Source organism: Delphinapterus leucas, chromosome 4 (assembly GCF_059928025.1).
Source record: "Delphinapterus leucas isolate spDelLeu-1000000601 "Yukka" chromosome 4, BTC_Dleu_Yukka2, whole genome shotgun sequence".
Classification (NCBI taxonomy): domain Eukaryota; kingdom Metazoa; phylum Chordata; class Mammalia; order Artiodactyla; family Monodontidae; genus Delphinapterus; species Delphinapterus leucas.
The window spans coordinates 28,500,885-28,572,973 of record NC_143132.1 but is presented as its reverse complement, the minus strand read 5'-3'; the positions used below and the strand labels follow the sequence as shown (position 1 = coordinate 28,572,973).

Genomic DNA, 72,089 nt, shown 5'->3' with positions numbered 1-72,089 from the left:
CCTCACTGACTTTTCAGAGGTTACCTAGGGATTCAGTAACGGAATAAAAATTAGGCTCCAAGTAATATCACTAAACCATTGTTATCTTCTGCATCTTCCTGTTTCCCTCAATACAAAGAGGCTCTAAATAGGGAGATAACATAATTAAATAACTTTAGGGGAAATGCAAATGAATAAAATCTAGGGAAAGATGAAGATAAATTAATCAGACACAGTGAGATAGCTAAGGAATGCATGGTGTTTGGGAGACAGCAAATTAGATTGGCCATTTGTAAGTAATGAGATAGGAGCAGAGAAAAGCCAGGGATATTCTGGTGTGTACTCAGAGAGGCATGGGATAACCCAATGAGAAAGAGAAGGTGCTGACAGTATGATGTGGCGATCATGCTTATTCTGCTGGACTCATTTTGGGGTCTATGAGCCCCAAACTTATGGAATTTTTGGAAGAACTCCAAGGAGCAACGTATGTAGATAGTATGAGAAAAGCTCTCAGACTTGTCTCTTCACTGTCCACTACCTTCTAAATGCAAAATTAAGCCAGATGGAACTGACTCAGTAAGCTGAATAACTTAGGCCTGAGGCCTGCATTGACATGATTTATTCAATTTTTATTGCCCCCCAATTTTGATATAGTAATCTCTGTTTGGATGAGGGCAACCCTATGTGTAGGTGAAATGAATGCCTTACTACCTATACAGAATGGCTTGTGAGATTCTGTAAGCCTGCTTGCCCTGAAAACTCTCTCCCACAATTCTACCATGATGCAACGCTTTCCCTTTTGTGGCCTGATGTTCTCAGAGGAGAGAAGAAAAACCCTGGGAATGAAGAAATTCACTACAGAAGGTGTGATTCTCCCAAAGATATAGGTAAAATGTTTGGGTACTATTGGAACAGACAAATGCCCTCTAGCTCTCTTCTTTAGAGCATCTTCACAGGTTAGTTTGTGAACTGACCTCTTTGACATCATGGAATTCACTGAGGAGTGCTTGCTCCAAGAGGGTAGCATTTGCATTATGCCTGGTGATCAAAGATTGGTTAGTCCCTTACGCTCAATATTTTTTCCAGCTGATAAATGGGGTAATATCTACCCACCTCCTAAGGCAGGCAGAGCTGAGTAAGGTAAGCAGGAAGAGCTAATCATGACCTGTTGGTGATAAGTGGGAGAAATCTCACAGGACCCCTATACTACCCAGTAAAGTGAATGCTATAGACTGAATGTGTCCCCCAAATTTCATAAGTTGAAACCTTATCCCCTATGTGATGGTATTAGGAGGTGGGGATTTTGGGAGATGATTAGGGCATGAGAGCAGAGCCCTCATGAATAAAACTAGTGCCCATAGAAAAGACACCCCAGAGAGTTCCCTTGCTCCTTCTGCCATGTGAGGATACAGTGAGAAAATGACTATCTAGAACTAAGAAGGAGGATTTCTAGTGGGAACTAGGATTTCTCACCAGACACCAAATCTGACGGCACCTTGATCTTAGATTTTCACCCTCCAGGATGGTGAGAAGTAAATTTCTGTTCTTTGTAAGCTACGCAGTCTGTGGTATTCTGTTCCAGCAGCCCAAATGGATTAAGGGGGTAAGTCAACTCTATATTTGTAGACAATGGCTGCTAAGTGGAGAAAAGGGAAGTTTCTATTGGGTAAGGAAGGAGAATTTAGAAGGAAACTAACTTTAGCTACTTCACTCTGCCTTAACCCGATGACCAAGGTAGGGAAGAGCCACATTTGACCCCTCCATCTTCTCACCTCTTGCCCTTCACTGTCAACACGATCTCTCCTAAAGGTCAACATCCACTGAGAAGAATGACTCAGTGCCTGACAAAACAACATGAAAAGTTTGTCCACAGAATTCATATTTTAAATGGATGGGTCTGTAATTTCTTCTGCCCATAGGACCCTTGGAATAATATTTACCATCTGGAAAAATAATTTAATCAGGCAAAGGAATGGTTTCAAAAAACAACTACAGAAATTGCCATGAGTTGATCTCATTCCAGTCTGACCAGAAAAGGATCAAGAACATAGTAGAAAAGGTTTAGGGGGAATGAAATGCTGAAGGTTTGCCAAGTGTGTTTTGATCCCAGAAAGAATATGGGGAAAGGAGTTCTGCTGAAAGAAAACTTGGAAGTTAGAGAGTCATCAGGCTTCTGAGATGAAGAAGGGGATGAAGAGTTAAAGCAGAAGGTTAGGTGGCTGACCTGCTTTGAAAAGGGAGAGGGAACCATCTACTTCTTTGTTTATTCTTTGCTCTAGGCCTGGAACAAGGCAGAAACCCATCCTTCAGAGAATGTGAATGTAATTCTTTCATGTTTTTGTTATATTTTTTAATCCTTTATTGGACTAACAATTTGAATGCTTCTAAAGATTGACCTCCTTCACTCCAAGGTGCTGATTTGGCATTGAGTAACTCAGGGTTTGACAGCAGAGATGTCTGGAACAGATTCTTGACTCATTTAGAACATGAAAGTATCAGGTCAACAAGAACTGCATCTATCACACAGAGAAAGGTCTATAACACTTACGTTTATTATTTGATTTCCTCACTTCCTAATTTTTAAATTTCAGTTGACGTTGACAGGATTTGCCACCACAACCAAAAAGGACATTTGCTTAATACTATGTATTGATACTTATGACTACAGTGGCTATGACAACACTTTGCCTAACATTTAACTGAAAGCTGAAGAAACTCTGTGCAGCCTCAGAACAAGAAAACATTAAAGCTTTTTTAGAGGGATAATACCAGGTACAAATGTCAAGTCAAGGAACAAAGAGACTACCCCAATTTTAGGGCAAAGAATTTGACTGGCTTTACCCCCCTGAACCCACAACTTCCTTCAGTATGTCGGATGTGACACATTGCACGAGGGGTTCCTTAACAATACAGAATAGCTAAAAGCCAGAGAGGCAGGGAGGCTTCGTCTTTCATTGGTGCTTGGAAGATTTCCACAAGTGACTCCTATCAGTGCTAATGAGAATGGAGTGAACTAATCTTTTAGCACAGGACAGAGCCCAGACTGGGTAACGAAGGTCACACTCAGAATGAAGTGACCTGCCGAGTATACTCAGAACTTGGAATTTAGATGAGGTCAGAAGACGCGGTCAGAATAAGACTAGACATGTTGTTTAAACAGGTTGGAATCCATTTGCAATAGCTATCAACAGCTTTATACAACCAATTTATATGGTTCATTCATTAACTAGCAGCTAAAATATGGCAGAAGTGCCCTAGTGGAGGTATGTCCAAAATAAATTTGGGAGCATTAACTGTGTTTTGTTCATTGAAAGAATTTAGTGAGCTATAACGGTTCAAGGCAAGATGACATTTGTGAAAAGGTGAATAAACATTTAAAAAGAGGAAAGAGGATGTCTAGAACTAGACTCTCCAATACAGTAGCCACAAGCCACATGTAGTGATGTAAATTTAAATTAATTAAATGACTTTTCAAATTTAGTTCCTCAATCCCATTAGTACATTTCAAGTGCTCATTAGCCAGATGTGAGTATCAGCTACCGTACTGGAGAACACAGATAGAGAACGTGCCCATCAGCACTGAAAGTTCCATTGCGCCATGCTGATCAAGCCCTTCCAACCTCTGTCCCCACCCTGAGTGACTGCATGTGTAATTTTCATATTCTGGCTGGTACAATTTCAAGATTCAGAATGGCTCCAGAAGAAACAAGAAAAATCACTAGGACAAAATTGTTGCCACCGTTAGTGCCTGAGCAGCTAATGAGCTAATGACCCTAGGGATGGGCACAACTTTGGGACCTGACTTTCTGTGCCTGAGAAACTCTGAATTGACCTCACGGCTATCCAGCCAAAGTCATCGTCTTCCTCCAGGTTGTGGTCATGTGTTCATACGGTCTATGTTTGGTACTAGCTACTGGCTGCTTCTCGAACTATGTGGCCAGTGAGCACAGTGAGATGAAGGTGTAGAAGGTGTAGAAGGTGTAGAAGAAACAGTCCTTTGTGGTTCCAGCCCATACATCGCCCAAATCTGTCCCATCACTGTGGTTCTCTCATTCATGTGAGCATGGTAGTTCAAAGTCAGCGTTCAGGGCCTAGAGGAAAACCATGAAGTATAATAAAAGATCCTAGAATTACTGGGACAGTAATGAGTGAGTATGTACAAATGATATTACATGTTTAGCAGAGACATGGGAGAACTCGCCTCATTAAATAAGCTTAGTTTATTCCAAAATCTTTTTTTTTGTTTTTTTGCAATCATTTGCATGGGATTTTTCAGCTTATCTTTATGGGAGTATAGTAAGTAAGAAAAGGAGGAAAAAGAAACAGTCTAACACTTCCTGTCTTGAACTCCCCCTCCCATAACTGATCCAGCCTTTGATAGAGAACTTGAGCTAGTGCCACAGAAAGGGGTTGCACTTTCTGTTTACAAAAACATCTGTAGGGAAGGGTGGGCAAAGTGTGGTTATTTCTCTGTAACTAAAAACAGTTATTTCTAAAAAGAAAATTAATTTAAAAATAATCACAGTGATGATGATGGTATGATGGTGATGATGGTGATGGCGATGATGGTGATGATGGTGATGGTGATGATGAGTTGCTTATTCCTCAGTTGTGAGCACTCAATAAATGTGTGTGGCTGATAACACAGAGAAACCAGAGGCACTTTACTTAGTCTGATGGGCCTGCTCTCTAGGAATAATTGTTTTCTGTCAGGTTGCTCCTAAAAAGGTTAATGTAGTTAGGTGCTGTATTTCATCTTAACTTCAGTTTCTGAGGACCAGGCAAAAATGACATAGTAAGAAACCTCAGGACTACACTGACAATACTGCATGAAGAAAATTCTTATACTCCAGTCTCGTTCACAATTTTGCAATTAAAAACAAACAAAGACACTGAATGTTTGTGATATGAACCTGGAATAAATGGAGAAAAGCCGTGACTCTATGCAGACAGGGGTGCTGCATTCGAGTTAATCCTAAAGTTCCCTGTGTTTTGGCAAGGAAAGTTTTGAGTTTCAATTCAGTGACTGTTTAAACTGCACAAATGATCCATAACACAGTTTGGCATATTAAATCATCTTCACAGTTCTAATATGCCATGAAGCCAATTTACATATAACAGAGGCACAGAAGATGAAAAGCTGAGAACAGACTCCTGTTTCAAAAGGCATCAGGCACACTACTTTATTTTCTTGAAGCACCGCTAACTTCTATAAATCCGTTGCTGGAAAAGGTTATTAAACTGCCAGGCTCTTCTTTCTTCTCAATCCTTAATTCCCCTCCTCTTCTCACACGCCATATGGAAACTCCTCTCTCTCCCCCTCCCATTCTTCTTTTTTCTTTTTATTCCCATAGCTCTTTTTCGTTGAGCTCAGAATATTTGGACCACACAAACGTAATTCTTCTCTTCTGTTTAGACTCGTAATGCATATGGAGTTGTTTTTACTTTTCCATTCTTTCTCTTTTCTTTTTTTGGCCTATGGTAGATGTGACATAGTAATAGAACACAGTAATAAAATAGGCAATAGACAAGGAGACAGCTTCATCAGATTCTAGACCTGACCTCTTAAAGGTAGCACCTAGATAATAATACAAGGCCGGGATGTAACCTGTAAGCGTGAGGTATCACTGTATCGTAATCGGATATCTACTGTCAATATAGATAAGAGATGCCCAGACCATAGAATTCCAACCTACCATCCAATTATTAGCTGTGTGGTGTGAGCCAAAAACTTCAGAGTAAGGACAGAGCGCAAAAGTTGGTTCTCGCTATACCTCAAAATATGCATTTTCTTTGAATTAGGTCAGTAAATACTAAAATTTACTGCTAGTCAGGATGTCATTCTGGTGCAGATTCTCTGGCTCATGACGGAGGTTTGGAACCCATGGGAGCAGGTAAAGGCCATTAGGCAGCTTGGGAACCCCAGCACTAAAGGAGGATATGTCCCATTTTCCACTGATGACTTTGAGTGCCTCTCATCAGCCCCAGCATCCCCAGCAGAGTAGAAATGGTGTGTGAGGCAGACAGCAGGGCCTTAAAATAATCTCTGACCCCTGAGGGTCTCTTGAAGCACGGAGACAGTACTGCCCTTAGACCCCTGCTCTTGGCCTCATACTTTCAAGGGGTTCACATTGACCTTTCTCTGACCAGGTCTTATTCTACAAGACTAGACATCCTTGGGACCAAAGGGTCTTGCCAACTAAGAGCTCATTCCACTCCTACCAGTCTAGGCCATACTCTGGACCCACGGGATCCTGGAAATTCTGCTAAGGTTGTCCTCAGCCTTCAGCCAGGCTTTGCGCGTCTCTTCCTGTGTCTAGTCCCTGGAGGGTAAGCTGTACCACCAGTGTGTGCACCTGTAGGGCCGAGTGGAGGTTAAAAAGTGATTATTTGTGTTTGTGTGTGGCGGGGGGAATGATGTTTTGGGGTATAGATGGGATCTTAAATATGTGGACTGAGATGTCCACACAGGTGTGTTAAAGGCCATGGAGAAAGGAGCCAGTGGTGGGAGGAGAATGGAAAGTGGGCTATAAAGCGGGGCTTGCTTTCCTGTCAACACATTTCAGCCTGGAGTTACAAGTAGTCCAACATTTTAAAATTCAAATGACCTAAGTCATTATAAAAGTATATTTGTCAAGGGAAAAATATAGAATATATTTTATTTAACAGTGCGTTTGCTTGATAATATTTAGAATTATGGTGTGTGGGCCTCCATAATACTCTTGCCCTGAGCCTAGTTACTCCAGAAGTTAGTGGGGGTGATAAAATTCTAGAGGGCCAGTGGACTGCAAGCTGTTGGGCTCAAGATAAGGACTTGGTCCTTGTGACTTGTGACTGGAGGCCAAGGTAGAGACTAGTTTGCCGGGGAGAAGTTCAAGAAAGAATAGTTATAGCAGCAGCAGCAAATGTAGCAAAGATAGAGGCCAAGAACTAACCACCATAGCCAAGCAGCAGGAGGCATTTCAGCCATCTAATGAGAATCTGGAAGAAGAAATGAAGATCAGACCTCTCTCTACATTCCCCTCCCCCCTCCGCCGAAGATGACATCATGATATTAGATGAGTCCCTCTGGTCCCCTGTAGGCTGAAGAAAGGACAAAGAAATCTTTCGAGAGGTTAGAACAGCCATCCTAAGGAGATTAAACTATGAATTGAATAAGTTTAAATCCTGAATATAAATGTATTTTTAGCTCAAAGAGAATATTTTAAACAGGATGTGACTGGATAAACTACCTTAAAGGTGCATGAGAAAAAATTTTTTTCTTTTTTTTTTTTTTCCGGTATGCGGGCCTCTCACTGTTGCGGCCTCTTCCGTTGCGGAGCACAGGCTCCAGACACGCAAGCTCAGCGGCCATGGCTCACGGGCCCAGCCACTCCGCGGCATGTGGGATCCTCCCGGACCAGGGCACGAACCCGTGTCCCTTGCATCGGCAGGCGGACTCTCAACCACTGCGCCACCAGGGAAGGCTGAAAAAAAGAATTTTTTTCACTAGTGATCAAAGAGAGATTCAGAGGTAAGCTGAGGTCAGCTATGGAAAAGTTGCCCTTACATTTCTGCACCTCTTATTAATTAATGCAAATGAACTGGTAATGCTCTGAAATATACCATCATGTATAACTTTGTGGAGAAACTGAGTCCTGTCAGGGTACTGTATGAGAACAATACCATGATTATATACCTTGGTAGCAAATAGCTCATTATATCCCAGCCATAGGTAAAGTCGAACTTCAAATCATTCAGAAACTCTACATGATGGACATTGGGACATTTGGAGATTCATAACATTTGGAATACCCTGCCTTAGAGAATAGGGTTGAGAGGAAATTTTCCCTCCTAAGAAAATTCTGCTGGTGACTATTAACTACAAGGTCTTGGACAACCCTTGCTAATCTCAGACTCACTGGGAGCCAAGGGATGTTATAAGAGGAAAGATCCAAAGTCTTTTGGCAGAGAGAACAATGTCTTCTAGAAGAAGGTCTATTGCATTATTTGAGCTAGGTTTGATCAACAGGTGGTACTAGGGCACTAGAAAATTGGATCTATCTATCCAGTAGATCTGACTTTTTGACTTGATGATGTAGACCACAGAGGAAGGGAAAGTAACCTACAATTATGGTTACTTGATTTTTTTTTCCTCTTGAGATAGCTAAGGATGCCAAAAAAAGGTATATGACTTGCTCCTATAATATTTCATGAAAGGCCCTGAAAATTCAAATAACATTAGGATGTGTATACAGTTATAAGCCCTAGGGACTGGGAATAAAAAATAGTAATAAAAGAAATGCAGGTCCCTGACCTTATAGAGCTTACCTTCTAGTGGAAATGGCATATAATAAATGCTTAATAAATATTTGTTTAAAGCATTGTTTTATATATGTATATATAAACATATATATTCAGAAAAATGGATAAACTTAGGATTATGGTATCAGGAATCTGACAAAACTTTCCTAACTGCTCAGATACTGTGTAGAAAGTACTTATTTAAAAAAATTTTTTTAATTAAATTTAATTTTTTTCAATACTTTTTTTCTCTGTGTGTGTTTCTTGCATGGGTATATTTTGGTCAGGGAAGGGACAATGAAAGTCCTCTCTTATGGGAAGGGTTAAGTTAGCCAGTATATAAAAACCTGGGAGATCAATTCAGAACAACCCCATCATATGAAAATCTTTTCCTGAAAATGATAGGGACACTACAACTATTTCATTTTCATTTCAGAGGGAAAGTATGGCAATGTGAAAGGCACAAAATCAGGCCTGGGAGAGTGTTGAGAAGGCATGAACTAGGTTTTGTGGAACATGGCATTGGTAAGATCCTGTTGAATGATTGTCAAGCAGCATGAGGTCCTAATGAGGAGAGAGACCACAAACCCAAGGTGGCACCATTTCACGTGGTGCTGTGCTTTTCTCTAGCAGCAAACTGGTTCTTAGGGCATTGGAGATGGATTATTGACTTGAGCTAGGGTTGGGTTTCCACTGGGGAGATGCACTGCTCCAGAAGTTCTAGGAAGTAACAGGTCTAGCTTGATAAGAAGCTGCTGACGGACTAGCAGAAAATGGAATGGTCAAGGTGGTATAAGCCTGTATCAAATCAAAATTGGCACAGTGAGAGTAAGAGATGAAGGGAGCTGGAAGGGTAAAACGTTTGGGTCCATGAGCAGGATATCAGCATTTAAGATTTCAGAAACGGAGTATTTCAGGATGATTTCAAGAACTATAGCATAGCCATGTGTGAGGGGTAGTTCCAGCAGAGTGAAAATGGAAGAGTGGGAATTAAAAATGAAGGAAACTGTGAGGAAAACATATCGGAAAGATCACCTAAATGGATACTTAACTTACTCAGGGTAATAGCAGAAGTTAAGAAGTTGATAAGTTAAAAGGAAATATGTGGTACAGGTGCCCAAACTGGAGGTGAGTAAAAGGCACTAACAGGGTGAATAGCTAGTGTATACCAGCCCCAAAGGGCAGCTTTTGACACGTAGAGGAATAATGGTTTAGTGTAAAAGATTCAATGAGGGGAGGAGGAGATACTAGCACACCTTCTCTTCACTGAAAAGGTCTGCCTGAGAAATGCTGGCCTTGGGGACTGTTAGATTTCAGTTAAGGAAAGAAGGGGACAGGAGCATTTTGTGAAGAGGCTTACAATGGAGGGGTTTTGTATCATAGAATGGAGAATGCAGAGGCCACGACCAAAGAAGGCAGGGAGAAATGGACAGTCAGAAGTCAAGTGTAGGACTGAGAGTAGGGGAGAGGGGAGATGGTCAAAGGGACTTGAAAACCAGGCAGGGACTGAAAATACACAGGGGTGTGAGGTCTGGGTAGACTAGCTGCCCTCCAGACTCCAAGTGGAGCAGAGGTACTAAGTGGTTTCCTAGCAGTGTTGGCTCAGGCCCTGGGGGGTGTTGTCAGAGGCTTCAGGATATTAGCAAACTGTGATCTTTTTCAGCTCTCTAAACAAAAACTTGGTGGGAAGCTCCTGTGTGCCTCTGAAAAGATCCTAGTTCAGGCGTAAGCAGATAGGAAAAAGTGAGTCTCCCTGGGGGACGGAATGGTTCTGAACCCTCTCAAAAGTCAGCTGTGGCCTGACTCGCAGCCCTTTTGAAGAAATCTTAGCTAGGAATGAAGGGATACATCTGGTTTCCCAGCCCATCTTTTGAAGTTAGCATCGCGACTGCTCAAGTTTGTGACCAAGGCCCTTCCAAGAAGCTCTTGAACCACTTTGGTTAGCTCTTCTTATTTTTGAAGTTTGAGTTAAATGTAGGCTCCTTCATTGAACTACGTATGGACTGAATGACTTTAACTAAAGTCAAAAGATCTAGAAAAAAACAACAGGCAAGATTGTAAGTAATGCTAACACAGACTCTTTTGACTTCGGCAAACTTGGAACTTTAGGATGCAGGATTTTGGTTGGGAGGTGAGAGAGAAAATGAGAGAAAGAGAGGGAGGGGGGCGGCAGAAGGGAGACAGAGAGGAAAAGGGGGAGAGAGCTAATACCTGGAGAGGGCTGTTTTCAATTCTATCACCACCCTGGAAGCCGTGCCTGTGCTGGACGAAAAAAACAAGTCCTTTGTTCTACAGGATAACTCAATTTGAAATAAATATACATGGATTTGAAATAATACATTAATTTAAATTCTCTAGGTGGAACCACTTTGATGGAAATTTCCCTAAAAAAGTAACAAATGATTTGCCTCTGCATCTAATCAGCCAATCAGACACCCCCATGCTGACTACTTAATGAGCTAGAATTTTAATGCAAAAATTTATGATTATCAACAATTCTTCTGACCCCCCCTCTCCCTGCAAAGAAGCCCAAATACATTGTGCTTATAATTCTTACCAAATTAGTTAATCTTTTCTTCAGCCATAGAACAGAATTCATTAATCAAAACTGAATTCCTGGCCAAATATCTCAGAGCAGCTAGCAACGCATGCAGTCAAGCAGATGAGAAAAAGTTCATGACTAACCAAGTGGTTCTCTTTTCACTATCAAGAAGAAAATACTGCAGCTAGCTGTATGGAAAGAAAAGAAAAGAAAAGGCCAGTGCCTGCTGCAGAGTTCTCATGGCAAAGAGTAAAGAAAGAAAGGAAGAAATCCCCTGAAATGGGCTTGTACTATCTCCATGTGCTATTTCACCAAAATTCCAAGGGGCAATCTTCAGAGCAGGAGCAATGGTCCAGTTCTGGGTGGGAAACTGAGACAAGTTGGGTGGTTCTGGGCCAGATTTAGTGGGTTGTTGTTTTTGCTCTTTTCAAAATAAATAAGAGTTCAGTCTTCCTTAATAGACTGTGGTATTCTCAGCTACTCTCAGAGCTCTTTGCTCTGAAGTCCGTCTCCTGAATGGAGAGTAATTTTACTCCTAATTGTGGAGTAAAAGTGAGAATTGTGGATCTGAATGGAAGTCAAAATAATGTGTGGGGTCTGAATCATACATGCAGGAGATTATTCATGGAAGGGACCCGTTTGCTAAAAAGATATAATTTTTTTTCTAGTGAAAGCACGTCTTACCTATACAATTGATGATTTACAAAACCACATAGAAAGTTTCGTGAAGTGAATGAATGCTGTCTATGCCTCACTTTAAAAGTAATAAGCATGATTCTTTTATAATCCAACTATGTTATTGAGAATGATTTTACCTTACAATAATAGCAACTATTTCGTGAGTTTGGTGTGAAGAGTCTTTGAGCTGGTAGATACAGAGGATGTAAAATTCTGCCTACTTCCCAGAAGCACACGATAAACATTAGCTGTTATCATTATCACTCTACATGGTAAATAATCTCCTTCTTACAAAAGGGGAGCTTGAATTTCAGAGCATTTTACTGACTTGCATAAGATACAAATTAAATCACTGAATTGAGAGTGCTGCCAGGTCACACTGAAATTACCTGAACTATTGGCCTACTCCTACATCTATTTTCAAAATCGTAAATACAAAAGGGTAATTGAAATAGACTCACATGCTGGTGGTCAGAAGAGACACTGAGCAAAATGTTGTCAAATCGCATTTTACAGTAAATGCTGCTGCAGCAGAAACAAAGTTTGAGGCTTAAGCGGTTCATCCTCATAATTCAGATCTTCTGCTGTTGTCTGGAGACTTTGTAAGGAGGATCCTTCCAGGGTCTGTTTGCATGAGCAACTAAAGACCAGCAAGTGGAGGAATTCATTGTGAGAAGACAGAGATTCAAGGTGCACAGAACTGATTCCATAATTTATTGTCCTCAAAAGAGAAAGAAAACTTTTGAGTAGCCTGGTGAATGGTGATCAGGTTGCCCTACAGGTTGGATCTCCCCAACCCAGCAATCCTGTGTTCAGGGAAAAAAAGAAAACAGCAATAAAATTCCAGGGCCAGAAACATTTCTATGAGCTAGTAAGAATAAAGGTTGGTCATGGATACCCAGTAATAGAATATGGTGTTTGTAGTGTGTAACCAAGTGGAGTACAGGATGTTTTTCCCTCTAGAAGAGGTAGCTTAGACCAAGCTGGCATTCAGAAGGAAAGAAGTAAGGGAAGCAGGAACATATCAGAGGGAAATCAGGAGAGATTCTCAGAGCCCTGAGCAGGAAACCACAACAGTTTTCACCATCAGGATAGCAAAGTGGGAGCCTGGCATACATCAAGTCCATGTTCCAAGATGGAGGGCGGAAGTGTAGATGCCTCATAGCAGGCAGGAGAGCTGCATTTAGCAGCACACATAAAATGGGAACTTCCTTAACAAATTAGAGTCATTTGAAAGGGATTGGAGTTTCTACAATTCAGTAGGTGAGAGAGGAACCAAATTCTATTTAAACATTATTGTTTTAAGTTTTTCCCCATAAGTTGTGGATACATAATTTCTTATATTAACTTACTGTATAGAAATGTGTTAGGCACTGTGGATTGGAAAGGGAATAAAATAATTACAGTTCTTGTTCTCAACGGCTTAAAGCTGTGTGGAGAGATGTAAATCCCATGAGGGCAGGTACTTTATCTGTTTTGTTTGTTTTTGTACTCTAGGAGTAAAAAGGAATACCTGGGATGGAAGAGGCAATTATCAAATATTTACTGAAATAATTTTTAAATGACCTTAGTTTGTTTAAAATGAATTTTAAAGAGAAATATCTGTTGTACTCCTATCTATGTACCAAAGAGAATTGAAAACATATGTCCACACAAAAACTTGTATGTTCATAACAGCATTATTTATTCATAGTAGCCAAAAAGTAGAAACAACCCAAATATCCATCAATTGTTGGATGGATAAATATCATGTACGATATTTATACAATGGAATATTATTCAGCCGTGAAAAAGAATGAAGTCCTGATTCATGTTACACCATGGATGAAAAGAAAACATGCTAAGTGAAAGAAGCTAGTCACAAAAGATCATGCATTGTATGATTCAATCAATATGAGTTGTCTGGAATATGCAAATCCATAGAAACAATATAGAATAGTGATTGTCAGAGGCTGGGGGGATGGAGTCAGGAATGACCGCTAATGGGTATGGGGTTTCTTTTTGGGGTGATGGAAATATTCCAGAACTTATTGTGGCAATGGCTGCACAACTCTGTGAAGATACTGAAAATCATTTAATTGTATATTTTGAATGAATGAATAAGATGGTATGTAAATTATGAATTATATATAAGTAAAGCAGGAGAGGGAGAGTGTAAGGGGGAGGGAGGCAGAGAGAGAGAAACACATGCAGGTTACTGTGGGAATGCACGGAATGGACTGCCAAAAACCAATGCAAAAGTAAATTATTCCTAATTTTTACCACCATGCATTCTCCCACCTAGAGAATGTTTGAAATGATGTTCTTATAGAGATTTGATGCAGATGTGAAGTGAAAGAAAAATCTCTTTCAAAAACACAATGTTTCCTCAAATCTTCCTTCCTCATATCTGGGGTCACGTGGCTCTCTCTGCAGACTCAGTTCTGCCCCAGGATCTAAAATCAATCTTGATTTTGATCAGGGGACATTTATTGATCTCTAGTTCAACGTTCCTAGGACTTAGTATTTCTACTTTTCTGCTAGTCCCGTTCTGATCTAGCGTTTACCTGTAAGCCTTATTCTTTAGTCTAATTCCCAAGTTGCCCTTGCTATTCTGGGCCCATGCCTTCTACTCTTATGCCTAAGCACTTAGCCTGAGATGGAGTCTGTTTGAACTGAGGCCTTGCCTGCCTTTTTCTGGGATTTTCCAGAACCTGGTCCTTGATTGTGATTGGGTCCTGGACAGACTTCCTGGATGCCCACCCACATTCGGTGCTTCTTCTTGCCAGTCCCTGTAGTATTATTGAACTTTGGTGATCCAATATGATTGGCCAGATACCCTCCACCTATATGCGAGTAGCAAGACACAGCACTTCAGGAGTCTGGCTGGACTTCTCCCACGACTGTTGAATCTGCCTTCTTCCTTTCAGCTTCCCCAGTCCCACAGCACATTTTCCAAGTCACCTCAATGATATCAATCGTGCGGAAATAACTTTTTTTATACCTAGATGTGCCATCAGAATAATTCTGGTTTTGACAGAAGTTTATGATTTTTCATTCAATTTATCCTTTGGAGAGATTCAACAGACATACATTTATTAATTCAATGTTGAGGGCTTACTATATGAGAGGTCGTGCTGTAGGTGCTGGATATACAAAACTAAAAAGTAAAGCTCCTACTTGATGATGATGACAACCACTAATATTATATATTTGGATATTCACTAAGTGCAGTTACTAGACCAAGTTATAGAGCTTGATTATCTCATTTATTTTTCATTATAACCCTAATTTGTAGATCCTAATGTTGTATGCATTTTAAAGACGATACAACTGAGACCCAGGGAGTAACATGCCCATTATTCAGATCTTAGATTATCTAATTCTTACTACTAAGCTCTTAATCAGCATTTCTTACTGTCTAGAGAACCACGAGGATCCAAAATACTTTGCTATCCTAAAGCAATCTTAGATTAAGATAACCTCTGGTCTTAAAATCTCTGTTGAAAGAACTATGAACAAATAGGCTTCCTACTCCCATTTCTAAAATAATCCATCTAGGACTAGAGTTTCACAAGATAGGGACAGAGACCAGAGATCAAGTTCAAGGACGTTATGAAAGGAGGGAGAAACAGGTGAGTCCTAGATGTCCAAGGAGGCCCACAGGGGCACACCCCAGGAAGTTTAGGTTCAAAATTACGAGTGAAGACTCCAGAGACTAAATTATGGGCCAGTCTGAACTACAGTATTTCTGCATCCAGACAGGGGCTCTGAGAGACAGACATGGGGAACCAAAGTCAAAAATGAGCATGATGGTGAGTCAGGAGCTCTGCAATGTGAAGAACCTTTAGAATTCCTTCCCAGACCCAATCTGATCACAGTAAAGCAAGTCACAGGTGAAGACAAGCAGATCACCTGATGGGAGTGGAGAAATGAAGGGAGGAAGCATTTCTAGCAAACTGTGTATCTGCTACAAGTTAATAATACAGCTCTACATGGAGACTAACCTATATCTGAAGCCAGCAAATTGGATTCCACTAAGTGATTCTTTTAGACATAACCGAAAAAGGAGAAAAAATAAACATCAAAAGGACTAGAAAAATCTTTAAAATGAGCTAAAGCAACATTGGGAATATCATAGGACTTTCTAGAGCAGAAATAGTAAGCAGTCTTGAAATTCACACAGAGCAGTGTTTTACTACTTTTGATACGTTGTATTTTCCAAAGGTGGCCAAAGGTATGGAAAATATCTTCTTTTCCATAAATTCCTCTAGAGTCTTGCTACTGAGGTGGGATCTAAGTCCCCTCCCTTGAATCTGAGTGAGCTTTTTCCTTCTCTGTAACCAATACATTGTGGCAGAAGTAATGTGTGATTTGTGAGGGTAGGTCACAAAAGGCCATGTGGCTTTTACCTTGTTGGTGGAATATTCACTTTTTAGAGCCCTGAGATGTTACATAAGAATACAATGATCCTGAGACTGCCTTGCTGGAGAGCTCCATGTAGACATTCTGGTTAACAGTCCAGCTGAGCTCCAGACAACAGTTTGCTTCCACTACCAGCCCTATGAGCGCACCATCTTAGGCAGGAAATCCCGTGGAGCCTTCAGATGACTACAGCCATCATCAACATCTGAGTGCAATTTCATGAGAAACCCCAAGCAAAAACTGCCCAGCTAACAGCTTACAAATTCCTGACTCACAAAATTGTGAGCAAAACAATCATTTGAAGCTGCTAAATTTGGGGATAACTGATTATACAGCAATAGTAACCTGAATGCCACAGAGGAGAGAACAATCACTGAGTTTCCAGGACACATGGTTCCTCTCCTCCTATTGTGGCCATAAGGATGATGGCTGAAACCTGGAAGGAGGCACACCAGTGTGGGGAGGAAGGGTCTGAGTCCCACAGGAGGTTACTTTAAGGTCACCAGTCATATAATCTCTCTGTAAAAGTTCATGCGTTATTTATGCTATGATTAAACTTTGCGAGATCTCCAAGATGCTTGATTAATTTTTCTCAAGTCTAATTTTTTTTATTTAAACAAGTTTTCAGTCCCTGACTTCAGGTCCAGAAAGTGGATAAACCTCCAAGGTAAGGGCATGGAATTTGCCATTGTGATGCCATCAGTGGCTCACATGGGACAAACGTATCTTTGGATTTACTTTCAAGTCCATAGCCACACGTTAGCGAAGACTCCAGGAATGGATGGTAAAAAGAAACACTCTATTATTTCTGCTTTGATTATAAGTCAACTTATTATAAAATGACATATTTAGAGTACATATTTAGAACATATTTGTTTTTAAACTGTAAGTGGTTATTCAGCAAGCTATAAATCAGGATTCTTAATTCTATTACCTCTTCCCTTTCACCTATTCCCATGATTAGAATTTTTGCAAATGAGGCACCTTCTCCTTGTCTCAACTTCTCTTCCAACTAGAGACTCTCATAAAACACACTATCTGTAGAAATCTCAGGCGGGAAGAGATGGAGTTCATCCATAGCCTCCTAACCTATTCAGAACACCCTCAGCCAGCAACCTCATCCTCCTTTTGGCATTCAGAGGGCTCTGGTGTGTCCTTTGCCCTCAAAAATGCTATCAACATAATGAAAGTTGAGATGAAAATTAATCAGTTGGTGAGCTTCCTCCTGCATCTGTTTTAAAACCTTCTGGGGGTGGGAGGGACCTGTAGAACCTTGGAAATCTGTACTGGGATTCAAGTTGGCTGTACTGTAGTGAGAAATCTGAGAGGATCTATGAGAACCGATTATTAGGGAGAAAGGAGATGGTATTTTTTCTCAGCATTTGAGATTCAAAAACCTCAAATTAGAACAGATATTGTCGCTAATTTCCCATAGTTGTCCTAACTTTCCATACACTTTCTTCCTACTTACTGCCTTATATTTATATTTTCTAGTTGGGCCCTTTCACCTACAAGATTGTAAGCTTCTTACATGTCTTCGTATCTTAGAGCCTAGAACTAGATCGAGATGTAATAAGAACTTAATAGATTTTTGATGAATTAACACAACTTTAAAAGAAAAAAAAAAGAGGTCATGAATCTAATGATGCTTGGGAAATATACACTTGGGGGTTTCTATGGAGGCCTGGTTATCTTCACACCAAGGTCCAGGTTTGGCATCTCAGGCCCTTCAGAATGCAATCAATTTGGATATGTCCTCAAATCTCCTTAAAAATAAGAGATGGAATAATAATAATGATAACTAGGATTTGTATGGTACTTTTGTGTTTATCATATTGATTTTTTTTTTTTACTTTGCATTCTTTTTATCCTACGAAGTCTTCAAAATTCAGTGTGTACTTTATTTACAGAATATCTCAATTTGGAAGCTAAATTTTCATTGGAAATATTTGATCTATACGTAGTTTTCGTAAACTATGCAATGATAAGTGTAGATTCACACACCCAAATTGTTCTAAACATAAAAGTTTTCAGTCCGCGCATCGCCGCCGTCACCTCCCCGCGGGGTTCCCTCAGCCCAGCCTGGTCCAGCCCAGTTCCCGGTAGGATGAAGTTGGTATATAAAGAGGAGCATCCTTTTGAGAAGCGCTGCTCTGAGGGCAAGAAGATCCGAAAGAAATACCCTGATTGGGTCCCGGTGAGAGTAGAAAAGCCTCCCAAACCTTGGATAGGAGACCTGGACAAAAAGAAATATCTGGTGCCTTCTGATCTTACAGTTGGTCAGTTCTACTTCTTGATCCAGAAGCAAATTCATCTCCGAACTGAGGATGCCTTGTTTTTCTTTGTCAACAATGTCATTCCACCCACCAGTGCCAGGATGGGTCAGCTATTTGGCAAAACCAATTATTGTCATTTAAAAAATTAAGAAACAGAGGGACTTCCCTGGCTGTGCAGTGGTTAAGACTCTGTGCTTCCACTGCAGGGGCCTCAGGTTTGATCCCTGGTCAGGGAACTAAGATCCCACGTGCCCCAAGGCGTGGACAAAAATTTTAAAAATAATAAAAATTTAAAAAATCAAAAACCTGAAATTCAAGGAGGTAAAACTATTTGCATAGTTACACAAGAATAAAGTGACAGGGACAAAACAAACTTCTAGAGTCCAAGATGCTTGTCCTAATCCAGTGCTCTTTCCACTACAAGCCCACTGTAAAATTCTGGAAAGAGTGGAAATCATTATTTACACTAAAAAAAAAAAAAAGTTTAGTTCGGATCCTGATCCAAATCTGATGTTGTGGGTTTCTGCAATCCACCTTAGTTGAGAGGAATTCACTTTTCATTTCAGGGCCAGCACTTCAGTAGCTGAAAGCAGTCTGTGCATTCATTTGAAATGAAGGATGGGAAGTTCTCTGAGAAGGTTTGAAGTCTTAATTCAATTGATATTGGCACAGTAAACTCTAGGACACATCCAAATCCATTACTGAGACTCCTCATGCCAGCAGATTTGCAAAACTAGGTATGGAATTGCATCAAGTTCTTTCTGCTGTGTGTTTTAAGGTAAAGTGATACAGATCTCCTTTCTTCGTGTGAGAAGTGAAGCGTGTTTACTCAGTGACAGCCTCCCTGTATGAGTGACACCGTAACAAAAGGTAAAAATAAAATATCTAAGTCTTGCTTACCCTTGTAGTGTACATAGCAAGGCTTCCTGATTCTGCATGCTGGAATGGGATACACACATATATAGCAGTGGACAATGGGGATTGGAAGATCCCATCATTCCTTATACCCATGGTCATTTCACATTCTCATGGTCTTTGACCAGGAGTTACAAACATCAGGAGCAAAAAGTGGAATTCATGCTGCTGTGTTTTAAAGCCAAACTTTTGGAATTGTGAGACATTTTAAACTAAATACTTTGGTTATCTCTTTTGCTACACGTATGCAAATATGACCTAATTCCGCCTCCCACATTGCTTTTCCTCATAGCTTCCTGCAAGACCTAAGATCCCAAGGGAAAGTTCAATACACTGTTTAAAGTTTTGTTTTTAGACTTTCCAGAAAAAAAAAGAAATATAGAATAATTTTTTTTTTTTTTTTTTGCGGTACGCGGGCCTCTCACTGCTGTGGCCTCTCCCGCTGCGGAGCACAGGCTCCGGACGCGCAGGCCCAGCCACCATGGCTCACGGGCCCAGCCGCTCCACGGTATGTGGGACCTTCCTGGACTGGGGCACGAACCCATGTCCCCTTCATCAGCAGGCGGATTCCCAACCACTGCGCCACCAGGGAAGCCCTAGAATAATTTTTTATCAGGATGATTATAGCTTCAAGTAACAGAAAACCTTGATTCAACATGCTTAAATGATAAGACCATTAATTACTTCTTGTAGCAAAAAAGTCCAGTGGCTGGGCAGCCCTGAGACATAGTATAGTCAGGGACCAGCTTTGAATTTTTCTGTGCCTTAGATTCTCTTATGGCTGGCTCCTCTCAGGGTTCAAAATGGTCATACCAGGTCTGGATGACGTATCCAGATAGAACAATGACCAAGGGCAGAAAAATGGGGCCACCTTTTCTATGTACAGCTTTCAGGAAGAAAACAATTTTCCTTGCAGAAGTCTGGCTCATTAGCCAGACATATGTCACATGGCCATGCTTAAACCATTGACAAAAGCATTGGCACCATGTTAATCTTAGACCAGTTAGGACTTACCCCAGAGCCTGGAGTTGGAGTGAGTTTCCTTTAAGTATATGGCTGCAGAGAAAGGTAGGTATCTGGAGAAAGGAGGAAGTTGGTGTGGTTGGAATTGGGGAGTTGAATTAACATTGGACAGGCGACCAACTGTGTTTGCGACAGGTTTTCTTCAGCATATTTTCTTTTTTTTTATCCTGACAAATTCCAGCTTCGTCATTTCCTTTGTCACTCTTACTATTGAATGTTTAGTATGAAGTGTACTAGAACTTGAGGATATTAAAATTTAAAAAGGTAATATTTCTGCTCTAGAGGAAGACAGAGTCCTTTCCATACAATTAAGAAAAGGTAATTTTTTTGTTTTAAAAGAGGAAACTGCAAATATCTATCTTCCAAAATGAAAAAAAAGGCCTTAGGGAATTGTCATTCCACTATTTAGCAAAGGTTAATCACAACACTTCTACACAAAATAATAAAGGAACAAGAGATTAAAGTTTTACCCATTTCCATAAGCACTTCATTTAGTATAAATGCAGATGGATAGAGCGGAGAGCAGTTAAGAATAAGATTCCACTGGCCCCATACGAGGCCTTATGGTATTACAGGACTAGAGAGAGCTAAGGTTTTTAATTGAAAATGAGATAAGTAATTATCTTCAATTCTTGTTCTAAGAAGGTAGTAATTAGAGTAGATCCCCACTCCTGGGTCAATACTCCCAGCTCACAACCTAATAGAATTCCCCAGCTTGATGTTAACAGAATAAATAGAAGAATATATCTTCAAATCTGTGGGGAAGACAAGAAGATGATGGGGGATCTTACTCCTATAATTGTTGCCTTCAGAAGACGGGAACTACAGGTAATTTTCATAAGAGATTACCACTACTGGAGCCTATAACACCCTGGAGTATCTTTAAGAAAGAAGAAAAGGCCTCATTAGAGGCTCAATCCTAAAATCCTTTCAATTCCCGTATATTGAAGTGTGAAGATGCAAAATGATGCAAAATAACTCCCAACTCAGGTAATGGTATAATCTGGAAGAAATACATGTTTTAAAACAAATTCCCAATGATGCTAAAATATGGAAAAAACTACTTAGAATACAGGGCAGTATAAAAGAGCAAGATCAAGAAATGGAACAGAGAATATACTTCTCAAAGTCAGAAAGATAAGGATGTACTATCTGGAAGATTAGTCAGGAGTTTGTATTTTTATTGTTGGTGGTGAACAGTGTTTAAAGGAAAGAACTCCATCTTTCTACTGGGCAGTATAGCGTTTGCATTCGTGGATCAATATGGTTACACTAATTGTATGTACCAGCATCAAGTGTTGAAAATAACTTGATCCTTCATGAGACCCATCCAATGTGACATATTGAAGAAAGAGTGACAAATCTCTCATGTTGAGAGGAGAAAGATCACGAGCAGGGGGGCAGATTGGATTTTAACAGCCAGAGCGAATATGTATGTAACTCTAACAGTTAAACTTTGAATCTCACAGGACACCGGGGCAAGAAAGACTTTATATGTCATCTAGTTTAACTCTCAAATCCTTAAGCAGAGAAGATAGTGAGAGGTTTCATGATGGTATGTCATCTAGTTTATAGGTGACTCTGGTTGCCTATTTGTAAGACTTCCTGTGAAGGCCAGTGTGAGGTACTGAGTGACAAAAGGAGGAAGAAATAAAATAAGAAATTACTTCCGGGAAACACCATTGGAGAGCAGTTACATTTTCTATGGTTTGGACTAGGAATGCTTAACACAGAGTTAGCAAGGAAGGCTGAGCATTTATAACCTCACGCACAGAAATTTTAAAGCTTCCACTGGATCAAAGAATGCATAGGTAGTTATGTCTTTTTAAAAATTGCTTTAGCATCAGAAGCAGGAAGCTTGTTGAGTGTTGGTAAAAGCACCAATTCTATTTCCATTTTTATTCCTCTTCCAATTTTATATAAAAGGTACTTTAAATTTTTTATTTATTTTTTTATACAGCAGGTTCTTATTAGTTATCTATTTTATACATATTAGTGTATATATGTCAATCCCAATCTCCCAATTCATCCCTCCACCCACCCCCACCCACCCCTTTCCCCCCTTGGTGTCCATACGTTTGTTCTCTACATCCATGTCTCTATTTCTGCCTTGCAAACCAATTCATCTGTACCATTTTGCTGGGTTCCACATATATACGTTAATATATGATATTTGTTTTTCTCTTTCTGACTTACTTCACTCCATATGACAGTCTCTAGGTCCATCCACGTCTCTGCAAATGACCCAGTTTTGCTCCTTTTTATGGCTGAGTAATATTCCATTGTATACATGTACTACATCTTCTTTATCCATTCATCTGTCGTTGGATATTTAGGTTGCTTCCATGACCTGGCTATTGTAAATAGTGCTGCAATGAACATTGGGGTGCATGTGTCTTTTTGAATTAGGGTTTTCTCTGGGTATATGATGAGAAGTGGGATGGCTGGGTCATATGGTAATTCTATTTTTAGTCTTTGAAGAAACCTCCGTACTATTCTCCATAGTGGCTGTATCAATTAACATTCCCACCAACAGTGCAAGAGGATTCCCTTTTCTCCACACCCTCTCCAGCATTTACTGTTTGTAGATTTTCTGATAATGCCCATTCTAATCAGTGTGAGGTGATACCTCATTGTAGTTTTGATTTGCATTTCTCTAATAATTAGTGATGTTGAGCATCTTTTCATGTACCTCTTGGCCATCTGTATGTCTTCTTTGGTGAATGTCTATTTAGGTCTTCTGTCCATTTATTGATTGGACTGTTTTTTTTTAATATTGAGCTGCATGAGCTGTTTATATATTTTGGAGATTAATCTTTCGTCCCTTGATTCATTTGCAAATATTTTCTCCCATTCTGAGGGTTGTCTTTTCATCATTTTTATGGTTCCCTTTGCTGTGCAAAAGCTTTTAAGTTTCATTAGGTCCCATTTATTTTTGTTTTTATTTCCATTACTCTAGGAGGTGGGTCAGAAAAGATCTTGCTGTGATTTATATCAAAGTGGGTTCTTCCTATGTTTTCCTGCAAGAGTTTTATAGTGTCTGATCTTACATTTAAGTCTTTAATCCATTTTGAGTTTATTTTTGTGTATGGTGTTAGGGAGTGTTCTAATTAAATTCTTTTACATGTAGCTGTCCAGTTTTACCAGCACCACTTACTGAAGAGACTGTCTTTTCTCCATTGTATATCCTTGCCTCCTTTGTCATAGATTAGTTGACCATAGGTGTGTGGGTTTATCTCTGGGCTTTCTATCCTGTTCCATTGATCTATATTTCTGTTTTTGTGCCAGTACCATATTTTCTTGATTACTGTAACTTCGTAGTATAGTCTGAAGTCAGGGTGTCTGATTCCTCCAGCTCCATTTTTTCCCCTCAAGATTGCTTTGGCTATTTGGGGTCTTTTGTGTCTCTGTAGAAATTTTAAGATTTTTGTTCTCATTCTGTAAAAAATGTCATTGGTAATTTGATAGGGATTGCATTGAATCTGTAGATTGCTTTGGGTAGTATAGTCATTTTCACAATATTGATTCTTCCAATCCAAGAACATGGTATATCTCTCCGTCTGTTTGTGTCACCTTTGATTTGTTTCATCAGTGTCATAGTTTTCTGAGTACAGGTATTTTACCTCCTTAGGTAGGTTTATTCCTAGGTGTTTTATCCTTTTTGTTGCAGTGGTGAATGGGATTGTGTCCTTAATTTTGCTTTCTGATCTTTTGTTGCTAGTGTAGGAATGCAAGAGATTTCTGTGCATTAATTTTGTATCCTGAAACTTTACCAAATTAATTGATTTGCTCTAGTAATTTTCTGGTGGCATCTTTAGGATTTTCTATGTATAGTATCATGTCATCTGCAAACAGTGATGGCTTTACTTCTTCTTTTCTGATTTGGATTCCTTTTATTTTTTTTTCTTCTCTGATTGCTGTGGCTAAAACTTCCAAAACTATGTTGAATAATAGTGGTGAGAGTGGGCAACCTTGTCTTGTTCCTGATCTTAGAGGAAATGGTTTCAGTTTTTCACCATAGAGAATGATGTTGGCTGTGGGTTTGTCATATATGGCCTTTATTATGTTGAGGTAGGTTCCCCCTCTGCCTACATTCTGGAGAGTGTTTATCATAAATGGGTGTTGAAAGCTTTTTCTGCATCTAGTAAGATTATCATATAGTTTTTATCCTTCAATTTGTTAATATGGTGTATCACATTGATTAATTTGTGTATATTGAAGAATTCTTACATTCCTGGGATAAACCACACTTGATCATGGTGTATGGCCCTTTTGATGTACAGTTGGATTCTGTTAGCTAGTATTTTGTTGAGGATTTTTGCATCTATATTCATCAGTGATATTGGTCTGTAATTTCCTTTTTTTGTAGAATCTTTGTCTGGTTTTGGTATCAGGGTGATGGTGGCCTCGTAGAACGAGTTTGGGAGTGTTCCCTCCTCTGCAATTTTTTGAAAGAGTTTGAGAATGATGGGTGTTAGCTCTTCTCTAAAGGTTTGATAGAATTTGCCTGTGAAGCCATCTGGTCCTGGACTTCTGTTTGTTGGAAGATTTTTAATCAGTTTCAATTTCATTACTTGTGATTGGTCTGTTCATATTTTCTATTTCTTCCTGGTTCAGTCTTGGAAGGTTATACCTTTCTAAGAATTTGTCCATTTCTTCCAGGTTGTCCATTTTATTTTCCTAGAGTTGCTTGTAGTAGTCTCTTATGGTACTTTGTATTTCTGTAGTGTCTGTTGTAACTTCTCCTTTTTCATATCTAATTTTATTGATTTGAGTCCTCTCCCTCTTTTTCTTGATGAGTCTGGCTAAAGGTTTATCAATTTTCTTTATCTTCACAAAGAACCAGGTTTTAGTTTTATTGATCTTTGCTATTGTTTTCTTTGTTTTTATTTATTTCTTCTCTGATCTTTATGATTTCTTTCCTTTTACTAGCTTCGGGTTTTGTTTGTTTTTCTTTCTCTAGTTCCTTTAGGTGTAAAGTTGGATTGTTTATTTGAGATTTTTCTTGTTTCTTGAGGTAGGATTGTATTGCTATAAACTTCCCTCTTAGAACTGCTTTTGCTGCACCCCCTAGGTTTCGGATCATTTGTTTTCATTGTCATTTGTCTTTAGCTATTTTTTGATTTCCTCTTTGATTTCTTCAGTAATCTCTTGGTTATTTGGTAACGTATTGTTTAGCCTCTATGTGTTTGTGTTGTTTACATTTTTTTCCCTGTAACTGATTTCTAGTCTCATAGTGTTGTGATCAGAAAAGATGCTTGACTTGATTTCAGTTTTCTCAAATTTACTGAGGCTTGATTTGTGACCCAAGATGTGATCTATCCTGGAGAATGTTCTGTATGCATTTGAGAAGAAAGTGTAATCTGCTTTTTTTGGATGGAATGTCCTGTAAATATCAATTAAATCTCTCTGGTAATTGTGTCGTTTAAAGCTTGTGTTTCCTTATTAGTTTTCTGTCTGGATGATCTGTCCATTGGTGTAAGTGTGGTGTTAAAGTCCCCCACTATTTTTATGTTACTGTCGATTTCCTCTTTTATAGTTGTTAGCTTTTGCCTTATATATTGAGGTGCTCCTATGTTGGGTGCATATATACTTATAATTGTTATATCTTGTTCTTGGATTGATCCCTCAATCATTATGTTGGTTCTTCCTTGTCTCTTGTAACATCTTTATTTTAAAGTCTATTTTATCTGATATGAGTATTGCTACTCCAGCTTTCTTTTGATTTCCATTTGCATGGAATATGTTTCCATCCCCTCACTTTCAGTCTGTATGTGTCCCTAAGTCTGAAGTGCATCTCTTGTAGACAGAATATACATGGGACTTGTTTTTGTAGCCATTCAGCGAGCCTGCGTCTTTTGGTTGGAGGTTTTAATCCATTCACATTTAAGGTGATTATCAATATGTATATTCCTAATACTATTTTCTTAATTGTTTTGGGTTTGTGTTTGTAGGTCCTTATCTCCCCTTGCATTTCCCACTTAGAGAATTCCTTTAGCATTTGTTGTAGAGCTGGTTTGGTGGTGCTGAATTCTCTTAGCTTTTGCTTGTCTGTAAAGCTTTTGATTTCTCCATTGAATCTGAGTGAGAGCCTTGCTGGGTAGAGTAATCTTCATTGTAGGTTCTTCCCTTTCACCACTTTGAATATATCGTACCACTCCCTTCTGGTTTGTAGAGTTTCTGCTGAGAAATCAGCTGTTCACCTTATGGGAGTTACCTTGTATATTTTTTGTCATTTTTGCCTTGTTGCTTTCAATAATTTTTCTTTGTCTTTAATTTTTGTCAATTTGATTACTGTATGTCTCAGCATGTTTCTCCTTGGGTTTATCCTCCCTGGGACTCTCTGCACTTCCTGGACTTGGGTGGCTATTTCCTTTCCCATGTTAGGGAAGTTTTCGACTATAATCTAATGTCTTCAGATATTTTCTTGGGTCCTTTCTCTCTCTCTTCTCCTTCTAGGACCCCTATAATGCAAATGTTGGTGCATTTAATGTTGTCCCAGAAGTCTCTTAGGCTGTCTTCATTTCTTTTCATTCTTTTTTCTTTATACCGTTCCATGGCAGTGAATTCCACCATTCTGTCTTCCGGGTCACTTATCCATTCTTGTGCATCAGTTATTCTGCTATTGATTCCTTCTAGTATATTTTTCATTTCAGTTATTTTATTGTTCATCTCTGTTTGTTTGTTCTTTAATTCTTCTAGGTGTTTGTTCTCTAATTCTTCTAGGTGTTTGTTCTCTAATTCTTCTAGGTCTTTATTAAACATGTCTTGCATCTTCTCTATCTTTGTCTCCATTCTTTTTCCGAGGAGAATGGATCATTTTCATTATCATTATTCTGAATTCTTTTTCTGGAAGGTTGCCTATCTCCACTTCATTTAATTGCTTTTATGGGGTTTTATCATGTTCCTTCATCTGGTACATAGTCCTCTGCCTTTTCATTTTGTCTATTTTTCTGAGAATGTGGTTTTAGTTCCACAGCCTGCAGGATTGTAGTTCTTCCTAAGGTACATTTTCATTAGAGAAATTAGGTAGCTAATTCTCTTGGAAAGATTCAGCTGTCACCGAGTAACACAATCTTTTCCTGCCCTCCTCACCCAGGCTGGAGTGGCTCTTGTTTGTGACTAGACTTCAGCAAAGAGTGGCTCTTGTTTGCTGGGACACTTCAGGCTGCAGGGACAGCTGACAGGAGGGTAGTAACAGCTAAAGTGTCAAGTCATGCCTTTCCCAATTCCATTTGCTTTGGGAACGTGCTAACCCGAAAGTTCATAAACTATTTAAGAACAAGTATTAGTAGATAGTTCAGGATTCTGTTCCTCTCCATAGTCCACTGAAGGGGGAAAATAATGTTTTTGTTTTTTTTTTCATTTAACACCATCGTATTTAAGTGATTTTATGGTCATGGCTGCAAAATACTTTGGAAAAGTATCCCAGGACATGTATCATGTTGACGTTCAAACAACCAAAGAATTAAGTCAACTTAAAATGTTTTTAACCCTATATATAAGGACCAGTGGAGAACATTTTTTTTTTCAGTGAAGGATCACAAAATACTAGTTTGATATCAGATAAAACAAAAAATAGTTTAGATTTCCAGTGTATGTAGGAGTATATTTTTTATGGACTAATGAAAGAAAAAAGTCATTCATGGACTAATATTCCCTTTCAATGTTAGCTGTGATAATGTGCATAGGAGGGGTTGGATAAAATTCACAAATCAACAATATGCAAAGCACCACTGAAATGAAATAAGCACTGTGGGGAGTCAAAACTGTATATGACACAGTTCCTAGTTTCAAGGATCTTCCTAACTTATTGGAAAGACAATTATATGTGTCACTGTCATGAAATATTATCCCAACCGACACCAAGTTTTACCTAAGTAAAAATGATGATTTTGCCATTTTAGAGTTACAGTGTGGTTTTCTAGAATGAAGATTTGCCTGGGAGTAAAATGCCTCAGTCAATGCCCAAACACTGACACTTAATAGCTACTTAATGTCTCTGTATTCAGTTTCTATAAGCAGGCTGGACTAGGTTATGTATTTTCAAGTTCAAACATTTGGCAATTTATGATATCTTAAGAATATGTGCTATGTTTGTATAATGGTTTACAATGCAGCTAATAGGTAAAATTAGTAAATTATTAAAAATTTTACCCAAGATCTAAGTGAATTTAGGTTAACAAAAGCAGTTCCGTGTTCTAAAAATGCTTTTGCTAGGTCCCTTCCCACTAGTGTAATTAGGAGTTTTACAAATGAGTATATTTTTATTATGTTTAAATAAGACAAACTGAACTTCTATATGGTGCCACTATTTATACATGAGGTGTTAGCTTTTTGGTTTATCGTACTGACTTCTGTCCATCCCCCAAGTGGTTTTAACTGAAGGCAAGGTTATCTTGCCATCCTTGATTTGGGGCAATCAGCCATCACACAACAATTCCTGGTAATAAACATTAGAAGGAGAGGCCTGCAAACAGCTCCAGAATGATAAATAAGGATATCGTTTTCCAAATAGGAAACAGGAGGAGGTTAAATTAAAATAAACCACTATGAGGTTTCTTACAGAATTATCATCACCTGCCTTTCAAAATAAGAATAATCATTATGTGCGAGGGCAATTGTTCATCAGAACATCTTGTTTACTTGGCTGATTGTTCTCCCCAGGTATAATGCTTTTCAACAGATCAATCAACACTTTCAATAGGCTTTTCAAGACCATTTAACAGGATAATTTGGTCAAATGGCACATGTTATATAAATTGCCCTCCCTTGGCTTTCCCCATCATAGACACACCCAAGAGTTTTGTGCAGACATGTCATCACATTCTGGCTCTTCCACTTTCCTGGAAAGTTGGGAAAGTTACTTCAAATTTTTGAGTTTCATTTTCCTCATCTATGAAACGAATGTCATAATATCTACTGGCTGACTTAACATGAGGACAAAGTGTGTTCATGTGAATAACAAACCTAATGTGACCAGAACACACAGGCACCAAATAAATGGTGATTACAATTATCCTAACCTATGAGAGGACTCAGCACCCTAAGTAACTTGAAAAGGCAATGATTAACCCTGTCTTGCATGTCTATTCTTTTTTTTTTTTTTTGCGGTATGCCGGCCTCTCACTGTTGTGGCCTCTCCCGTTGCGGAGCACAGGCTCCGGACGCGCAGGCTCAGCGGCCGTGGCTCACGGGCCCAGCCACTCCGTGGCATGTGGGATCTTCCCGGACCGGGGCACGAACCCGTGTCCCCTGCATCAGCAGGCGGACTCTCAACCACTGCGTCACCAGGGAAGCCCCATGTCTGTTCTTTTTAAAGAATAAGTACTGGTATGTCTTTATATATAGAATGCATGCATTCCTGAAAAGTGAGGGGCAGACAATCTCCTCTGTGCGTAAAAATCTGTATTTTATTACTTAGTGTCTTAGTCACTCAGGCTGCTATAAACAGATTATCATATACTGGGTGGCTTATAAACAACAGAAATCTATTTCTCAAGTTCTGGAGGCTGAGAAGTCCAAGATCAAGGTGCCATCAGATTCTGTGTCTGGTGAGAGCCTGCTTCCTTATTCATAGAGGACCATCTTCTCACTGTGTTCTCACACGGCAGAAGGGGAAGGGTGCTCTCTGGGATCTCTTTTATAAGAAGAGTACTAATCCCCCTAATGAGGTCTCCACTCTCATGACCTAATCACTTCCCCAAAACCCCACCTCCTGGCACAATCACATTAGGTGTTAAGATTTCAACATACGAATTTTGGAGGGATATAAACATTGTCTCTAGTAATTAATTACATTAAAAATGAGAAAAGTATTTTTTTGGGATGGAAGGGAATCAGCTCTAACCTTGACTCATTACGTCTCTGGCAGAACAATTTCAGACGTGCTGTTTGGTTGGGTTATTTGTTGATCTCATTGCATAGAATGAAGAAAAATCATGGGGTGGTAGAAGCAGGGAACACCACTGGGTAGGGTTGAAGCAGGTTGTGGTAGCAGAGAAGGAACAGGTAAGAATAAGTTACAAGGAGTTGGAGCTCTTCAGGGGCCAGCAATCAAAGCTCACTATGCCAACATAGGCAAGGTATGAACTCTGGTATATGGTTGTTCAGGAGATGGAAAATGAGTAAGAGGAGGAGGCTTCCATGAGTTACTTTACACAGAGTTGACACAGGATGCCTGTTTTCTAGATGTTTCCGGGATGGTGGGACTTTCCAGGATGTGGAACTTTTAGTCCTAAAACTGAGACAGTTCCAGGCACCTAGTTCAGGCTCATTGGTAGTAAAGAGCAAAGGAGATAGTGGCTCTGGAACTTTGTAGTAAATTTTATGATTCACAATTCCTGGATTATATGTAATATATACGAAACTAGAATTTATTTTCAGGATACCAAGATGATGTACTATCTAAATTATTTAAAAATTGTTTTAAAATATAGTCTATCTACAGTACGCATTAGCTGATTTTATTTGTTTTTAAATCTAGCTCATGAGTAAGAAAATGGAAATATTGTTAACAATCAAACAAAAAGATTGCTAAATAACAATAAATCTGGTTTACAGCTAACACCTTAATGCCACCACTTAAAATTAGTTTTCAAATGCTCTTAATTTGCATATGTGTTAAAAAGTTTTTGAATTTCAAACATTTTAAACTTTTTTCTAAATAACAGGATAAATAAAAAATTTCTGACTTTTTTTTATAGAACAAAACATTGACTTTGAGTTCCAGAAGAAGAATTATAGTTCACGTTATGTACAATCAAAATATTCAACGTTAATTATAGATTTTGCACTTTTCAAAGACCAATACTTATTCCGGAATATGTATGTATGCTCTCAAGTCTCTGTTGTAAAAGGCAATGAGACAGGTAATTAAAATGTATGTTTACAGCACAGTAAGTTTGTATGTCAAATTTTTAATTGTGGGATTTGATTAGCTATTAATCTGCGTCCCTTACTGTTAGGAAAAAAAATGCATCGAATATGCATGGTTTTCAAGATGTAGAAGGATATACAGATGCTAAAGAAATAAATCCTTAGATAGTAAGTTATTGAACTGAAAGAAAACCTGGCATTGTCCAACAGTCCACCTATTGGAGCTAATGTCAGTCTGTGGTGAGTCTTGAGTGGAATCAGGAAGATGCAGCTTAAGTCCAGTAATAAATACTCAGCCCTCAGCACAGGGCCTGCACAGTGAACTCAATAAATATTAGTGGCAATAATAATTTAACAACTCTTCTCAATTAACCAGCCCTGGGATCTTTTATATTCCAGCTTATCCTCCTAATCATTATTAGTTCCATCATCTTTCAGCAAATGGATTAGACATGTAAATAGTAGAAGAGAGAGAAGGCAAAAGTAAAAAAAAAATCTGTGAATTTTATTAATTATTAACAAACCCTTATAAAGGCAGAGAGAGATTAGGGTGACCTGAATGGTTAAAATCATGACTAAAAGGTTTTTTTTATGAACCTCTCAATGCCATTCTGTACTCCTTAGTACTTTTTAATCAAGAACTGACTGCAGTGACATTTTTGATGGTAAGAAATCTTGAGAAAAGTAAAAAGTGTGTGTGGTTTTCTGCTTCACTTGGTTGTCAAGAGAATTGGAATAAAATAACCGTTTAAAATCAAGAGATGGAGCAGGGGACACTACTCTGAAGAACACAGTACTTTCAATGTTTCATGAATGTTATGAGTCACAGGAACAGCTACCCAAGGGGCTCCTATCTTGAAGACTGAAAAATTATGAGTAAAAAGGAACTAGAAAAATAAAAGAGTAAGACCATCTCTCCTCCTCTGATGACTACCCTGTAGGCTCCCTTAGACAGCCTTTCTCTTCGTGTTCTAAATCAATGCTCCTCAAACTCTAATGTGCTTATAAACCACCTGGGGATCATGTTAAAATGCACATGCTGATTCTGTAAACCTGGACTGTAGCCTGAGATTCCGTGTTTTTTAACAAGCTCCTAAGCAACACTGCTAGTCCAAGGACTGCACTGTGAGTAACACGCCTCCATGTTACTTCCATTTAGTATCGTCCCTTATGCTTATGGTGACTGTACATTCTGTACTTTTCAGGACAGCCTCAACTTTATTGATATTTCATTATTTTCATCAGTCGATTAGTTAGCTAAACTGATGTAATTGTTATACTTTTTGGAGGCTGTTCATATAAAAGATTTCCCTTCTCAGAAAATATCATGTCAATCTAGATCATTTCAGTTTGGGATTTAGAAGATAGATTTATCACAAGTGACCTAGCAAATAATATTCTCTCTTCTTTTGAGACTTCCCATTTTACTCCAGTACCCCTTTTTGTGTCTGCAGAGCAACTTGGCTAGAACAAAGACACCGTTATTTTCTGCTAGTCAAGACAAAATGAGTCATCCTTGAAGGAAGAAATTCTGGGATGGGCCAGACCCCTGGGCTAGGTATTACAACTGAGAAAAAGGGAGAATTTGACTTAGGAAACTTTTCTGATGGTCATTCCTGGCTTCCTTCTCTATCAAAAAATAAATTGTAGAAAATCTCTTCTCTGGTCTCCAGGCTCCAAGCTCTAAATCTTGGGCTAATGCATTGATGAAATTTTACTGTGCTCAGGAGAAAAGAGTTATTTTCTTGCTCTGTCATCTACCAGTTGTTTGACATTGGTCAAACTACTTTACTTCACCTTTTTGAGCTTCTGTTTTCTTTTTCTTTTCTTTCTTTTTTTTTTTTTTTTTTTTTTAACGGGGGAAAATGAGGTTAGGGAAGCTCCAAGTTTAAAAAGAAAATATATCCCCCAAAGATGATTAGAAACCAAGATTATCTAGGGCATATCTGGATTCCTGATAATAGTATTTTAAAAGTTGCAGTAATATGTCTCTATTTAGGGTTAACTCTTTAGCTGAATGCTACTTTTGGGAGTCACCTTAGCTCTCTTGACCTCAAAGTTCATCTCAATAAAGAGAATGATCATTTTTTAATATGATGACTAAAGTCATCTTTTCCAAACTCTAAATCACTGAGATAGAAATGAGAAACTAAAATAATATTCACCACCTCATTAAAAGAGATGAACAGCAATTACATGGGCATATATGTCAGTCTGGTTTCTCCAAGACCTGAATGAATGAATGAATAAAATCATGGACAAGTTCTGCAAACCTTGTTACAGAAGATAAAGTCTTTAGTACCTAAATTAAAATAGAAGCACTATAATATTTCTCCAGCATTTGAATTACTTTCAATTCATAATTTTAAAAGAAATGACAGTGGATCAGAATTTTAGGAAAATTCAAATTCTGGGCAGGAACACAACACATTATTATGCAGAAGGTGAAAATTAAACATTTACAAATTATCTCTAGAAAGCATTTTTGTGAAAGTTTATTTAAAGTGTATCTTGAAGAGAAGAAATATTGATATGGAACACCACGGTGAACCACAAAAATACTTGGGTCCCTTAATTCCATAATGATTTTCAAATAACACCACCCAAATAGAAAACCACAATCCCGTATAAGTGCAATATTTCCCCTCCCAACTCCTGAGCAAATTCATGGATTCAGACTGATGATTTCAGGTCATAATCATTTAAAAATAACTGTCATTTTGGGTCACCTACAGTACCACGAAGCGTGGATGTCTGTGTTCGATTATAGGTCAAAAATTCATTCCAGGAAGCAATCAAAAACTGTTTTAACTTTGAAATATTCAAAATGCAAAAGAAAATCCAAGAAATGAAACTTGCTAGATGATTCTGTTGCCTTTTTCTAATACTGATTTCTAGATGAGAATTGCTAAAATGTGTTGCCTTTAAGAGTCCTAATTAGAGGACCATACTTAATGGCTGCATCTTCTAGACACTATGTAATATCTAGTGAAGGAATTAAACAAAATATATAAGCTTTGAAACTGGTGTCAAATGGGGAAAAAGCTTTCAATCAAGTAACCATAATTTTAGTCTATATTTGAAAAGGAGTTTTCCAACCGAAACCACATGGATTGTGCTCAATGGACTATATACAGATAATTTGTCACTCTGTCTTATATCAACTATGCTCTTTTTATCCATAAGCTCAGTTCCTAGGTAAGAAAGAAAATATTCTATTTTAAAAATATGGAGATATTTGTCTTAAGTAGAATCTCTTTTTGTAGGCTGTCCAAGAGAGAAAAAAATGGATTCTATCAAAACTAACTTTAGTCTTAAAGTTTCTTTAGTCATTTAGTTTTCTAAAATCATCATGCACAGCAATCTTTTTCATACAATGTCACACACTTAATCTTAGAAATAAAACATTACTAGATAGAAGGAATACATAAAGAGAATTTAATTCTCTTACTGTCCATGAATTAATAATAGAAGCTTTATTTTTCTCATTGCATTTCTAATGAGTGAAGACTGACAATCCTCTCTGAACAAAAATTCCAGTAACTCAGAACCGTGATGAGGCTGAAGAATTTTAAATATTTTCTACACTTAAGAACCGCTCTTTCAAAAAGACTTGAAGAAGTTCAAGATGGCCATAAATGTGCATATGTAACCTTTAAGGAAAAAAATAAAATATCTAGGTCATAAAATAAATCACCTGATTTTTTCTTGTTGTTTTACCATGCAGTTATAATTCTCCACTTGCTACAGTGAGCATTTGTCTGCTCAGAGTTCTATTGGAAAATACACTTTATTAACCCAAACTTACCTACTCCCACCGTGTTCACAATGTTATAATACAATATTTAATAATAGCCCTAAAGTGAAAATAAGACCTTAGAAGATACTGAATTACTTTCTGACACATAGAGATTAATTAACTCATAGATTATCTGCCTCACTTAGATTAACTCTCAGTTGGCTAAGGCATTTGAGAAAACAGAACCCAAATCTTAATAATTCTAATAAAATTTACCCTGTATGTAGTTGATACTTACAAAATGTAAGGAGGGCTTCCCTGGTGGCGCAGTGGTTGAGAGTCCGCCTGCCGATGCAGGGGACACGGGTTCGTGCCCCAGTCCAGGAAGATCCCACATGCCGCAGAGCGGCTGGGCCCGTGAGCCGTGGCCGCTGAGCCTGCGCGTCTGGAGCCTGTGCTCCGCAACGGGAGAGGCCACAACAGTGAGAGGCCCGCGTACCACAAAAAAAAAAAAAAAGTAAGGAAAATTCACAGAATTATAGCAAAGATACCTAAAACAAGGTGGGAAGATAACAATAGAAATATTAGTGGGTCTCTCAAGCCTGTGCTTAGTATTTATTAGTTTAGATAATTCTAAGCGTTTAACTTATGAGAATTAACTGAAAATTAGGAGACTTGAAAGCTAAGATCTGGAGATAGAAGGGGTCAAGAGAATGAGTCCAACCCCCTCATTTTACTGAGGAGAAAACCAAAGCCCAGAGGTTAAGTGATTAGGCTGGGACCAATATCTAAGTCTGATGTCCCACTCAATGTATTTTCCAAAACAGGACATAAAAAGAATATACAAAATGTAGCCTAAGATTTGGGGGAGGGGGAAGCACATCTATTGCTGGGCAGGCATGGAGATTATCAGCATTTAAAGAATAAGTTACTAGGAGTCAAGCATTATTCTAGACATTTTTATTTGTCTATTGTGCTTGATCTCATAGCACCCCTATGAAGAAGGTACCATGCTTGGTTTAGAGATAAAGAAACTGAAGCTCAGAGAGGTCATCCTGACCCTAAGGTCTATGCATTTCCACTGTACTTGCCCCAGACACGGACTGATCCTATTTCTCTGGCTATTGGTTGACTCCTGAATGTACTATTAGCTCACACGCCCTTTTGACAAATGTCTACGAAGCCTTTGCTTTGTGCCAAAACCTCTCCTGGGAGTTGGCTGTGCATTGAAGAACAAAAGAGGTTTGACCCCTGCCCTCAGGGAGTCAGTGGACACAGGAACCAGCTCTACTATTTCTTAACCCAAGAGTGTCTCTTTTGCTCTTTCAGGCCTGGCTACCCTCACTTCAGACCACTCTTTGGAAGCTGTGATAATGATCAGATCCTCAGTAAAATCATTTGAAAACTTAATATTAGCCTTTCATATTCTACTTCTCCTCTGAAAGGATATTAATGCAAATAGTTTCAATAACAGTTGGCAAACACATTTTACACAGTGGTTTTCCACAGTATGGAAATATCAAACTTCAAAATTGCTTCAGGATTAAATACATTCTTAAAATTTTACATTTTTGAAGGTTCATTAATTTAACTATGCTGGAATCTAAGCATAGAGCAATACTTTTTAAAAGTTGAGTTTATTTTTAGACTCTATTCAATAGAGATCGATCAGGAAAACAGTGACCATAAAGCATAGACCCCAGGAATTGTGACAGTATAATGCCTGAAACACCAGTGCTGAAAACATAAACCATTCTTATATCGTATGTCAAATATATCCTGTGCATAACATAAAAGAGTACTCAAAAGAATGAATAGCTTGGGATATGGTCTTGTCCAGTCATTTTATGAATATCCACTGTCAACTTCACATACATAACTTTGTTTCATGTTTGAAAACAATGCTAATCATTCTGTCACCAATCAGACCTGTGTAGGTGCAGCCCAGATAAGAATGATGCATGTTAGAGGGGCGTGTGTATACTGCCTAGATGAGATCGGTCCTTGATTTGCAGCCACAGCTGCTAATGGCCAAGCATACAACTATTTTCAACCACTCCACCTAGATTCACATTCTACTCTGCTCTGTTGCTTTAAAAAGCACCAGAATGCTTGCCTGCTTCCACTGTGTCCTGGCAAGCCATCATTCTACAGACTAATTTTAATTTGAGCTTGGCATGTCACCACACGTGTGTGGGAGCATCAGTCTTCAGAAACGTGATGACTGTGTTCTTGAAGCACACATGCGGGATGTCATGCAAAAGACTACAGAGCACTTTGAAGAGTTAACACTGTATCCCAGAGTGATGATAAATCCCTAGATGTGCACTTCCACATAACAGAGATCCTCCTTGGTATCGCAGAGATGAAAAGTGCCATCCACCAGTGCTCTCTCCCATGATGTGCTGACAAGAAAGCACAGTGATACCTCAATTCACAAATCCACGGGAAAAAAATGCCCTTTGAGGAAATTTGGTCTGGGTGAGGGAAAGTTCCTGACTCTTCAGTGCTTTGGCCGCTGCTGAGTCAGATCAGGCATTTTTTCTGCAAATCTTTCCCTGACCCACAAAGCAGAATTGATCCTTTTCTCCTTGTACCTCTACTAGTCCTTAGATATGCCCCTATGATTGCACAAACTTATGTTCCCCTCCTCTACTAGACTCAGCTCTGCTTCTTCTCTAGCATGTTGCATAGTGTCTGGCATAACATTTTTGTTGATTGAAGATGGATGGATGGGTGGATGGATGGAGAGGAGGAAATAAGACTCACCTCTAAGTGAATCTTGGATGGCCTTGGGCCTGTTGAACTAGAGCCAACATACCCACTGCTTCTATAGTTAAATCAACTTAGAGAGTAAAACGGAGGGAAGTAATGTCTGAACAATAGTCATATGACGTCTATGTCACTTGATGGGAGGATCTACAGAAAGGAGGAGAAGCATCCTCCATTTTAACCAAGGTTCTTGGGGATCAGGTTCCCTCCTGATTTTAGGAGAAAAGGGAAGATTATTACTCTGTCAAGGTCCAGGGAAGAAGGCAGGCAAGAATGGTCTAGAAAAGAATAGGAGTTTTGAAATTTGACACACTTGGGGACCAACCAGAATTTAGCCAATTAATAGTTAGTTGGGTGATTTGGACAAGTTGTTCAGTTTCACTGAATCCCTGGTTCTCCATTTATAAGTTGAAAATCATAATATCAATATTGCAGTGTGGATATAAGAATTCAAAATAACATCTGTAGAGTGCCTGGCACAGAGAGGCACTCAATAAATATTTTTATTTACAATCATGCTTAGGTTTATTTTTTAGTTATGTAACAAAGTCTTTATGTTACTATTGTTGGAAGTATTCTCTTGTTAATTGAGATATATCTGTAGGAAAAATAATTCTGTTTAGAAGAGATAATTAATCGTTTAGCACCTAACATCAAGCATAGTACTCATCAGGGAAGAGGGCCTGTATATTCTTTGTAAATTGTCAGATAAAGTGAGTTGGCCACAAAAAGATCCGTACCTGCAAGGCTGAGCTACACAGTCTCTAAATAAGAAGGTTAGACTTGATAGGTAGGGAACTAAGCATTTAATGGATACAGACATATCTACCTGCCTACATGCATAAGAAGGAGCTCCATAGTTGCTATTAATATTCAGGTATTTTGCTGATATGCATCTTCTACAATTATAGAACACAAATGTGGACTCAGAATATCTCTGAGTTGATTATGTCCTCATGAATCCTAGCACTAGGTTCTTAAGATGTTAATCTTTTCTTTCTTCAGAACAAGTAAAATTGGCCTCAAGAATAAACAAGTTACTTAAGAGAAGCATGACTGATGAGTCACTCTGAATGTTGCTGAACAATTCACAGGCTGTTATAGCTACAGGACCCTGTGTCCCAAACTCAACTATTGGACTTTGAGAATCACCACCCATCCTGCCTTGCCTTCAGATGACCCTCATACTAGAAGATGATAGTTGCATCAGAGAGACTGCTGACTCTCCATGTCTTAAGACATTCCTCTGAAGCCTACTCACCCTCACTCCTCTGAAGTGGCCTGTTCTCTACAATTGCCTTATCATCTCCATGCTTCAACCTATTTTCATAATTTTTCCAGAACCCTAATCTCAGTCAGATGTTAGCAGATTTTATTATTAAAATGATATAAAATATAGTCTGGATGACAGGGTATATCTGTATGATTTAAGTAGCCTATTCAGTTTAAATAAATACTTAGTCACTTAAATAAAACTTAAGCACTTAGATCTGGGGCTCTTCCCCAACTCACCCATTTCCTGGTCCCCAAGAGGACCAGGGACCAGCAGCTTGCTTCCCTATTACAGATATACATTAATATGAGTTTAAAAACAATTGGAATTGATTGAGTTCCCAAGACACTGAAGTAGAAAGACACTTAGCTTACCTTCTCTCATGGGCACACCAAAATTACAACTATTTACAGAACAACTATTGATGAAAAAGGCCAGAACCTACCAGAAAAGGTCTTCTACAACTAAAGAGATAAAGAAGAAACCACAATGAGATGGGTAAGAAGGGCAGAGTTGTGGTATAGTCAAGACCCCAAACCCTCAACTGGGCAACACATAGATGGGAGAATAATTACCATTGCACAGGTTCTCCCCAAGAAGCGACTGGTCTGAGCCCCACATCGGGCTCCCCAGCCTGGGGGTCCTGTGCCAGGAAGATGAGCCCCAGAATGTTTGGTTTTGAAGGCCAGCAGGGCTTACTTTTGGGAGACCCAGAGGGCTGCGGGAAAGACAGATTCCACTCATAAAGGGCGCACACAAAATCTCACACACTCTGGGACCCAGAATAGAAGAAGTAATTTGAAAGGAGCCTGGGTCAGACCCACCTGTTGATCTTGGAGTGTCTCCTGGAGGGATAGAAGGCATCTGGAGCTCACCCTGGGGACCTAGACACTGGTTGGGAACTCATTCTACCATGTGGACTCTGGTGCTGGCAAGCACCATTTCAAAATCATCCCTCTAGCCTCTTAGCCTCAGGACAAAGTCCCATCCCTGCCCACGAGCCTGTAGGCACCAGGACTGGGATGCCTCAGGCCAAGCAATTAACTAGGCTGGGACTTAGCCCTCCCAATGAGCAGACAGACTGTCTTAAGATCCCCTGAGCCCACAGTCACCCTTGGCCATGGCCCTGCCCTCCAGAGAGCCCAGGACCTGGCCCCACATGCCCTGGGCCCTGGCCATGCCTACCAAGCCTGATCTAGCTTCAGTACCAGCCTCACCTATCACCAGCCCGAGGACAACCACAGCCCCACAGCCTGCAATGACTGCACCCATGCCAACCACCAGCAGGCCAGCACCCAGCTGGTCCACAGCCTTGGTCATCAGCAGGCTAACACAAGCTTCAGGGCAACAAGGACCCCCATAGCTAGCTGTTCAGGAACTACCCCAAACCACCAGCAATCCAATACCACCTCTGAGATCCCTGGGCCCTGCAGCCAGACTCCAAGACCTAGCTCTGCCAGCCAATGTGCCAGCACGAGCCTCAGGACCCGGCTCCACCCACTGGTAAGCAGGTACCAGATCCAGAATCTTCTGGACCCCAACTCTGCCTACCAGTGAGCCATCACTAGCCCCAGGGAGCCCTCATGACCCTGCCCCACCAACCAGTGGCCAGCAGCCTCCACACAAGGCAGGGCTTGGCAACCAACCAAACTGGAGGCCAGCCCCACCTGTCAGACCACCTGCTGTAGTTAGCCCAACACAACTGAAGGACCCACATGGCCCACATAAGGACAGTAACACAATAATAATAGGGGAATTTAATATCCCATTACATCAATGGACAGATCATCTGACAGAAAAATTAATAAGGAAACACTGGCCTTAAACTACACCTTAGGCCAGATAGACTTAATAGAAATATATAGCACATTCCTTCCAAAAACAGCAGAATACACATTCTTTTCAAACGCACATGGAACATCCTCTGGGATAGATCACATGCTAGACCACAAAACAAGCCTCGGTAAATTTAAGAAAATTGAAAACACATCTAGTATCTTTTCTGGCAAAAACACCATGAGGCTGGAAATCACCTACAAGAAAAAAACTTCAAAAAACACAATATGCTAAACAGTATGCTGCTAAACAAACAATGGATCACTGAAGAAATTTTAAAAAAATAGACAAATGAAAACTAAAACACAATGATCCAAAATCTATGTGATTCAGCAAAAGCAGTTTGAAGAGGGAAGTTTATAACTGTATAAGTTTACCTTAGGAAACAAGAAAAATCTCAAATAAACAACCTAACATTACACCTAAAAGAACTAGAAAGAGAAGAACAAACAAAACCCAAAGTTAGTAGAAAGAAATCATAAAGATCAGAGTAGAAATAAATGAAATAGAAACAACAACAACAAAAAAGAAAAGATCAATGAAACTAAAAGCTGATTCTTTGAAAAGGTAAACAAAATTGATAAGCCTTTAGCCAGACTCACCACAAAAAAAATAAGATCAGAAATGAAAAAGCAAAAGTTAAAACTGACACCACAGAAATACAAAGGATCATAAGAGACTGCTATGAACAGCTATATGCCAATAAAATGGACAACCTAGAAGAAATGGACAAATTCTTAGAAAGGCACAAACTCCCAAGACTGAACCAGGAAGAAATATAAAATATGAACAGACCGAATACCAGTAATGAAATTGAATTGGTAATTTTAAAACTCCCAACACAGAAGTCCAGGACCAGATGGCTCCACAAGTGAATTCTACCAAACATTTAGAGAAGATTTAACACTTATGCTTCTGAAACTCTTCCAAAAAATTGCAGAGGATGGAACACTTCTGAATTCATTCTATGAGGCCAGCATCACCCTGATACCAAAACCAGACAAAGCTATCACACACACAAAAAATTACAGGCCAATATCACTGATGAACATAGATACAAAAATCTTCAACAAAATACGTTAGCAAACCAAATCTAATAATACATTAAAAGGATCATACACCATGATCAAGTGGGATTTATCCCAGGGATGCAAGTATTTTTCAATGTCTGCAAATCAATCAGTGTGATACACCACATCACAAATTGAAGAATAAAACCATATGATCTTCTCAGTAGATGCAGAAAAGTTTTCGACAAAATTTAACACCCATTTATGATAAAATCTCTCCAGAATGTAGACATAAAGGGAGCATACCTCAACATAATAAAGGTCACATATGACAAACCCACAGCTAACATCATACTCAATTGTGAAAAGCTGAAAGCATTTCCTCTAAGATCAGGAAGAAGTCAAAGATGCCCATTTTTGCCACTTTTATTCAACATAGTATTGGGAGTCTCAGCACAGTAATCAAGCAAGAAAAAGAAATAAAAGGAATCCAAATTGGAAAGGAAGAAGTAAAACCATCACTGTTTGCAGGTGATGTGATATTATCAATAGAAAATCCTGAAGATGCCACCAAAAAACGACCAGAGCTTATCAATGAATTTGGTAAAGTTGCAGAATAAAAGTTAATACACAGAAATCTCTTGCATTTCTATGCATTAACAATGAACTATGAGAAAGAGAAAATAAGGAAAAAATCCCATTTATAGTTGCATCAAAAAGAATAAAATACCTAGGAATAAACTACCTAGGGAGGCAAAAGACCTGTACTCATAAAACTATAAGACATTGATGAAAGAAACTGAAGATGACATAAACAGAAAGACACACTGTGTTCATGAACTGGAAGAATTAATATTGTTAATGTAAATTGTAAATGATTATACCACCCAAGGCAATCTACAGATTCAATGCAATCCCTATTAAAGTATCAATGTCAGTTTTCACAGAGCTAGAACAAAGTTTTTTAAAATTTGTAGGCAAATACAAAAGACCCTGAATAGCCAAAACAATCTTGAGAAAGAAGAACAGAGCTGGAGAAGTCATGTTCTATGACTTCAGACTATCCTACAAAGCTATAGTAATCAAAGTATTATGATACTGGCACAAAAACAGGCACATAGATCAGTGGAACAGAATGTAGAACCCAGAAATAAACACACACATTTATGGTCAATTAATCTATGACAAAGTAGGCAAGAATATACAATGTCTCTTCAATAAGTGGTGCTAGAAAAACTGGACAGCTACGCATAAAAAAATGAAGTTAGAACACTTTCTTACACCATATACAAAAATAAACTCAAAATGGTTTAAAGGCCTAAATGTAAGACTGGAAATCATAAAACTCCTAGAAGAAAACATAAGCAGAACATCCTTTGATATAAATCATAGCAACACTTTTTAGATCTGTCTCCTAAGGCAGAGGAAACAAAAGCAAAAATAAACAAATGAGACCTAATTAAACTTAAAAGCTTTTGCACAGCAAAGGAAACCATTGACAAAATGAAAAGATAACCTACTGAACAGGAGAAAATATTTGAAAATTACATGGCTTATAAGGGGTTAATATCCAAAATACATAAATAGCTCTTAAAACTCATCAAAAAACAAACAACCTGATTTAAAAATGGGCAGAAGACCTGAATAGACTTTTTTCCAAAGAAGACATACAGATGGCACATGAAAAGATGCTCAGCATCACTAATCATAGTTTTTTTTTGCAAATCAAAATGACAATGAGATATCACCTCACACTTGTCAGAATGGCTATCATCAAAAAGACCACAAATAACAAATGTTGGCAAGGATATGGAGAAAAGGGAACCCTTGTACACTGTTGGTGGGAGTGTAACTTGGTTTAGCCACTGTGGAAAACAGTATGGAAGGGCCTCAAAAAACTAAAAATAGAACTACCATATGATTCAGCAATTCCACTCCTGGGCATATGTTCAGAGAAAACAAAAACACTCATTTGAAAAGTTATATGCATCCCAATGTTCATAGCAGAACAGTAACCAAGATATGGAGGCAATCTAAGTGTCCATCAACAGAAGAATAGGTAAAGAATAAGTAGTATATATATATATATATATATATATAAAATATATATATATATACAACTGAATACTACTCAACCATAGAAAGGAAAAAATATTTGCCATTTGTAGCAACATGGATGGACCTGGAGGGTATTATGCTTAGTGAAATATGTCAGATAGAGAAAGACAAATACTGTATGTTATCACTTACACGTGGAATCTAAAAAATAAACTGAACTATTGAATATAACAAAAAAGAAACAGACTCACAGATACAGAGAGCAAACTAGTGATTACCAGTGGAGAGAAAGACGTGGGGAGGGGCAAAACAGGGAAAGGGGATTAAGAGGTACAAACTACTATGTATAAAGTAAATAAGCAACAAGGTTATATTGTAAAGCACAGGTAATATAGCCAATATTTTCTAACTTTAAATGGAGTATAATCTATAAAAATTTTGAATCGCTATGTGGTACATCTGAAATAATATAATATTCTAAACCAACTACACCTCAATAAAAACAAAACAAAACCCTCCTGAACTTCTTGAATGCCAGGGAGAAACATTATTAGAGAATAAAATCTAATGAAGATAAAGTTTTAACTAGTGAGGAAAATATCTTTGTAAAGAGATTATACCAAATTTAATTCTTAATGAATTGAATTAAGTCATTCTTAAGTAAGAATCATTATTTTAAATTATGAAATTAGTTGTGTAAAATCACTTTTTGATCAGAGCATATAAATAATATATAAAATGATAGAGTGTATAGCATGCAGTTTGGTTACAATGGATTGCACAGCTGCTTCCCCAAGTTTTTTGCACTGCATTCTGAGGATAACTACATATTGGCTTGGATGGAACTCTGAAAAGAAATGGAAACTCATTCCTATAAAAGGACTACAATCGTACTTTCCAAGAAAAGTAGTTTGAGTGATTTCCAGTAATTCTTGGGAGAAAACAGAGCAGGGAATATAATCTTAAAACATAATGGGATGGGACACAGGCTTTCAGTAAAGAGGTGGGAAAGTATACTTCTCCAAAAAGAATTCTTTATAAATCCACAAGCTGTGGGGAAAGCAGCTTTGAGAATATTTGAAGTAAAAAGGATAGAAAACAAATACTCTAATTGTTGGAGCATATTACGGTCACCTGGATGGATTAAGGATACAGAGAAATTATCTTGACAACCATCTCAGAGATTGAATAGAGGAGGAAGAGACTTGAGCTATCCATATAGATGCTGAAAATCTCACCATCTAAGAACAACAGGAAATTTCTCGGTTCTATGACTTGCAAACTAAGTCTGTCCACGGGGGAATGCCAATCCATCATCCCTCCATTCATTTACTCAATGAATACCTACTGCGTGCCTACTTTGCTTCAGAAACTGGGAATGTAAGAATAAATAAGAAAAAAACCTCTGAAATTTAACGTAACAAAATATTGCGGCAAGTACACAAATAGAGGTATGCAACAAGTGGCATAAGACAGCTCTGCAGGGTGGGGTCTACGAAGCAGACCATGGGAACACAGAAGAAGGCCAACTATGTTGGGACCTGAGAGACAGGGATGGAGGTGTGAGGGAAAAGCGTGCTGCCCAGAAGAAATCGCATCTCAGAAGCAGAGAGAAGTTTGGTATGGCTGGAACCTCTTTTTTTTTTACTGTTGTGGCCTCTCTCGTTGTGGAGCACAGGCTCGGACGCGCAGTCTCAGCGGCCTCCGTGGCATGTGGGATCTTCCCGGACCAGGGCACGAACCCGTGTCCCCTGCATCAGCAGGCGGACTCTCAACCACTGCACCACCAGGGAAGCCCTGGCTGGAACCTCTTAAAGATGGAGTCCTGTAAGACAGGTGGCTGAAGAGGTGAGCATGTGAATTTGGGAAATGAGAAACTCATCCAGTTAGTTAAGAAAAATGCAGCATAATCGGATTTGAATTTTAAGAGGTTTACACAGACTCTAGTGTGAAAAATATATTGGAGGAGAGCAGGATGGGGCTGGTGAGTCATATTGACTTCATTTTCTTTAGTCAAGGTTGCAGAATTGCTAGATCAGGGAAGTCCAGTAGACAAAATGATTTTAGATTTCTTCATGGTATTTTGATGAGCTCTCTTGTCAACAAGTTCTAGAAAGTTCAAGTTCTACTGGATGATAGTACAATTAAGTAGATTAATCTACCTTTCCAGTCTTTTCTTTCCTTGCTCTCCTACACCTCGTCACGCTCCAGTCATTAAATTCCTCATTGATCACTGTACACACCCTGTAGGTTCCAATCTCATTGCCTTTGTTCACGATGTTCTGTCCACCTGGAGTGACATCCTTTCATCTCCTAAGCATTGAAACTCTGTCCATTGTTCGGTAGGCCACCTCCCTAATACATGTATTTGTACTTGCCTTATGATACTTTGCTTATTCTATCTTGCATTACAGTCATTTAGTAACTATCTAATACTCCCTACCACATTTTAATGTACTTGAGGGCAGGAATTTTTTCATATTCCTTGGCATCATGATAATGAAGCTTATACTAGCACCACCAACAACATCTTCAGTGTTTTTCTGCCAGACTCTATAGAAAACTCTTTGTCATCTTTATTTCTAAGTAGCAGTTCAATATGCTAGTTAAAAGCAAAAATATAGCAGTCACCCAGACCCAAGTTAGCTCCTGGCTGTAACACTTATTGACTGTGTGACTTGGGGCAAGTTATTTAACCTCTTGAGCTTAAATTTTCTCATCTGTAAACTCTTAAGGTTGTTCTGATTATTGAAGTAGGCTAGTGTTTCAGAGGCATTTAGGGGAATTTCCTGGTGGTTCAGTGGTTAGGACCTGGTGCTTTCACTGCAGTAGCCTGGGTTTAATCCTTGGTCAGGGAACCCATAAGCCATGCCAAAAAAAAAAAAAAAAAAAAGTGAAATAAGAGAAAATAAAATAAAAGGCATTTAGTGCAGTGCTTAACACTTAACAAGAGTTCAGAATACAAATAATCTTTGTGATATCACTGCTAAACCCATTACACAGATACTAGGGAGTCACAAAGATGCACATGGACTCCTTTCAGGGAGCTCACAATTTGGTGGAGACCAAAACTTGTCAATGCCGTTTAATTTTGATAAATACTTATCCTGAATCTAGGAAAATATGAAAATGGCAAAGAAACATTATGAACATTTCACATTCAGACGGTTATTACAGGAAATACTTCATCATGATTAAATCATTTTCCTAATATGGCACATTTAGATTACTTCCATGTAGTACATTAACATTTTACACAAAAATTGTAATTACCCATACAATTTTATTTTAAATGATGGGAAAAAATCATCATGGGAATATATCAAGGAAGAAAGGATAAAAGATGTTGAGAATTTTTTAAAAAGCTCTTTGTTGTAGTAAACAACTGTACTTTTCACCCATTAACTTCCTCTCTTTAAGTAAGACATTTAGAGTTAAGGGAGGTCACAGAATCTTGGAGCTTGGGAAGAGCCCTCCCACACTATGCTTCCACATGGAGATAAAAGAAGGATTGCTTTCATGGGACTGGGTATTACTCCTTTATTCAAAAATTATATTTTCTTGGAAATATTTTGATAGTTAAGAATTGACTGCAGTTTCAGTCTCTTTTGTGATGACTGCAATTTCTTTGTAGAACAGTTCAGAAAAAAGATTGGAATTTTTCCTAGGTGAATTGCTGATAGAACCACACCTCTTTCTTAGTTCTTGTCCTTCTTCTGATGAAAATAAAAAGAGGTATTCTATGAGATATTGGAACCACAAAACAATGAGGTAAACTCACAAATAAAATCCATCTTAAGAATAAACCAAAAAAGAAGAAAAAAGAATAAACCAGAAGTCCATGAATGCAATATTTCAACTCTAACGTAACATAAAGAGAGGGCAGGCCGAAAGAAAAAAGCCAATGGGGATGGGTTTTCTTTATCTATCTTATAATAGTTTTTCTTTTATAAAAATAATAAAAGAATAGGTGTTGGGGGAGAATTGGTGGGAAGATAAGACACGTATGCCTGGTGCTGAATAAAAGACGATTTGTACCTAGTACATTGTAGTAAGTGTTCAAGAACAGTTCAGCCATGTAAAAATATGGCCCTGTAATACTGCCAAGGTCAATCAAACTCATAGTTATTGACTCAGAAATAACTGGCCTGCTAGAATTTATACCCCCAGCTATTAGCATTTGGAAGGTATATTTGAATTCTGAAAAATTAGTTGTACAAAAATTATAATAAAAAACTCATCCCTTTATTTTTCCTGGTGGATAAGACTTTAAAGAGATGCCATAAAAATCTAAAGTAGCTACCCAGTCACTCTATCACAGCACCATTATTTTCATTATTTGAATAGTAGTTATTGCTGTCTGATATTTTTCTAGTTTACATATTTATTTGTTTTGGCTTTATTTTCCTAATAGAACTTAATCTCCATAAGAACAGATATCAGGCTTTTTACTCACTGCTTCTTGAACAAATTAATTAAATATTGACTCTTTTATAAATAATAATCTGCAGAGAGTTACCCATTAAAGTTCAAATCTATATACCTCAAAACCAACAATCATAGTGTCCATGTTTGAATAAGAGTAAAAAATATGTTGAAGAGTATGTTTATTATTATCCCATTTATGCAAAAGAATGAAACAGGTTTTTTTTCAGAAAGGAACCATTTGCATGTTTGTATCATACGTTGAAAATGATGCAAGTATATAAAGAAAATACTTGCAAGTCTAAAAATTTTTTTAAATTACTGAATTATAAACCATTTTTTCTTCCAGAGAATCAGATTTGGGAGGTTTTACATCCTTTAGACTTCTGTTTTACTTGATTTTGTTACAAGGAACAGGCATTACTTTCATAATTTATATAAGAAAAAAATAGAATCATGAGGTCAAATCCTGTAATACAGTTACTTTGGAGACAACTATTGGACCAAGTTAGAATGTGAATTCATAACGAATTATGATTTTGGTTTTTCTCACTCATTCCCTCTGTGTTTCTGTTACTAGAGTAATGAAACCCCTCCCAGATTTCAGCTCCTATCCCCAACCCACCCCAGTAATATATTTTCCAACCACCTTTCTACCATTACCATCCACCCTATTAAGATTTTTCTGCCCAATAACACTTCTAGGCTGAGCCAACTTTCAGGCTGTAGTAGATAGTAAAGAGGCAAAGGAATGACCCTGAGGGATGGGATTAAAAAGATTGAAGATAGTTGGAGGAGCTAGGCTGGGGAAAGAAGAGTTCTAAAATTTCTTCTGTTTCTTACCTTCCCCCCTAAGCAGAGCACTTAAATGTCTCTGTACACAGGTGCAGGCAATATGTCTTAGAGCTAGAAATACTGGAGTATCAAGTATCCCCACCTCTGAGCTGGCATTTTGCCTACTCATCCATGAAGTCTCTCATTTGGTATTTCCTGAAGCCTTCTTGGAGATTGAAGGTCATAAATGTGCATGATTAATTACCTATGTTGAAACCAAAAATAATGTTTCCAGAAAATTCAGAATACAGGGTGAAGCAAGATCCCAGTGGGTGACAGCAGAAATCTCTGTTAGGGAGCCTGACAGTGATGGCTGAAGAAAGATTGAGCTCACTGGGGCAACCTAATAAACATTTCTGGTAGGTAGCATAACAAAAGGGTAAGACTAGACGATAAGAATCTGTTACAGATTGTGAAAGACACCTGATAAATTAAAAAGGACACAGGCTATGGGACAGAAACTTAGGTAAGAGAAGAGGAATATGTAAAGCAATTGTCAAGAGAATTTCACAACTTAGCTTCTACGTAAAATTAACCCATTGTGATGGGAATGTAGAAGCAGTATGGTGTCTTCCCTATATATAGATCCTTATAGGTATCTACCGCCTATGGGTAAGAACAAATGATTTGTTATTTCCCTCTTCTGGTTTATAAACTATAATTGCCTCCCTTGGGATTGTAACCGTGTGCACACAAAAACTTGCACTAAATATCTTGTAGCAGTTCTGCCCAGAATCAAGCAAAGAGAGCCCAGTGTTTGCTTCATTTGAGGCCATACACTCTTGAAGACCTGCTTCTCACTGTTGAAGACCACCCTACACATTTGCAACAGTGATTGGTAGTCCAGAATACTGCAGCCATTCCACTTCTTCAGTTGTGAGGTTGGCCAAAGGTGGTTCATTTCTGGTTCATAACACCGGAAATTGCTGTTATACAGATACAGACAGTTTCCAAGTACAAGCTAGTTCCCAGGGGCTGGGGCAGATCCAGTCCTCATGTATACTAGTTCCTGGGCCTTGGTCTCCCATCCCTCCGCCTCCTCAGTGACCTACCCAAGGGAGGAGTAGCTGACCTTGACCTTTTTCCCCACACAATCCAGATTTGTCATACACCCCCCCTTTCTCAAGAGGCAACTCTCAGTGATGTAGCCAAGACGATATACCCTTCTAAGGGAGCTTCTCAAGTAAATCCAAGATACCATATTTCTACCTTTCTAAATCAGGCTACAGTCTGTGGCTCTAAGGTGATTTTTTTTTTTTTTTTTTAATCTTGGTCTAAACTATGTAGTCTCTGGCACTTCTCTCTCTAAAAAAAGGAAAAACACAAATTTTATTTCTGATTGGTCACTAGTGGGTAGAGGACCCCTGTGCATGTATAACTTCTGCTTTCAAAATTAGAAATAGTGTGGCAAGGTACAAATCACTATCTTTAGATGTTCTGAAAACCTCAGGGCTTCATGATTCTCTGCAGATCAGAACTTTGTACTCATAAAGACTCTTTTGGATGTAAATGACAGAAATATAACAGCATCTATCAACAGCAAAAAGTGCATTTATTAGCTTACCTAACAGAATTCCAAGTAGGCCCATGTGGCGTTGTCAGGGGTCTCTCATTCTACATCTCAGATCTGCATGGGTCACTTTTTCATTAAGCATTGACCTCAGGTTCTCGCCATGTGGCAGGAAAGGTTGTCAAGCCCATGCCCTTACAGGGTATGAGCCAAAAGAAAGAAAGATATACATATATATATTTGAAGTCTTACTCCCATTTATCGAATTGCATGAGTGTTTGGCTTGGCTGTGCTGTGCTTGGGTCACACACATGCACCCTGTAAATCACTGTAAATAGGGGATTGGGGTTCCATGACTACCCAAGTCTGATTATAATTCCCTTTCGGATGGAGGCAAGTCATGATTGGCAGTTCAGGACAGCCGCAGAAACACATGGAAAGAGGAGAGAGATTTCCTCAATGACAAAAGAAAAGCTGGGCTTAAAATCAGACTGAGAAAATGTTGTTGCATTGGATCTCCTTAAGCCTGTGACTGGCTGAGTTTGCAAGGTTCTACTGAGAGCCATTGTCCATCCTGTCCTGCACATGGCTTAATCAGGCGTTCAGCTAAGCACGAAAGACTCAGTACAAACCTTTGACCTCACGTCCACAGATTTGAACTGGGTCTTTGGGGTTAAACTGAAGACTTGTTTGATAAAATGAGCTGTCACTGATGCAAATTGGAATGTCAGTAATAGCCTTATTGACTTTGGTTCCAGAGCATAGGATCTGAAAAGTCATTTGTTCTGCAATCTTTTAGAAGGACAGAGGCCAGGTAATATGATCTTCTTCTATGGTGGTGTTACTGGAAAAAGGATTGGACTTTTGTTCTAGTTTCATTTTCTGCTAATATGTAGTTGTGGCTGAGGGCAGTTTACTTCACCTCGGAACTTGGTTTTCTAATGCGTTAAAGGAGGTGGTTAGATTTCCGTGGTGGCGCAGTGGTTGAGAGTCTGCCTGCCAATGCAGGAGACATGAGTTAGAGCCCTGGTCTGGGAAGATCCCACATGCCGCGGAGTGGCTGGGCCCGTGAGCCACAACTACTGAGCATGTGTGCCACAACTACTGAAGCCCGTGCGCTTAGAGCCCATGCTCCGCAACAAGAGAAACCACCGCAATGAGAAGCCTGGGCACTGCAATGAAGAGTAGCCCCCGTTCGCCGCAGCTAGAGAAAGCTTGTGCGCAGCAACAAAGACCAAATGCAGCCCAAAAGTAAATAATTAAATAAATAAATTTATTTTTTAAAAAAAAAGGTGGTGGTTATGCTGGTTGATCTCCAACATTTCTGAGCTTTCACCTCTGAATTTCTAAGGTTTAACTTTTTTCATTGTTTTCCTTCTGACACATGGGCTGGAAAAGATGAGACCATGGTAAGAGGTGGGCAAGTCATTGTACTAGACAATTGGCAAGGATGTCTACAAGATCATTAAAAGATAGAGGGTTATCTTTTATTTTAGTTTCTCTAAAAAGATATCAACTCCAAATGCCATTCTTTGCTTTTGGATTTCAAAAAATCACTCACTTATTTTAAGGAATATTTAAAAGGACTTTATAGAAGTCCAATGAAGCAACTTCAAAAATAAATTAGAAAAAAAGACTTGAATTATAACAAGTAAATTCAATAACTGGACCTTGTTTTGACCCTGGCTTGAACAAAATGGCTGTAAAATATATATTTTTCACAATTTGAATATGGCTTAACTATTAGATGGTATTAAGGAATTATAATTCTTATAATTTTCTTAAAAGTGATAATAATATAGGTATATTGCAAATTAAGGGAGAAAGTGGGAAGTTGGCCTTGTTTTTCAGTGATGTACAGTTAAATATTTAGGGTTATATGTCATGAGAGCTGTGATTCACTTACAAATACTTGAGCAAAAGAAAAAATATTGAAATCAAATGTGACAAAATATTAGCAATGATAAATCTCAATGAAGTTTCTATGGCTACTTCATATACTATTCTCTCAGTTTTACTGTAAGCTTGAAAATTTAAAAAAAAAAAACTGGAGACAATTGATTGTCCTTTAAAGTTTCAAGCTGTGCCTACCTTATATTTTTATTTCAAATACAGTTCAAGTTTTCAGTTTTCCCAGGTGAAACAGCACTTTAATGCCATTAAGTCAGCTAAAATATGGCTCCTGGATTTTCAATTTTAGCAGTAAGTTATAAGGTAGCAAAGTGGCAGTCTGTTTCTTAGGAAAAAATGACCTTAGAATCTTTAATATTAAACACACCGCCACATACACATAGATAGCTGAATCCCTGTAGTTTTTGTTAATTGTACAGATGAGGCTGACCGATATAGTGGCTATGCATTCAGACCCTGAAGCCAATTGCCTGGGTTGGGATCCTCCTTGCCCTGTCACTTATCACCTATATTTTGTTATAGGAAAGCCAGGAAATGTCAAGGTCAATGTTCAAGGAGAAAAATACCTTTGCATTTCAAGTGACGAAATTTGTTTGCCCTAGTGTGAACAGCACTGTGATAGAGAGATTTTTAAAAGCAGAAAGGACAGTATGGAACTGTGGTGTCTCTCCCATCTTAGTAATTTCCCATAACAAGTGCCTTAAAGTTTTCTCAAAACTCTAGAAAACTAGCACATGAGAAAAAAATGTTTCTCAAGAGTCTCCAAAAATAACTACATTTTCCCAACAATTTTAGGCTGGAAAGACATTTGATAGAAGCTTCATGGTACTTGGCAAACATATTAAAATGATGGTGTGGTTGTTATTACAACATATTCTGCAATCATTTATAATCAAGTAAGACTACTTCATTAGCTTATATACCTAATACAAGTTGTTATTGAAAAACGAGGACTTCATCTCTTCGTAATGTGTTAGTTTCCCATTATTTCTGACCTTGTAAAATTAAATATTGCCCAAGAATATGAAAAAAAAAAATTCAGTGGAGCTATATCATTATCTTTTTGCTTTCTGGACCTTATTATGAAAATTCAAGGCTATTCAGATTTACCTAATAAAACTTTAGAGAAACTTCCAGAGACTTGGGTTTCATATTTGTGGTCAGTTTTATTTAATAATGTTGCCTGCATTTTAACCAAAGTAAGTCTTTTTCTTCTTAGCAAGGTAAGTAGTGGATGACTTCTCTATTGAAGAGTCTTCTGGAACCTTCGACTCCTCTGCCATACCAAACCTAATTCTTTGCACATCACAAAGAACCGTTTAAAATAATGTGTATGGATGTTAACCAGGCTTCTTGTGGAGATTACTTGGCAATATATACAAATATGAAACCATTATGTTGTACACCTGAAACTAATATAATATTATAATTCAATTACACCCTAATAAAAATAATTTGTATAATTGAAATTGGTGTATTGCTAGAATTTACATAAAGAAATTTTTTGGTGTCTTGGGGCAGCTACAAGAAGCTAAGCCCTTCAAATTCTTTTGTTAAGGGGAAACCAGGTAAAAGAGGCGAAGTGACTTAGACTTGAGTCTGTTATCCTTCTGAATTTAACTTAAATCAGGGAAATTTGTTCCTCTCAGGGAGCTGTCGATATCCCTTTGGAAAATAAGGTCATTTCAGTTAAATCACATCACTCTCTTTGCAAACAAGTCCAGCTGCAGTGTGGCACAAAAGAGGAGATGTCCAGGCAGGAAGAAATGGACTCTAGGCTCCTTTTGGTCCCAGAGACTCAGTATCTGGTTAGGGTGGCAGCAATGGCTCTTTAACTATGTGGTACACAGCTTTGCTGAGGGCAGAGAAGAGGTCTGGATTCCATCTTCAAAATGGTCATCATGAGCATTTTTTTAATAAACAGTATCAAGTTAAGTTAACATGCATACTGGAGCTTCCTAGTAAGTAAAAGTCATGTTGCTAATATGATGAATAAGTCTTATTTACCATTTTCAACTATTGCTATCACTCTCTTTTAACAACTAAGTTTTCATTTTTCTGCTCCAGTTTTGGTACTGAGAAAAGTACCTAAATCTTGGAAGTATCTATCTAGTACTATAGAGAGAGGTACGTACACAGTTATGCCCCCAAATACTGAGTCTTTCAAGCTCTCTTTTTTCAGCTCCTTGTGATATCATTTTGAACCATCACTACCTACAATATCTACATATTTACCAAAAAAAAAAAAAAATCTACTACACCTGTAAACTTACATGCTTACAAATATTGTTATTATCATCGTTAGCAGATTGTGAATTTGTACCATTTCCTCAATTTCTTTAGGCTCATTTGCTCTCTCTCAATTCTGGCCCTAACAGGCTGCTGAAGAAATTTTCAAACCTAGTGAAAATGTGAAATAGCCCTGGATCCAGGTTAGCTTTTACGGGTTGGCTTTCTGTGCCTGTGAGGTCGAACTCACCCAAGCATTTGTTTGGCAGTCCAAGAGCCCTACAAGGAGTGTGACTACTGCCTACCCTCTCCAGTGGTGAAGCAGGCGCATTTGGACACTGCAGCTGTCTGCTTCTGAAGACAGCTGGAAATAACCCAGCCTGATAGGATCAGCTATCAGAGGCAGGGCCGCACTGCTGCATGTAAACAGCATGCTATCTCTGAGACTCCGAGACGGTGACACAAACGACCCCAGGCTCAAGCCGCCCTCAAAATAGCAGTGAAGACACTTCACAAGTAGAATGAGAATCACAGGCTTTCGGGCCTGAAAATCCCCGTAGAGTTCACGTCACAGGTCTCTTGTTTTGCAGATTAAAAACAACAACAACAAAAACAAAAACCCGTGGCCAGGAAGACAGGGAGATGTGTGATAGTCATAACTGTCACATATGCACCCATGGATATGTAACTAAGCCCTTTAGGGGTCCATGTAGATTCATGTATCATTTGATTGTGCTTAAGTTAGTACATGTGTTTTCTTCCAAAGAGCTAACTCTGTAGATCAACAAAAGTTCCTAGGATTTAGCCTTAGATATAAAAGTAAATATTTGGATTCACCCTCAATCCAAATACACCCTCAGGAGGAGTGATGTCAACGGTTATGTGCTTCCTTCTTGACAGCCTTTGTCTGGGACCAGACACTGAAACTACAAAGACAAAAGGCACACTCTGATCCAAGGGTGTTCACAGTCTAGTGTCAGAAACAGATCATGAGCAAATAATTAAGAGAAGTTACAACAAAGAGTCATATAGGAGATTTATGTGAGGTGCAATATTAGCATATGAAAAAGGAGCAGTGGGTGGGTAGAAAATCTAGTAAGGCAGTGCAGAAAAACTCATATTTAAGTTAAATCTCTATAGTAACTTTTGAAACCTGGAGAAGGGAGTGGGAAAGACGCAGTGAGGGTAAGGAAGGAAGTGGTGCAGAGAGAAAATTTTAGGCAAGAAGGAGGAGTATTTTATTTAACGTGAATCAGCGTCTGAGTCACCATTTTCTCTCTCATTCTTCTAGTCTATTGTCTAATGCAATTAAACGACTGTTATAAGGGTCTCCCTTGGAGCAGTGCTCATAAACTTCATGGTTGCGTTTTCCTTCTTTCTTAGAAACCCTTATAGCTTATTTCTTGGTTTGTATTTGTGTTCTATTTGATTGATGTTGCCAGAAATATGACCATACAATGGACAAGAGGCATTATGGGTTGGAGGTGACCAAATATCAGCTGGTGTTAATTCTTAAGCTGGGGGAACATTGGGAAATCATAAAAATCATCCAGAGCAGAAAGACTTTCACTATGATCTCAGATTAAAAGTAAACAAAGAAACAAGACATTCACAAAAAATAAAATAGGAAGGACTAAGCACACATTTTCAAAGTTCAAGTTTTTTGGAGTCAAAGACAGCCAGATTAAGGCAATATGATATCATTGTTTGCCTACAAATTGGCTGGGCTTTAAAAAAAGCAAGATGGTAAAGGAAAATAGGTACTTTCACTTATTTCTGGTGGGAGCGAAAATTAGTAAAATTGACGTAGCAGCATAGTATCCTGGCAGACAATTTCTCTCTCTCTCTCCCTCTCTCTGTATATATATATATACACACATATATATATAACATATAAACAAGTACATATATATGTATGCATATTTTGTATGTATATATATTTTAAAATAAAATATGTATGTATTATATAAATATATAATATATACTTTGTCAAATTACCTTTAAGTTTTATAAGCCCACAAACCCTTATCCCAAGAAGGTAATATGTATGCACTTAGACCATGATATAAAGATGTTCATGGCAGAGGTGTTTTTTAATAGCCCCCCGCCAAATGGAGTAAACTAATACTTGGTAATGGGGTACACTTTTAATACCTTATGATGTGTCCATATAATAGAATACAATATAGCCATTAAATACGATGTTCTTCTAGAAATCATAAGGGTTAAGATAGTAGACATAAAGTACTTAATAGTAGACATAAAGAACAGGGCTCAGTACCTAATAAATGCTCATTCCATGTTAACTTTTTCATTATTATTATTATTAGTAGTAGTACTATTATTATCATATCTTGAGATGGCGTGAGATGTTCCTATATGTAAAATGAAAAAAAGTTACAAAACAGTATATAAATTATGATACCTATTAAATATGTACACATATGTATTTCCATATATATATGTATATGTGTATACCTTTATTTGTTTAGGCACTTAGCAGAAAGATGGAGCATGTATTAGTTTGCTAAGCTGCCATAACAAAGTACCACAGACTGGGTGGTTTAAACAACAGAAGTTTATTGTCTCTCAGTTCTGGAGGCTAGAGGTCCAAAATCAAAGTGTCAGCATGACTGGTTCTTTCTGAGGGCTGTGAAGGAAGAGTCTGTTCCAGGCCTCTCTCCTTGGCTTATAGAGGGCTGTCTTCTCCCTGTGTCTCCTGACATAGTCTTTCCTCTATGCGTGATTGTGTCCAAATATTCCCTATTTATAAGGACACCAGTCATGTTGGATTAGGGCCACACTAATGACCTCACTTTAAGTTGATTACCTCTGCAAAAGCTCTATCTCCAAATAAGGGCACATTCTGAGGGACTGGGATTAAGACCTCAGTATTGAATAGGGGGAGCAGAATACAAGTCAACCTATAATAGAGAGTGTGTACATCAGTAATTCTGGAATTATAGATGACATTTATTTTACTCTTTTTGCTTACCTGTTATTTTCTACGATGGACTATTACCATTAATTAAATTTTAAAACATTATTTTTTAAAAATTGCATGCTTCAGAAAGCCAGATAGCCTGTTTAAAATTTTAAATGAAAATACTTTTAATTCTCTGTACTTCTCTATTCATTTTTAATATCACCTCCATTTCTACTGAGTGGTTAATATTCCTTATGCAAAGGAGACATTTGGAGACAAACTCTGGGTATTCAAGTTATGTGTGCTATATATATTATATGTGCTATGGATTTCAAGGGTACTATTTTCCTTTCGAGTTTTTGTTTCACTGTAAGTTCCTAAACTGCATTGATTTAGGGCAAAATAGAATTATTATGTAGCTTCAAAGTATTGTTATTTTGGAGGGATGCTTACCCACTTGTCAGTTTCAGACCTTATCAAATCTAAAGCCAGTATTGCACATTTTTCCTGAATGGTGTGCATCACTATTAAGTAGGAATCCTGTGTTGAAAAAGTTAGAGCAGAGTTAAAACATGTTTTATACACTAGATAGGCTTCTGAGTAATCAATCACTGTTATAGACATCAGATTATACTTAAATGCAACAGGATAACTTGTCCTTCTGTGAAACAAAGAATGAATTTGTAAAATAACCAAGTTATAATTAATCTGTGTATATATTTAAACTTTAGTGCTGAATTGGACTTTTTGGAAGACAAGGGTGTGTCTTACAAGCATAAAATTGCTGGAATTAGAACATGCTACGCAAAGATGAAAAGTTTATATGAGAAGAGCTTACACTCAAAAATTGTTTTGAAATCTATTGTTTGAAAGTGCTAGTCACTTGACTTTAAGCTTCACTGTTCATTTACGGGTAGGGTGCTCTGTAAAATTAATTCATTGTCCATAGTTAATATATATTATCTACATATTATGTTAGGTAGCTTGTATGGCTAATGCTTGCTTAACCAGACATAATAATTGGTCCAGTTTCATGAAATAAATCAGATACCTAAAAAAAAAAATCAGGTTCTTTACTGATATTCCCGGTGATGCTATAGAATTGCAAAATAAATTACTGAAGAAGGGTTGGTAGCTAATACCTTGGAGGGTAAGAAAATTATTACTCATTATGCCAAGTACTGTCTTATATCAGCATGTAAATAACTTAAGTGATTGCATGGAAAGAAAACTACTCCAATGATAAAGTTAATGTACCTGATTTGTTTATTTATTCATCTAATTTAGAGCTGAAAGATTTTTGGACTGATACTATATATGAAAATGTGTCACTAAAATTTATTAGTGCTCAGAGCAAGGGACATTACCTATAAATATAGATTTAAATAGTTGCATGCTTGGTTATCTCTGTTAAGTTAAATCAGATAAGATACCTAATACGTAATTCTCCATTGTATGTTAGAAGACAGTCTACCCATCTCCCTGTTTCTGTCAGTTTGTAGCTTGGATGGGAAATTAAAAGTTAATTTGGTCTTTTGTCCTTTTCTCTTTTTCTTATCAGCAGTGCCTGGGAGGCACGGTGAAGTATACTGAAAGTGACCTTCAGTTTACTCATATCATCTTGACACAAGCGAGCCAGGCTCTCCACTTGTAATTTTCATTATTAGCCACAAGAAGAGGAGCCTCTCTCAGTAGGAAGTACACAACATCCAAAAATATATAGGTATTTTGTATATCTCTTGTGTGATTACTTAAAGAGGGCTATAAGAGTAGGGAATCAATAGAGAAGGTGATTTGTGAAGGAGAGAAAATTATAGCTGAAACTACCACCCTGCAGAGGGTGAAGTGATTTACCCAAGGTTAGAAGCAGAACTTCTCTTTAGGGGCACAGTCCAAACTAGAACCCAGGGGTCCTGGTTTCCGGTACAGAATGCCTTCCCTGATTCCTTCCTGCCTGAGTCAATGGAAAAGCAAATGAGTTTTCTTTTTTCCCCAAATCGGTCAAGACAACCGGTTTAGAAACTGCATATCCACATGTCAGTGGGTCATGTTATTTCTTTACCTCTGCCCTATTCATATTTTTGTCTCTCTCAACTGAAATAAAAAAGCACAGCTTGTAAGGACAGAAAGTGGCTCCATGTCAACTTTCCCCCTGTAAATTATTTTTATGAGCACGCCAACCAAGGGAATCTCTAAAACACATGATTGCTTTTGGCATCTAACCAACCTTTCTCTTTTTTCCCCCATTTTATGGGTAAAAAAAAGACCTTTTTCTGGTCATTCTTCTCAGACAGGGTCCTTGAAACTTCTGTAATGTATAATGTAAATACATCAACTGGCAAAGAAAAAAAAAAAGTAGCCCGATGAGAGTAGGCATCTGGGAGTTCAGGCTCCTGAAATCTATTTCTTATATATGTGGAGCATGTGACTTACGACTATTCCTGCATCACTTTTCACTCCTCAGTAAAAAGCTGATTTTAGAAGAAAGTCCTGGTTAAGAGTTGCTACATTAAAAATGTTAGAACTACAAGTCTCTTGCATTATGTCTGAATAGGTAGGTAGGGCTGCTAATGACTTTGCTGAGTGTTTGATGAAAGGGGCTATGTCAAGATCTTAACTGGGATTTACTGGGTAACCACTATGTGTTCAGTCAACACTGCGCAGGACATCTGAATTCAGCAAAGGACACAGAGCTGCAGGCTGTGCCCTTGGGAGCCTTCTTTATAAACATGCCAGAGCAGAGACAGTGACCTCATGTTTCCCAGGGAACATCTTCCCTGGGTTGTCCTGAAGTCACCTCAAACTCAACATGTCCAAAACAGAACGCAAGCCTTCTCACACATTCGTGGGGTCACATCATTCCTCCATTTGCTCAGCCTAGAAATCACATTTTCATGCCAGTGGGCCTGTGCTGTCTCCGATATTGATACCTCCCATTATTACCTTGGTGTAGGCTGGTGTCACCGCTTGCTCTGACTTTTGTAATGGCTTCAGGGGTGGTCCTTGCAAATGCAGATTCTCCCTCACCAGCCCACCTTCTTTGTTGTTAAAGGCACAACTTCCTGAAACATACTATTATGTTAACCACCTTCCCTAAAACCTTCAGTGGCTCCTTGCAGCCTGCTGAATAAATTCTAAAAGTCCTCAGCCTTGAATGCAAAGCACTTCCTTAATAGGGGCCCAGTATGCCTTTTTTCAGGCTCATCTAAAACTAGATCGTTAATGAAATACATCAATTTCCTCCAAACATGCTCTATATTCTTCAGCCTCAAAGTCTCTTCTCATACGATCCCCCTAATAGAATTCTTTACCCATTTGAACCACCTTTTAAGATCCTACCAAACTTTTGTAACCTTCTTGGGGATACAGAGTAAGTGCCAACATGTGGGTTGCCTTGGGCCACCCCAAGATGGAACCAGAGCCGGTGCCCCTCATTCACATATACAATCAAATCATAAAATGTGTAAAGATTAGAGGGTATGATATGGGAATGGTTGGCTGGATATCAACAGGCGAGACTACCTTACAATGTGACATATTTTGAACACAGACTCCAATTGTAGGCCTGACCCATGCATCAGTTGTATTATAGAGAAAAACCACACAAAAAATATATTACTAATATATATATATATATATATATACTGCAACCAGGGATGAGAGTCAAGGGGGATGGGAGGGCAGATATAGATGGTAAACTGAAGACCTTCAGTGTGATCTGTGTTTTACAATTAAGGGAGGATGGATGTTTAGTAAGAGTTTCGTTTTAGTACTCAAAACTCTAGGTTTGGTTAGATTTAGAGAGCAAATTGAACTTTCTGTTTTCTTATACTTTATGTTGTTTCTTCCAAATATATTTATCAAAGCACACTTTAAGGGAGGGGTGGGAAATGCCAGTTACACAAGAATATCTATCCTCTGCCCGACTGAAGAAATTGTTCAAACAGAATGCGTTCTTTCATAAGCACTGCTTCCTAACTCAGCCAGGGTCAGTAAAGTCTTAGGTTATTAGTTATGTAATCCCTAGTTCCTCAAAGTGCAGTTTTGATTTGAACACACGGTTTCAATTAGTTGCTTCAGGTTTTGCCTCTAGATAGATCTCATTTTTAGAATCAAGACAGGCTCAGATAATCATAGCATTTTAGAACCATTCCTGATTTTGCAAATAACACACCTGACTTCTGAGAGGTAACTTTATCACAACCACAGCTCCAAGCCCAGGGATCTCTCCGTAAAACCATTTGTAGGTTGAATCATGTTTTCCAAAAAGATATGCTGAAGTCCTAACCCATGGTATCTGCGAATGTGACCTTATTTGGAAATGGTTTTTACAGACATGATAAAGATGTAAATTAAGGTGAGGTCATCTTGGAGTAGGTGGGCCCTTAATCCGAGATGACTGGACTCCTTTTAAGAAGAGACACGAGATGAGACAGACATACAGGGAAAACACCACATGACCACAAAGGCAAGCTAGAAAGAGGAAAGGAAGGATTCCACCCAGAGCTTCAGAGGAAGCATGGCCCTCTTAACTGCTTGATTTTGAACTTCTACCTTCCAGAACTGTGACAGAATATATATCTGTTGTTTTAAACCACCTGGTTTGTGGTACTTTGTTACAAGCAGATTTCGGAAACTAATACACCACTCTCTCTCTTCTGATGGCTCATTTTAATTTGTATTATATTCTCTTGAGACTCTCAAAACAAAACGACTTGGGTGGCATCTGGGTGCCAGACACTGCCTTGAACTTGGTGAAATCGTCAAAGTCCCGACCCACATGGTGGTCCTGAGGTTCATCTCTTTTGACCTTTGGGGACATTATTATTCACTATGTCACATTGTCTTATGTCTGCCAGCATGTTTAGTCAAATGAGCACTTTAAATTTTGCTCCCCGGATGCCTCTACAAGCTGTAGCATGGTACGGCAGTACATGAGGTCTACCTCTCTAAGTTGCTATTACTATAGTGACATGAAAATTTTATAAGTATAATAGTACTGGCTAACGTTTACTTAATACTAATTCCATGCCCAGAACTGTGCAGATGCTTCCATATCTTGTCTTATTCAATTCCTGCAAAAAGATTCTGAAGATGCTACCGTTATCTATGCCCATTTTACAGATAATAGAAGCTGAGGTACAGAAAGGTTAAATAACTAGTCCAGGGTCATATGGCAAGAAAACAATGGAGCTGGGATTTCAAGCTACATCCAAGAGACTCTAAGGTCCATGGATTCCCCTCGATACTATAGTGTAGACAATGATATTAAACTGTTTACCTTAGAAATTCACCTTGGAAATCCCCCAAATTTATTAAAAGTCCCTTCAGAATTTAGCTCCAATCTCTCTTCTAGCCTCATCTCTTGTCATCAGGCCCTACCACACACACACACACACACACACACACACACACACACACATACACACACACACTTATACACGTACACATACCATAGGAGGATTTTCGTATTCCCTGGAACACAAAGGCTCTTTCACCCCTCTGTTTCCTACATTCTCTTCTCTTGACCCCCGATGCCCATCCCCCACGCCCTATGCACATTATGAATATCTCCCCACACCTCATGACCGGAAGAAGTGTCAGCCTCTCTGAGTCCCCAAAATCCCATAGGTAGTTGTGCCTTTTCTACAACACTTATTCAAGCATATATCCTGACACTGGGCTGGGACTACGGTGAGGCTCATGAGTCACCCATGCACAACAGTTGAGGAGACACTTGCTGTTGGGGTCTAGGGGCAGAATAATTAGTGAGATATTAATTTGTACTCATTCCCTCAATATGGTAACTCCTGGAGCAGATTCTGTTGCGTTGGGGGCAGAGGAAATACAGAAGAGGGAGATAGAGGAGATTATCCTCCCAGGCAAGGAAGAGAGTGGAGTTGGGTGGGTCCTATGGGCAGCAGGACCCAGGCAGACCCAGACTCTTAGTGGAGCCCTGCAAAGTAGCAGGACTACAGCGTGTGGGGAGAGCTATCCATTTATCTAGGAAACTGGTTTTAGGCATCAGGCTCCCGTGTTCACGAGGAACCACCGGCCCATGTGTGTCATGGAAGTAGTGGGGCTTCCAGACCTCAAGGAACCAGCAGGGCTTGGACCACAGGCATCCCGGAATAGCCGATGTGGACCCCAGATTTTAGAGCGTCTCCTCACATGCTCTGGGCTATGAAAGATCACAGAACCTTTGCATGACACAGGAGCAAAGCAGGAAAGGACCCTCAGTAATGACTGAGATTGAACTTCCCAGATGCCCTGCAGGATGAGAGCTTAGAGTAGCATTTAATCTCCTTTCAAGAAAATAAAGACAAATAACATGTAACACACACACATTTCAGTTTGTGAGCCATGATTCATACCCAAAACATTTGTTTTCGTGACTGTCTCTATTACTGGACCATGAGCTTCTCCAGGGTAAAAACTCATATCCTTTTGTCTTTGCACTTCTCAGCCTTTGCATGGTGCCTGTTACAAAGCAGGCCCTAAACAAATACCTGCTGAATGGCTGAATGAATAATGAATCACTCAATCAAGCAGTTAATCGGTCTCTAAGGGCTCTTCATGCCATTTTATTCTATGAAGGAAATGAAAAAGTACCAGATCCTCCTATTCAATCTTTTATTTCAGAATGGAGCTGAGGTACAGCCCTCCCCACCAGAAAAAAAAAAAAAAAAAAGAGAGAGAAAAAAAAAGCCAAAGGTAGAAGGAGGAGGGAGAAGGAAAGGATGGCTGCTAACTTGTAAAGGCTTCCTCCTTCTTTAGGTTTTTTGTTTGTTTGTTTGTTTGTTTTGCTGTACGTGGGCTTCTCACTGTTGTGGCCTCTCCTGTTGCGGAGCACAGGCTCAGCGGCCATGGCTCACGGGCCCAGCCACTCCGCGGCATGTGGGGTCCTCCCGGACCGGGGCACGAACCCTCATCCCCTGCATCGGCAGGTGGACTCTCAACCACTGCGCCACCAGGGAAGCCCCCTTCTTTAGGTTTTTGATTCAGGAGTATGAATGAGTGAATTTTCTTCCTCTTTTATTTCGTATAGCACTAGCTTCCTCCAGGAAATGTGAGAAATCCGAGAGTTAGGCTGGGTACCTACCTCTGAGAATTTGATCAAGGGCTGTGGGAAGCCATCAGGGGATGCTGTTAGGGAAACAGTGCTGCCCTTTGGTTTTCTTCACGTGTACTGAAAACTCAGAGCTTTACTAACTGCTTTTTCCAGGTGTGTTCATTCTGGAAGGCCATGACCTGGATAATTTGGCTGAGGGAACTTATGCTCATAATTGTGTAGTTACCTGGCTTCCAGGCACCAGGGACAAGAGGACTCAAAATAATATTCTATGATAGTTAACGTTCACAGAGTTTTATGTGATTCCTTTTATGTGCAATTGTTGGGACTTCTCTCCAGGAAACTATATCTAAGAGCCAAATATCTGGAAAATATTCTAGGAGACGATCAGGAAACATGAACAAGCAAACAAAGCCTGTCATGGAGTAAGTAAGCCATCAGATTGCTCCCTTTTCTCTTCCAAACCCCTTGAGACAATGCGCCACTACGATGAAGTAAGTTGGTAATTTGATAAAAGCCAGGGTGTGTCACAGGAAACACTGGTTTCCCAAATTGCCTTAGGAACACTGGCTTTTCATTTTTGCCTTTCCTAGGGCTCCTAAGAGAGCCCTTTTCCTCTCCTATCCAGCCTGGTTTAGCTCTTAATTAAATTCTTTTCTCTTAGGCAAACTAACAGGCTGGCGGTTCGTTTCCAGTTCCAAAGATTCTATCATCTTATTAACCATCTGTAAGAGCAAAAGCGTCTTGATTCTCTCAAGAGGGAAGACATGGAAGCCGGGAACCTCCATCACCCGAGGGCTATTTGGTGGCTTCCCTCTTCCTTCCACACCCCTTTTGGAGGTAAGAGTCATCCCATCCTTGCTTCTTTTAGGTTCCACTGGAGTCCAAAGGATTAGGCAATGGGCATGACTACAGTACTCCAGCCCTACCCAGGGGTCAGGGCTCACAGCCAGCCTCCTTACAAGAGGTCACTGTGGCTGGCTGCTCCCAGGCAGCTCAGGCTGAAGCTGTCTGATCTCAGACACACAAGGGCAAAGCCTCAGGGGTCTGGGTTTGTTGCCTACTGTAGGGCCAGTTTGGCCTGGTGACCAGGTGGATGTTCTGATGACGGGGCAGCTCTCCTCTCTCACTCCTGGGTTCAAGTCTGGAAACACAGAGTCTGAATTCAAGAGAAGCAGACTTTAGAAACCAAAAGAGAATTAGAGAGAAAAATGCTATAAACTTTACAGACTAGAAGAAACAATTTTGCCTCTATAAGAATATGTTCTTGATTTCTGATAGAAATACTGTATATTCATTACATTTGTGAGCCAAATATTGACCTGACCATGGCTTTTAATGATAGTGTTAGGACAAACCTATAATCCTATATCAAGGAATAAAGTTAAGTGAAATTATATAAAAATAAAACTAGTGTCTCTAACCTTAAAATCTTCCTGATGGTTAGGGTTCACTTTAGAAGTTCAACAGCAGTTGGTCTACCTTCATGACCTCCTCTAGACGAGCCTGCTTTCCCTCAAGTGTTAGCAATCATGATGTGTTAAATGTTTCTCCTACTTTATTTCTAGGCTCTTCGTTTTGTCTAATTATGCGTTTTAAAACTGCACATTGACTGTGAATCTATCTTACCTGATTCTTGACATACCCTGTGTTTTTAAATAGACATTTTGAAAATGTAAGGTTTTATTTACAACGTAAGTTTGGACAAATTCACCCTCGCATTCAGGTTGAAAGGAGCCTAATCAATTGATTATCTATCTAACTTCCATCACTTCCTCACCATCTTCAGACTCTTTGACTCAAATCATGCGGGAAGAGTCTGAAATTGTTTTGTGCTCAAAGCACTTTTTATTTTTTTGTAAAATATTCTTTGGTGCTGATGCATTTCCTTAATATTATCTATAGTAAGATATGCACCAATACCCTGACATAAATATGCTTCCAGACAACCTAGAACTTGTCATTTTATTCCATTTTATTCTTTAGTTGCTCCTAGAATCCATTTCAAACGAAAGAGCAAAAGCTATGATATAAATAAGTTAGGTAAGGGGAAAGGAAGACAGAAATGCTTACAAGTTGCAAACAGGAAAAAGAAATTAGGACAACAGGGCTTCAGAAAGGCTGCAAACACATTCGTAAACAAACAAAGACTGCCCTGGAGCAACCGTCATGTTTGTCTTTGCTCTGATGGTGCAATGTGGTCTAGTGGTCTGACCAACTGGGAATCCAGTGCCTGGGTTCTCAGTTTTTTGCTTCAGACTTACTGTTCTGTACTGAATGGCCTTGGACTGGATGGTCTTGGACAGGGTTTCTTGATCTGAGAGATAGGCAGATTTCCCAGCTGAGAGGCTCAATGTTTATAAGCGGAAAGGTTGCAGAGGGGTGAAGATTATTGTTACAAGTAAAGCAAGGCTGTCACAGATGAACCATCAATGCAAGATATTTTATTTTTACTTTCACGTTTGGAGGCAAACTCCAATCTTCTCTGCCCTGTACAGTGTGTTTGTTTGTTGAGGTCCCTGATAATCTAGGCCATTTGGAAAGGGGTGGGGAGTGTGTGTGAGAGCAAAAAGAATCACCTATTGGTAGTCCTTGGTAGTTTTCTGTGATTTGCATGTCCTTCTCTCCCCATCCCCGGCACTGATCTCTTTTTTTTTTACTTAAGAATTTATATTGCAGTGTAAGATTTTATAATTAGCATGACTAGTTATTTGTATTTTTCTCCAATTGATTGCATATTTGCATATTATAAATAAAGATATTCAAACATATCTTAAGTTCTCTTTAAAGGAAACCATGTTTAAAGAAAGCCCCACTTCTATTAAAATTCCATACTCCTTGGAGTGGTTCGGTTTAGTCCAGCTGCTGATCCATGAAATCCATAAATAGTTAAAAGCCTCCAGGGCTTCCCTGGTGGTGCAGTGATTGGGAATCTGCCTGCCAATGCAGGGGACACAGGTTCGAGCCTGGTCTGGGAAGATTCCACATGCCGCGGAGCAACTAGGCCCGTGAGCCACAACTACTGTGCCTGTGCGTCTGGAGCCTGTGCTCCACAACGGGAGAGGCTGTGACAGTGAGAGGCCCGCGCACCGCGATGAAGAGTGGCCCCTGCTTGCCACAACTGGAGAAAGCCCTCACACAGAAACGAAGACCCAACACAGCCATAAATAAATAAATAAATATTAAAAAAAAAAAAAAAAGCCTCCAGTCCGTGGTAAAGAGGAATAAAATAGACTTATCTCATGACCCCAAAACACATCAAAAACTGCAAAATAATTAACTTTTTACTTGGTGTTTCAACAAAATATTAGAGAGTGAGAATTTTGTTATTTCTGAATTGGGTTTTCATCTCAATGTTGGAATCAAATAAACTTGGAAATAATTATGCCTTCTATTTCAAAGCGTAGGCTTTAATAAGAAAATTACTGCTTTTGTTTTTTAAATCATGTAATCGTTCAAGAGGAATCGATTCAAAATTATTGCTATTAAGCCTTATGAACAAGTTACAAAATATAAAAGCTAATTCTTTAAAATATTCCATGCTTAGCAGGTTTTTGTTGTTGTTGTTTTCTGTAATGTTGAACATTGTTTTCTTTTTAGAGCTCATTTCTGGCTTTACAGAGCCTAGAAAAATGGTCTGAACCAATACTAACTTATTTTCCTCTTCCTTTTCCTTCTCTTCCCATTCCTTCCCACCATTCATTTTTTTTCTCTCCCTTTTCCCCTAATTTTTGCCCCCAACATGTTTCAGTGCCTACTGTGTACCTGGCACATTGATGTTGAGTGCCTTGGATTTAAAGGTGAAAATAATGCGGGTTCTTCTGAGAGCAGTTCAGGGAGACCTAGGACAGCAAACCCTACTTACCTATGCCAGAAAGTACTGAGAGCCCAGACCAGACACAGAGACAACCGGGACACAGGAGAGAGCTTCTCAGAGGAGGTAACCTTTGAACTGATACTAAAAGACAGGTAGTGATTAGCTAGGGACTTGAAGAGTATGAATGATGACACAGAAAGAGAAAGCAGACTGATACATCTAATTTATTGTGAGGTGGAGGGGAAGGGGTAGAAGAGTGAGAGGAAGAGATAAACCTGGAATCTGAGGCAGGGGCAGGGACTTTTCCATGTCTGGCTATGAAATTTGGATTTATTCCTGTGGGTACATGGGAGCCACTGAAGGTGATTAGCTAGAAGAATGTCATGACCAGATTTGCACTTTAGAAAGATCACCCTGGCTTCCTTCTAGAGGTCTCGAGGTGATGGGGATTGAAATTAAGGGCTTCTGGGACATACCGTGTCATACGAATGTGAATTTTCTTTCAGAATCAACCAGGTCCATGCATGCATTCATGTAGCAAGTCTTTAATTAAACACCTATTTTCTACAAGGCCCTCAGCTCAACACTGTGGTGAAGACAAAAAGAGTTAAGACAGAGTCACTGCAAAGCTCTCAGCATCCCTCCTGAATACCATGTTTTGGTAAAGCAAGCTTGCTGCTGCCTAAATCTCACCAGTGAACTCCCATGCATCGTCTATAACACCCATGCTGTGTATAGCTTAATTCCACTATTCTAAAAATTCCTTTTCTGCTGTTTTGAAATGCAACAACTCCAATAAGTTTAACAGCATCTATTCTTCCTCTTTCTTTAAGAAATATTTTCAGTGACAATGACATCTCCCCTTGTACTAACCGTTTACAAAAACAGTAAGAAAATAAAGACCAAAACTTCAGGCTTGTAAATCTGTACAATTCCCTCATCTAGGTGGATGCATTTCCTTCATTTCCAAGAGTGTTCAAAGCGCTACAAGTTAATTTAAAAGAAAAAGGAGCTGGTTGAACGTTCTCACTCTTATTCCACTTGTAGGAAATAAAGAAGGATGGAAATTAGCACCTATCTCAGCGGAGTGTTCTGAGAAATCACTGTGTGAAAAGACAGAGTGTGATCTCAATCAAAAGATTCTGCAATAAGATTTTGGAACCAAATATAGCCCCTATAAGTAGACTTGGCTTATAAGTGGAAACAATCGATCTTACAGTTAAATTTCTGGGGCTTTTGAGAAAAGAAAATCCAAAATAATCTTCATTCATATCTTACACTAATTTCTTGAGGTTTTAGAAATTATGACACTTGACTACTATACAATCTTTTCTAAGGGCACTTGTACGAAACAATTTCATTTTCAAAAATTAGAAACAACTTTTTATAATGAAATGGTTTAAGGGAAAAATGAGAAAAGAAATTGGAAACACAGGTAGTACTGGAAATAAGACCACAAGCTGAACAAAAAGGTTATCATACAAGGAACAACAATAGAAAGCTAAATGCAGAACTTGTAGCGTGTATATTAATAATGCAAGAACCATATACATTTATTCATAATAATTGACTGAAGGTAATTTGCTGTGGAATGATTGAACCAGAACTAATTGTTGCCCTGTGCATTTTATTTTAACACCATAACCTGATATTATAAAGATTTTCCTACTAAAATTTAATGTGGTCAAAATTCAAGCAGTATTAATGTCTGATTATATATTCATACAATAAATGTATTATGGATACTATGAACAAATTGAATACAAAACACTTTTGAAATGGTGCTTGATAAAACATATATGTGTATATGTATACCAATTGACATACATATATATACACCAATTACATAACAAATATTTCAAATCATTTTGGATCACGAATTTCTATTAGAAGAAGTTTACTCTATGAGCAAAATAGGATTCTGTTTATTTCTTGGAAGAAAGCTTCAAAAATAATAATGGAGCCTGAAGAATCTATAAAAATAATAGGAAGAAGGGCCTGACAGCTCTTGAGGATACTTCAAACAGCTTGAATTTTATTTACTTAACCCACCCACAAGGACAGGGAACATTCATTGCTTTCCAGTTTCTTTTCCACAGGAGATTTGGTGCCACAGGGCAAATGGAACCAAGACAATGCTAAGAATGGAAAATAAAAATCAAGGAAACGGTAGAAACATAAAAACACTGGTGCTGTTCTTGGTATCTAGACACCTGAACTCAAATCTTGCCACCACTAATAACTAGCTTCCAGACTTTGAAAATGGCAGTCACTTACTCTGGACCTCGATTTACTTACCTGTTAAAGGTAGGTAATAATATTTGCCCTACACGTTTCACCAATCGTGAATAACAAAGAAAAGCGGTGAGATAAGAAACCTATAAGTGCATCTCAAATTGTAAGGCGCTGAAACTTTGCCGGGTAATAAGTACTATTCTTCCTGGATCCTTCTCTCTCCTTCAGTGGTTTCTTTTCTTAGGTACTGAGAAGACACAGGCTTCTTCAAGAATAACTCATCCAGAACATTGTTGAAACAAATATTTCAAAAACAATTCTTTAGTCATTAGAAGAGACATTTTAGCCCAGTTGAAAAAGATCTCTCTTTGATAGTAGTCTATTCAGATATTAGTCTATTCAGATATTCAAAGGTAAGTATGGCCCTTTCCCCATGTTCCAGAAGGCTCAAAGGTTTGTCATTTCAGTAAATCTATAAACCGGTAATTTCTGTTTTATAGAGTTACAGTTTATGGTTTGTGGTCTTTGACATCTGCAATGCTGATCTCATATATTACAGGCTCCTTGAGCATACAAACTCTCTGTTAGATCAGGCCTTCCAATGTCTACCCTAGAGCCACTAGAGTTATATTAAAACTGAACACTGATGAAATGGCACTCAACTTAAAAGCTTTACTCAGTTCAGGTCAGTGCAATTCAGCAAACATTTATTTAGGGTTAATTCTGAGCTGGGCACTGTTCTAGGTACAGGGCTATTCAACAAGGATTTAGATATAATCTGGGTCCTCCAGGACTCTCACTGCCTATGAGATACTACCCAACTCCACAGGATGGCATTTGGGCTTTAAAAAGAAAATCTGTTGCCAATCTAATAAACTAACCACGTAAAAAGATAGTTCTGAAATAATGGAGAAATTTAATATGGCTAACGATTAGATGGTACTTAATTAACATCAATTTTGTTTGTGATAATGGCATTGTGATTAGGGTAAGACAATGCCCATTTTTTTAGAGATACATAATGAAGTCAGGAGAGATGAACTGATATACGCCTGAGGTATACTTTTTTTTTTTTGCGGTACGCCGACCCCTCACTGTTGTGGCCTCTCCCGTTGCAGAGCACAGGCTCCGGACGCGCAGGCTCAGCAGCCATGGCTCACGGGCCCAGCCGCTCCGCGGCATGCGGGATCTTCCCGGACTGGAGCACGAACTCGTGTCCCCTGCATTGGCAGGCGGACTCTCAACCACTGTGCCACCAGGGAAGCCCCTGAGGTATACTTTTTTAAAAACTCAGGAAGAAAAGAAAAAAAGAAAAGAAAACAAGGGAGATGAAACAAATGTACCCAAATTTTGAGAATCATTAAATCTAGGTGACAGGCATTTGAGGAATTATTTATTATTCTTTTCCCTTTTATGAATGTTTGGAATCTTTCACATTAAACACATTTAAAAAATTGGTTGCCC

At 38.7% G+C, this 72,089-nt stretch overlaps 1 pseudogene; it reads left to right on the top strand.

Moving 5' to 3' along the window:
- The first annotated feature begins 17,993 nt into the window (after positions 1 to 17,993).
- Positions 17,994 to 71,055, top strand: LOC115802365 (uncharacterized; annotated as a pseudogene).
- The last annotated feature ends 1,034 nt before the right edge of the window (positions 71,056 to 72,089 follow it).